This window comes from Arachis ipaensis, chromosome B4 (assembly GCF_059453495.1).
Source record: "Arachis ipaensis isolate K30076 ecotype BB chromosome B4, ASM5945349v1, whole genome shotgun sequence".
NCBI lineage: Eukaryota > Viridiplantae > Streptophyta > Magnoliopsida > Fabales > Fabaceae > Arachis > Arachis ipaensis.
The window spans coordinates 26,812,264-26,884,352 of record NC_142439.1 but is presented as its reverse complement, the minus strand read 5'-3'; the positions used below and the strand labels follow the sequence as shown (position 1 = coordinate 26,884,352).

Here is a 72,089-nt window from a genome sequence, read left to right as displayed (position 1 = left end):
GGAATCGGCCAAGATATGGTTCCAGTTTTTCGTAACTAAAATATAATGTGTCGTGAAAACTTAGGCTAGTTAACCGTAAGATAGGATTGAAATGTTGTTGTTGTTGATGATTGTGATGGATTGATATGCATAAAAATTAGTGAGTTTGAGGTTGTTGTTGGTGCCATATTGGTTGTGGTGATGGTATTGTGTTTGATGGAGATAATAGAATGATGATTATGTATATCGAACTTGAATGGTTGGATATGATAATGATGATGTATATTGTTGTATATTGTGTTGAATTGAATGTGGAATGGTTGAGTTGGTTGTTAATTGGCATGCGAAAGTTGATGGTGTTGATGATGTATATATATATATGAGTTGTTGATATGAATTATGTGGTTGTTGGAAATGAGTTATTTTGTGGAAGTGAATATATATGTGAAATTGGTGTGATATAGAATAAAATTAGTGTGTTGAGGAAAGTTTGGGCTTGGTTTGATATGGTTTGGTAAATTTTAAAAAGGGTTAAAATTGTATTGTACTGAAAATTGAGGGTTAGCAATCTATGGGAATTTTTGTGAAAAGTTGAATTTTGACCAAACATCGGCAAACCATAACTCGACTTTCAGACCCCTAAACTTTTTCAAACTTCTTTCATATGAAAATTGGGTTCGTGAAGTTTACACCGTTCAAAGAACAGATGAAAAATATTTTAAAATGAAAAAGTTATGCACGTCGAAAGTTCGGTGTGAACTAAAATTCTGCAGCACTTAGCCAATTTGCCACCCTGCAGCATTCGCGTACGTGACACGGCCATTCCCTTCGGGTTTGGTGTCTCGCGTACGCGAGCAGGTGTATACGTATGTGACGGGCGGAAAATTGCCGATTAAAAATTTATAATGGAAATAACGTTGCGAGTACAGTTCTTAATCGACAAAAATTCTGCTTCTCAATTTAAAAAGAGTTGTCACAATTTAAGAATAAAATACTGGGAGTGGAATTCCCAGGTCGTCTTCCAACGAGTTGACAAAAGGGTGCAATTTATTGGTAAGGAATTTTCTGAGAAATTTTAGAGTTGGGGAATGAGAAAATAAATGATTATAAATTAAAGCAATAAAAATTAACAAGAGATTTTATGTAATTGAAATAAAAAGCCTTGACTAGGAGAAGATTAATCGAAAGTTCTATCCTTATTGAATATTCCCAAGTGTAATAGTAATAGGTTGTTGTTTCTACTTAGTTATCCCTTACCGAATAAAGGAAAGTCAAGTAACTGAACCAACTCCGATTCACAAGTCCTAATCCTTTCCTATGGAAGGATTAGCGTTAGTGACTAGAGAGTCACCCAACAACTTCCAATTACAAATTAACACTTGAGTATTCCAACTCAAGGGTCTCCTATTAATCAACTCCAAAGTCAAGTTAGGAGTCTACTCCATTGACATAAATGCCATTTTCATAAAAATATAAAGGGAATGAAAAGAAGACATGGTAATTCAAATAAATCAATAACAGAAAATTAATTAAAGGTAAAAATAATTCTTTGCATTAATAAATTCCAAAATTGAAGACATCCATATGTAACTCTGAACAAAGTGAATGAAAAGTAAAAGATCAAGGAAATAAGAAAGTGGTGCGCAGAAATTGTGATTACACTTTAATTATGTAAAATTCATCGCTCTTTCTTTCCATGGTAATGGCGCCAAAAACATGATGCCAATACCATGGTTTACAACTTCGCACAACTAACCAGCAAGTGCACTGGGTCATCCAAGTAATACCTTGCGTGAGTAAGGGTCGAATCCCACGGAGATTGTTGGTATGAAGCAAGCTATGGTCACCTTGTAAATCTCAGTCAGGTAGATATAAAATAGTAATGGGGTTTTCGAAATTAATTAATAAAATAAGGATAGAAATACTTATGTAAATCATTGGTGAGAATTTCAGATAAGCGAATAGAGATGCTTTCGTTCCTCTGAACCTCTGCTTTCCTGCTATCTTCATCCAATCAGTCTTACTCCTTTCCATGGCTGGCTTTATGTAATGCATCACCATTGTCAATGGCTACTTTCGGTCTTCTCTCGGGAAAATGATCCAAATGACCTGTCACGGCACGGCTAATCATCTGGAGGCATCACCCTTGTCAATGGTTTACATCCTATCCTCTCAGTGAACATGGTCAATGCACCCTGTCACGGCACGGCTATTCATCTGTCGGTTCTCGATCATACTGGAATAGGATTTACTATCCTTTTGCGTTCTGTCACTACGCCCAGCAATCGCGAGTTTGAAGCTCGTCACATTCATTCAATCATTGAATCCTACTCGGAATACCACAGACAAGGTTTAGACTTTTCGGATTCTCTTGAATGCCGCCATCAACCTAGCTTATACCACGAAGATTCTGGTTAAGAGATCTAAGAGATACTCATTCAGTCGAAGGAAGAACGGAAGTGGTTGTCAGGCACGCGTTCATAGGGAATGATGATGATTGTCACGTTCATCACATTCAGGTTGAAGAGCGAATGAATATCTTAGAAGCGGAATAAGTTGAATTGAATAGAAAACAGTAGTACTTTGCATTAATCTTTGAGGAACAGCAGAGTTCCACACCTTAATCTATGGAGTGTAGAAACTCTACCGTTGAAAATACATAAGTGATGATGGAGTTCATTGGTCTCGGCCCCAGAGGGGAACCGGAGTAACCAAGACTACTCTGATCCGAAGAGAAAACTCAGGATGTCTAATACAATAGTAAAATGTCCTATTTATAATAAACTAGCTACTAGGATTTACAGAAGTAAGTAATTGATGCATAAATCCACTTCCGGGGCCCACTTGGTGTATGCTTGGGCTGAGCTTGGGTGTTGCACGTGTAGAGGTCCTTCTTGGAGTTGAACGCCAGTATTTGTACCAGTTTGGGCGTTCAACTCTGGTTTTGGATCCTTTTCTGGCGCTGGACGCCAGATTTGGGCAGAGAGCTGGCGTTAAACGCCAGTTTGCGTCGTCGAAACTTGGCCAAAGGATGAACTATTATATATTGCTGGAAAGCCCTGGATGTCTACTTTCCAACGCAATTGGAAGAGCGCCATTTCGAGTTCTGTAGCTCTAGAAACTCTACTTTGAGTGCAGGGAGGTCAGAATCCAACAGCATCAGCAGTCCTTCTTCAACCTCTGAATCTGATTTCTGCTCAAGTCCCTCAATTTCAGCCAGAAAATACCTGAAATCACAGAAAAACACACAAACTCATAGTAAAGTCCAGAAATGTGAATTTAACATAAAAACTAATGAAAACATCCCTAAAAGTAACTAGATCCTACTAAAAACATACTAAAAACAATGCCAAAAAGCGTATAAATTATCCGCTCATCACAACACCAAACTTAAATTGTTGCTTGTCCCCAAGAAACTAAAAATCAAATAGGATAAAAAGAAGAGAATATACTATAAATTCCAAACTATCAATGAAACATAGCTTCAATCAGATGAGCGGGACTTGTAGCTTTTTGCCTCTTGAATAGTTTTGGCATCTCGCTTTATCCATTGAGGTTCAGAATGATTGGCATCTATAGGAACTCAGAGTTCAGATAGTGTTATTGATTCTCCTAGTTCAGTATGATGATTCTTGAACACAGCTACTTTATGAGTCTTGGCCGTGGCCCTAAGCACTTTGTTTTCCAGTATTACCACCGGATACATAAATGCCACAGACACATAATTGGGTGAACCTTTTCAGATTGTGACTCAGCTTTGCTAAAGTCCCCAATTAGAGGTGTCCAGGTTTCTTAAGCACACTCTTCTTTTTCTTTGGACCTTGACTTTAACCGCTCAGTCTCAAGTTTTCACTTGACACCTACACGCCACAAGCACATGGTTAGGGACAGCTTGGTTTAGCCGCTTAGGCCAGGATTGTATTCCTTTAGGCCCTCCTATCCACTGATGCTCAAAGCCTTGGGATCCTTTTTATTTACCCTTGCCTTTTGGTTTTAAGGGTTATTGGCTTTTTGCTCTTGCCTCTTGGTTTTAAGAGCTTTTGGCTTTTTCTGCTTGCTTTTTCTTTTTCTATATTTTTTTCGCCTTTTTTTTCCGCAAGCTTTGTTTTTTGCTGCTTTTTCTTGCTTCAAGAATCATTTTTATGATTTTTCAGATTATCAAATAACATGTCTCCTAGTCATCATTCTTTCAAGAGCCAACATATTTAACATTCTTAAACAACAACTTTAAAAGACATATGCACTGTTCAAGCATACATTCAGAAAACACGAAGCATTGTCACCACATCAATATAATTAAGCTAAGTTCAAGGATAAATTCGAAACTCATGTACTTCTTGTTCTTTTGAATTAAAACATTTTTCATTTAAGAGAGGTGATGGATTCATAGGACATTCATAACTTTAAGACACAATTACTAACTACTAATGATCATGTAATGAAGACACAAACATAGATAAGCACACAACATAGAAAACGATAAATAAAAGAAATAAGAACAAGGAATGAATCCACCTTAGTGATGGTGGCGTTTCCTTCTTGAAGAACCAATGATGTCCTTGAGCTCTTCTATGTCTCTTCCTTGTCTTTGTTGCTCCTCCCTCATTGCTTTTTGATCTTCTCTTATTTCATGAAGGATGATGGAGTGCTCTTGATGTTCCACCCTTAGTTGTCCCATATTGGAACTCAATTCTCCTAGGGAGGTGTTGATTTGCTCCCAATAGTTTTGTGGAGGAAGATGCATCCCCTGAGGTATCTCAGGGATCTCTTGATTTGCAGCCACATGTTCTACCACTGAGCTATAGACCTTTGAGATGAATCTTTCCATCTCCCATGACTCGGAGGTGGAAGCCTTTGTCTTCCCTTCCCCTTTTCTAGAGGTTTCTCTGGTCTTAGGTGCCATCAATGGTAATGGAAAAACAAAAAGCTTATGCTTTTACCACACCAAACTTAGAATGTTGCTCGCCCTTGAGCAAAAGAAGAAAGAATAATAGAAGAAGAAGAAGAAAATGTGGAGAAGAGGGGGTGGTGTGTATGGATGTAAGTGGTGAATAGAAAGCAGAAGGGATGGTCATGAATGGAGAAAGAGAGGGTGAGGTGGGTAGGGATCCTGTGAGGTCCACAGATCCTGAGGTGATCCTGTGGGGTTCACAGATCCCGAGGTGTCAAGGCATTTACATCCCTGCACCAAATTAGGCATGTAAAATGCCCTTGCACACAACTCTGGGCGTTCAGCGCCAGGTTGGTGCCCATTTTGTGCGTTCAACGCCCATTTGTTGCCATTTCTGGCGTTGAATGCCAGAACCATGCTTGTTCTGGGCGTTCAGCGCCTAGATGCTGCCCATTTTGGGCAGCGCCAGAACCATGCTCTGTTCTGGCGTTGAACGCCAGGCAGGTGCTTCCTCCAAGGTGTGATTTTTCTTCTGCTGTTTTTGATTCCGTTTTCAATTTTTATATTTATTTTGTGACTCCACATGATCATGAACCTATAAAGACATATAACTAAGAAAAATATAGTTAGATAAATAAAAATTGGGTTGCCTCCCAACAAGCGCTTTATTAATGTCAGTAGCTTGACAGTGGGCTCTCATGGAGCCTCACAGATGTTCAGAGCATTGTTGAGACTCTCCAACACCAAACTTAGAGTTTGACTGTGGGGGCTTTAGTTGACTCTGTTTTGAGAGAAGCTCTTTATGCTTCCTCTCCATGGATGTAGATGGGGATCCTTGAGTTGTAAACACAAGAGTGTCCTTATTTAATTGAAGGATCAATTCTCCTCTGTCCACATCAATCACAGCTCTTGCTGTGGCCAGGAAAGGTCTTCTTAGGATGATGGATTCATCCTCTTCCTTTCCAGTATCCAGGACTATGAAATCAGCAGGGATGTAAAGGCCTTCAACCTTTATTAACACGTCCTCTACTTGTCCATATGCCTGTTTTCTTGAATTGTCTGCCATCTCTAATGAGATTTTAGCAGCTTGCACCCCATAGATTCCCAGTTTCTCTATTACAGAGAGGGGCATGAGGTTTATCCCTGAACCAAGGTCACACAGAGCCCTAAAGATCATGGTGCCTATGGTACAAGGTATTATGAACTTTCCGGGATCCTGTCTCTTCTGAGGCAATGTCAGTTGATCCAAATCACTTAGTTCATTGGTGAACAAGGGGGGTTCATCTTCCCAAGTTTCAATGCCAAATAATTTGGCATTCAGCTTCATGATTGCACCAAGGAACTTGGCAGCTTGCTCTTTAGTGACATCCTCATTCTCTTCAGAAGAGGAATACTCATTAGAGCTCATGAAGGGCATAAGGAGGTTCAATGGAATCTTTATGGTCTCTAGATGAGCCTCAGATTCCTTTGGTTCCTCAGAGGGAAACTCCTTATTGATCACTGGATGTCCCAGGAGGTCTTCCTCACTGGGATTCACGTCCTCCTCTCCCTCTTTGGGTTCGGCCATTTTGGTAATATCAATGGCCTTGCACTCTCTCTTTGGATTTTCTTCTGTATTGCTTGGGAGAGTACTGGGAGGGATTTTAGTGATCTTCTTACTCAGCTGGCCCACTTGTGCTTCCAAATTTCTAATGGAGGACCTTGTTTCATTCATGAAACTCACAGTGGCCTTAGATAGATCAGAGACTAGATTTGCTTAGCTAGATGGATTCTGCTCAGAATTCTCTGTCTGTTGCTGAGTGGATGATGGAAAAGGCTTGCTATTGCTAAACCTGTTTCTTCCACCATTATTAAAGCCTTGTTGAGGCTTTTGATCCTTCCATGAGAAATTTGGATGATTTCTCCATGATGGATTATAGGTGTTTCCATAAGGTTCACCCATGTAATTTACCTCTGCTATTGCAGGGTTCTCAGGATCATAAGCTTCTTCTTTAGGAGAAGCCTCTTGAGTACTGTTGGATGTAGCTTGCATTCCATTCAGACTCTGAGAAATCATATTGACTTGCTGAGTCAATATTTTATTCTGAGCCAATATGGCATTCAGAGTATCAATTTCAAGAACTCCCTTCTTCATAGGCGTCCCATTATTCACAGGATTCCTTTCAGAAGTGTACATGAACTGGTTATTTGCAACCATGTCAATGAGTTCTTGAGCTTCTGCAGGCGTTTTCTTTAGGTGAATGGATCCACCTACAGAAGTATCCAATGACATCTTTGATAACTCAGATAAACCATCATAGAATATATCCAGGATGGTCCATTCTGAAAGCATGTCAGAAGGGCACTTTTTGGTCAACTGTTTGTATCTTTTCCAAGCTTCATAGAGGGATTCACCATCTTTTTGTTTGAAGGTTTGAACATCCACTCTAAGCTTGCTCAGCTTTTGAGGAGGAAAGAACTTGGCTAAGAAAGCCGTGACCAGCTTATCCCAAGAGTTCAGGCTATCTTTGGGTTGAGAGTCCAACCACACTCTAGCTCTGTCTCTTACAGCAAAAGGAAAAAGCATGAGCCTGTAGACTTCAGGATCTACTCCATTAGTCTTAACAGTATCACAGATCTGCAAGAATTCAGTTAAGAACTGAAAAGGATCTTCAGATGGAAGTCCATGAAACTTGCAGTTCTGCTGCATCAGAGAAACTAATTGAGGTTTCAGCTCAAAATTGTTTGCTCCAATGGTAGAAATGGAGATGCTTCTTCCATGTAAATTGGAATTTGGTGCAGTAAAGTCACCAAGCATTCTCCTTGCATTGTTGTTGGGTTCGGCTGCCATCTCCTTTACTTGTTCAAAATTTTCAATCAAGTTGTCTCTGGATTATTGTAATTTAGCTTCTCTTAGTTTCCTCTTCAGAGTCCTTTCAGGTTCTGGATCAGCTTCAACAAGAATGCCTTTTTCTCTGTCCCTGCTCATAAGAAAGAGAAGAGAAAAAGAAAAGAAGAGAAATCCTCTATGTCACAGTAAAGAGGTTCCTTATTGTTAGTAGAAGAAAAGAAGAAGAGAAAAATCTGAACTCAGAAAGAGAGAGAGAGGGTTCAGATTTTTGGTGGGTGAGGGAGAGATGTTAGTAGATGAATAAATAAATAGAAGGAGATGAGAGAGAAAGGGAATTTTCGAAAATAATTTTTGAAAAAGAGTTAGTGATTTTTGAAAATAGTTTTTGAAAAAGGTTAGTAGTTTTTTTTTCGAAAATTCAAAATAAAATAATTAGTTAATTAAAAAGAAATTTTTGAAAAAGGGGGAAGATATTTTCGAAAATAGAGAGAGTTAGTTAGGTGGTTTTGAAAAAGGTAAGAAACAAACAAAAAGTTAGTTAGTTAGTTGAAACAAAAATCAATTTTGAAAAGATAAGGAGTTGGGAAGTTAGAGAAGATATTTTGAAATCAAATTTTTGAAAAAAGTAAGATAAGAAGATATTTTTGAAAAGATATGATAGAAATTAGTTTTGAAAAAGATTTGATTTTTAAAATCACAATTAATGACTTGATTCACAAGAAATCACAAGATATGATTCTAGAACTTAAAGTTTGAATCTTTCTTAACAAGCAAGTAACAAACTTGAAATTTTTGAATCAAAACATTAATTGTTATTGTTATTTTCGAAAATATGATGTAAAATTAAGAAAAAGATTTTTGAAAAATATTTTTGAAAATTTTCGAAAATAACTAAGAAATTTGAAAAAAAAGATTTGATTTTAGAAAAAGATTTTGAAAAAGATAAGATTTTCAAATTGAAAATTTGATTTGACTCATAAGAAACAACTTGATTTTTAAAATTTTTTGAAGAAGTCAACTCAATTTTCGAATTTGATGAGAGAAAAAGGGAAAGATATTTTTTTTTTGAATTTTTATGATGAGAGAGAAAAACAAGAAAAATGATGCAATGCATGAAAGTTATGGATCAAAACAATGAATGCAAGCAAGAATGCTATGAATGTCAAGATGAGCACCAAGAACACTATGAAGATCATGATGAACATCAAGAACACATTTTTGAAAAATTTTTAATGCAAAGAAAACATGCAAGACACCAAACTTAGAAATCTTTAATGCTTAGGCACTAAGAATTCAAGAATGCATATGAAAAACAAGAAAAGATACAAAACATGCAAATGCAAAGATCAAACAAGAAGACTTACCAAGAACAACTTGAAGATCATGAAGAACACTATGAATGCATGAATTTTCGAAAAATACAAGATGCACATGCAATTGACACCAAACTTATAACATGACTCAAGACTCAAACAAGAAACACAAAAATATTTTTTGATTTTTATGATTTTCTAATTTTTTTTGTATTTTCCTTTAATTTTTTTTGAAAATCATTTTAAAAAAGAAAAATAAGGATTCCAAAATTTGTAATATGAATTCCAGGAATCTTATGCTCTAAAGCTCCAATCAAAGGGTCAGGTATGGCTTAATTGCCAGCCAAGCTTTAGCATGTAGTAGGTAGATCATGAATCAGTAGTAGGTGGATTAGCACCAACTAGCTTGCTCTTGATAACAAATTGGAAGCCTCAGTCTAAATGAATTTAGACATGGCTTTACAGCCAGCCAGGCTTCATGAAACACTAGAATTCATTCTTAAAAATTCTGAAGAAAAATTATATTTTTGAAAACATTTTTATTAAATTTTTTTTTGAAAACAAAGAAAAAAAATTTTGAAAGATTTTTGAAAAATTTTTGAAAATAAAACAAAAAGAAAATTACCTAATCTGAGCAACAGGATGAACCGTCAGTTGTCCAAACTCGAACAATCCCCGGCAACGGCGCCAAAAACTTGGTGCGCAGAAATTGTGATTACACTTTAATTATGTAAAATTCATCGCTCTTTCTTTCCCTGGTAATGGCGCCAAAAACATGATGCCAATACCATGGTTCACAACTTCGCACAACTAACCAGCAAGTGCACTGGGTCATCCAAGTAATACCTTGCGTGAGTAAGGGTCGAATCCCACGGAGATTGTTGGTATGAAGCAAGCTATGGTCACCTTGTAAATCTCAGTCAGGTAGATATAAAATAGTAATGGGGTTTTCGAAATTAATTAATAAAATAAGGATAGAAATACTTATATAAATCATTGGTGAGAATTTCAGAGAAGCGAATAGAGATGCTTTCGTTCCTCTGAACCTCTGCTTTCCTGCTATCTTCATCCAATCAGTCTTACTCCTTTCCATGGCTGGCTTTATGTAATGCATCACCATTGTCAATGGCTACTTTCGGTCTTCTCTCGGATAAATGATCCAAATGCCCTGTCACGGCACGGCTAATCGTCTGGAGGCATCACCCTTGTCAATGGTTTACATCCTATCCTCTCAGTGAACATGCTCAACGCACCCTGTCACGGCACGGCTATTCATCTGTCGATTCTCGATCATACTGGAATAGGATTTACTATCCTTTTGCGTTCTATCACTACGCCCAGCAATCGCGAGTTTGAAGCTCGTCACAGTCATTCAATCATTGAATCCTACTCGGAATACCACAGACAAGGTTTAGACTTTCCGGATTCTCTTGAATGCCGCCATCAACCTAGCTTATACCACGAAGATTCTGGTTAAGAGATCTAAGAGATACTCATTCAGTCGAAGGTAGAACGGAAGTAGTTGTCAGGCACGCGTTCATAGGGAATGATGATGATTGTCACGTTCATCACATTCAGGTTGAAGAGCGAATGAATATCTTAGAAGCAGAATAAGTTGAATTGAATAGAAAACAGTAGTACTTTGCATTAATCTTTGAGGAACAGCAGAGCTCCACACCTTAATCTATGGAGTGTAGAAACTCTACCGTTGAAAATACATAAGTGATGATGGAGTTCATTGGTCTCGGCCCTAGTGGGGAACCGGAGTAACCAAGACTACTCTGATCCGAAGATAAAACTCAGGATGTCTAATACAATAGTAAAATGTCCTATTTATAATAAACTAGCTACTAGGGTTTACAGAAGTAAGTAATTGATGCATAAATCCACTTCCGGGGCCCACTTGGTGTGTGCTTGGGCTGAGCTTGAGCGTTGCACGTGTAGAGGTCCTTCTTGGAGTTGAACGCCAGTATTTGTGCCAGTTTGGGTGTTCAACTCTGGTTTTGGATCCTTTTCTGGCACTGGACGCCAGATTTGGGCAGAAAGCTGGCGTTGAACGCCAGTTTGCGTTGTCTAAACTTGGCCAAAGTATGGACTATTATACATTGCTGGAAAGCCCTGGATGTCTACTTTCCAACGCAATTGGAATCGCGCCATTTCGAGTTTTGTAGCTCCAGAAAATCTACTTTGAGTGCAGGGAGGTCAGAATCCAACAGCATTAGCAGTCCTTCTTCAACCTCTGAATCTGATTTCTGCTCAAGTCCCTCAATTTCAGCCAGAAAATACCTGAAATCACAAAAAAATACACAAACTCATAGTAAAGTACAGAAATGTGAATTTAACATAAAAACTAATGAAAACATCCCTAAAAGTAACTAGATCCTACTAAAAACATACTAAAAATAATGCCAAAAAGCGTATAAATTATCCGCTCATCAGAAAGCAAACTTTAATGGCAAAGACTTCAAACAGAGGTAGTAACTCTTCTCAATATCCAATCCAAAAGCATAAAACTCAAAAACTATGAATTTGAAGAACCCTAGAGGAATTAGTATCTCTCTCTTTAAGATTCAAAACTAAACTAAAACTAAGTGAATGTGAATGTATCTTGAGTCTATACTTGTCCCCTGGCTCTAGTCTGTGTTTCTGGGCCGAAAACTGGGTCCAAAACCAGCCCAAAATTGCCCCCAGCGTCTTCTGCAATTTCTGCACGTGGCGCACGTCACGCGTATGGGTTTTCTGCGCATGTTGCACGTACGCGTCAATTACGCGTACGCGTCGCTTTGAAAAACTCCAAGTCGCGCGCACGCGTGAGCCATGCGTGCGCGTCGATCCTCGCTGGTCATCTCCTTTGTTTCTTGTGTTCCTTCCATTTTTGCAAGCTTCCTCTCCATCCTTTAAGCCATTCCTACCTTATACAGCCTGAAAACACTTAACGCACGGATCATGGCATCGAATGGTAAAAAGGGGAATTAAAAATACACAATTTAAAGGCTTAGGAAGCAAGTTTTTCGACCATAGAACAAAATTGGAAAGGATTTGTAAAACCATGCAAATTGTATGAATAAGTATGCAAAGAATTGATAAAAACCACTCAATTTAGCACAAGATAAACCATAAAATAGTGGTTTATCAATCTCCCCACACTTAAACATTAGCATGTCCTCATGCTAAGTTCAAGGAGACTAAAAGAATGAATAGGGGAAAGTAAGACTCATGCAATGCAACCTATGTATATGAATGCAACTATATGTTAAGATGTTTTTGCCTACTTGCTTAAAAGTGAACAAGTTCTCCAAGACAAACAAAAATCAGATTCCACTAATTCAAATCACACAATAAAAGACAAGTAAACTTGTAGGAAGATAGCTCATGAAAGCAGGGAACATAGAATCAAGCATTAAACTCTCACTGGAAGTGTATATGCACTCTAATCTCTCAGGTGTCTAGGGTCAATCCACTCTACTTCTTCTCTAGTCATGCTTTCTAAAACTTTGTTCTTCATCTAACCAATCAACAAATATTTAATGTACAAATGCAAACATCATGAGGTCTTTCCAAGGTTGTAATGGGGCTAAGGTAAGGGTGAGGATATATGTATGGCCAAGTGAGCTATAATTTGAATCTGTGACTAACCTAAGTTCTCACCTAACACACACACACACTCTATATAATTCTAAAATCATGCCTAGCTACCCATACTCTCACTTTTGTATATTTCACTTACTCGTGTATCAAAGTTTTCTTCTATTTCATCACATATGCATTGATCTTTTATTAAACTTAACATTGGGGTAATTTTGTCCCCTATTTATTTATTTATATTATATTATATTATATTTTTTTTCATTTTTTATATGAAAGCATAGTCAATCAACACATATGGTTTTCATAATTTCACATGAGTAGTACCCAAATTCTCAATTTTTGTCAATAAAAACAATACACTTTCTCATCAACCAAAGTTCCCACAATTTTCCATACTTAATTGACACACAATCTCTATCTCAAGTTAACCAAAGATTCAATTGGGGTAATTAATTATTTTTCTGCTTAAGGCTAGTGATGTGGTAAAATATAGAACAAATAGGGGTTAAGAAGGCTCAAAGTGGCAAACAAAAGTAAATGGAATGGTAGGCTATTTCGGATAAGTGAGCTGATAACAATTGATGGCCTCAATCATATGTATGCATGAATATACACTAACAAATGGACATATAGAATGGAACAAAGCAAAGATTGCAATGATAGAGAAGCAAACACACAAGAATAAAAATCATGGTTAAATAATGTAACCATATAATTAAGCTCAAAATCTCACAGGTTGTGTGTTCTTAGCTATAAACCATGTTCCAAGTTACAATCTTCAAACAAGTTTAACACAAAGATTCAATTTGAATTAGTGAAATGCTCTAAAATAGGGTCTTGAAAAGAAACTCATTATTTCAACCAAGTAGAACATACATGCAAGCAATTATTATCATGCAATCTATCCTATCTAACAAAAGAAAAATAACATATTGGTGTTAAGAAAGAGAGAGATTACCTCCGGAAGTCAGGTACTGACCTCCCCACACTTAAGGCTTGGCACGGTCCTCCGTGCCATCATTAAGGAGCAAGGTGGGGCTGGTAGCATCACCTCCACTGTCGGGCTCGCCATGGCTCCCGGTGCTGGCAGGTGAAGTGGAGTCCGGGGTATCCTTCGCTTCTGGAGGTGGGTGAGTACTAACAATGAGTTTCTTCAGATAGGTATATCGGTGCTTGTTGCGGTGCTCCATTCGCTCCATCTGTCGGTCTTGCCGGTCTAACCTCTGAAGGATCTGAAGGAACATCTAAGTAGTGGATGGTGTAGGAGGTATGGGTGATGGCGGGGTGGAAGTAGGAGGAGTGTCTAAAGATGGGCCGGAATGTCGGCTAGCAGAGGGTACTGGGGGTTTGGTATACTTCCTATTTAGGACATATTGATCAGCCCTTGGGATCATGGCCTTGGTATCCCCAGCCCTATAGGAGACTCATGTTGCAGAGACAAGATCTGAAACCAATGCAGGAAAGGGTAGGTTGCCCGCAATCTGTACATGTCCCATGGCCTGCCGGATGTGTCTGGGTAAGTTTATGGGCTGCTCTGTAAGAATGCACCAGATAAGAAAAGCCATGTCTGCAGTAAAGGTGGACTCGTGAGTGCTCGAAAAGACATAGTGGGACATAATCTGTGCCCACACGTGAGCCTCCAAGGTAAGTGCAGGAGCTGAGATGCTCTTAGGTCGAGTCTGATGTCGTCCGTAGATCCATGTGCTGCCAGGTTGTGCTATGACACCAAGAACGCTATTCCAGTCAAACTGGTATGTCTGGCGCTTGAGAGAGGCCTCTTGATAGGCGTCCCATCCCTCTGAGCTAGGTGGAAGATCCAATACGCGCTAAATTTCTCCTTCGGAGACAGGTACTTGCTTCTAACGGACATAAACAGACTGCAGGGTAGGCGAGTGGAAGTTAGAGTAGAATTCAACTACCCATGATAAATTGGCCTCCCGTAGCTGCCTTCTCAAGAATCCCCACTGTCTCCTTTTGATGCGGGGCTCCACAAAATCAACAAAGTGTGTTGGAAGAATGAGTAGGTGCTCATTATTGTAGTTTCTCTTAGCCATGATAAGGAACATCTGCTCATGGTAACGGTTAGTGAACCGTGCAGAGTCCCTATCAGAAAATGCCTTTTCTGCCTCATCAACTTTGATTGTCCGCTTCACCCACTTCATGGGTGGCTTAATGCTTGTAGTGGGTTGTGCCTTAGCCACGGTTCTTTTAGTGCCTTTCCTTGCCGGTGTCTTATCAGTGGCCTTCTCTTTTCCTTTCTTGGTACCCATCCTAAGGAAGAAAGAAAGAGGAAGAATGTTAAATATAGATAATCAAGAACCGGAAGGAAGAAATTCCAAGTGATAATGAATGCCAAAGAAAAGATAATAGCTTAAATACATGGTAGCTACAACATGTAGGTAAGACATCAATTAATATCAAGAAGGCAATTCATAATAATTAGATGCAAGAGGGTTTATGGCATGCAAGAAAGAGGCATGAGAAGCATAGCTCAAGCGTCGAATTCAACAATAAGTATCACATGGAAGAAAATAATGAGCACTTGTATGATGAAAATTGTAAATGATAAACTTAATACATGTGGAGTGCAAGAGTTGCGAAAAAGAGGCATTAAAGTAGTAAGAATAGAATAGAAAAGAATTCAAAATGCCATGTTGGCTTTTTCACAAACATTTGGTGTTCAAGTTAAAATAGTAATAAAAATAATTAATCCAAGTGTATATGAGATCCATAATAAAATGTCAATTGTCAAATAACTCCTCATAATATTCACAAGCTCAAATATAATAAAATAACACCCAAATAAAGCTCCAACACCAACATAAAAATGCATGAGAAAAGAATGAAAAAAGAAACCATAAATAACTAACCTAATATAAAAATGAGAAGAAAGAAAAATAATTAAATGTAATAAATGAAAGAAGAATGAAATAGTAGAGGAGGTGAAGAAAAGAAACCTGAGGAAGAAGGTGGAAAAAGGGAGGAAGAAAGAAGTAGGGAATAAGAAGTAAGAAGAGGGGAGGAAGGAAGAAGAAAGAATTAGGAATGAAAGAGAATTAGGATTTGGGAGGGAGAAAACTGAAATCTGGGCGGCGTACTGGTTTAAGTGAGGCGGCGCAGGCGACGCGCACGCGTACTGTACGCGTACACGTGGGTCACGCAAAAATAAAAAAGACGCGTAAGCGTCTGGCATGCGTACACGTGCCCTTGGTCGTGCCAGTCGCGTGAGACCAGCCCCGCGCACGCACAACTCTCTGTTCAATCTGTGTTGGGGGCCAAAATTGCATATGACGCGTGCGCGTACAGTACGCGCACGCGTGGGTGCTCTGAGAACGAGAGGGACGCATACGCGTGAGTGGATTTGTGCCTCTCGCACGATGCCAGCACTAGGCCATCACAACTTTCTGTTCAAAAACATATTTACGCCGATTTCCTGAGGCACGCGTGCGCGTCCTAGACGCGTATGTGTGAGTGACAGAAACTTCAGGTGACACGCACGCGTGGGCTTGATGGTGCGCAAAGCACGCTTCCTGCTTAACTCCCGCGCAACTCTCTGTTCAATCCAATATATTTCGCATTCATGTATGACGCGTGCGCGTCCTAGACGCTTGCGCGTCGAATGCGTGTTTTTTTTATGCAGAATGCAGGTGATGATGCAGAAATTATGAATGAACACTGATAACAATAAAATAAAATAAAACTAAGAATAAAAAGCGATGATCATACCATGGTGGGTTGTCTCCTACCTAGCACTTTTCTTTTACGTCCTTAAGTTGGACGGTCCACAAGCTCAGTCTTCTTCTGTTGGTGGATCCTCCAAGAGGAAGATCTCCATCTCTTTATTGTTCTTCATTTTCTCACCATGATACAGCTTCAAGTGGTGGCCATTGACTTTGATGAATTTGGAGCTTGAAGGATGACTCAGGTGGAAGACTCCGTATGGCTCTGCCTTCTCTACTCTATAGGGTCCTTCCCACCTTGATCGCAACTTGCCTGGCATGAGCCTCAACCTTGAGTTGTAAAGGAGAACTAACTCCCCAGGTCTGAACTCTCTTCGCTTGATATTCTTGTCATGCACAACCTTAACCCTCTCTTTGTATAGCCTGGAGTTGTCATATGCTTCGAGTCGAAGGTTCTCTAGTTCTACTAGTTGCAGCTTCCTTTCAGCACCGGCTTTCTCAAATCCCATGTTGCATTCCCTTATAGCCCAGAAAGCTTTGTGTTCCACCTCCACTAGGAGGTGACAAGCCTTTCCATAGACTAGGCGGAAGGGACTCATTCCGATTGGTGTCTTGTACGCTGTCCGATAAGCCCAAAGCGCATCTGCAAGCCTGGTACTCCAGTCTTTTCTATGAGGCTTGACGACCTTCTCCAGGATATGCTTTATTTCTCTGTTAGACTCCTCGGCTTGCCCATTGGTCTGGGGATGGTAAGCTGTCGCCACCTTGTGAACAATGCCATGTTTCTTCAGTAGACCTGTTAATCTCCTATTACAAAAGTGAGTGCCTTGATCACTCACGATTGCTCGAGGTGATCCAAAGCGACAGATAATATTACTTCGAACAAAGGAGACAACATGGTTAGCATCATCAGTACGGGTAGGAATTGCTTCCACCCATTTGGAAATATAATCAACAGCTAACAATACGTATAAGAAACTATTAGAGTTTGAAAATGGACCCATGAAGTCAATACCCCAAACATAAAAAATTTCACAGAACAACATAAGTTGTTGGGGCATCTCATCCCTCTTGGATATATTCCCAAGCCTCTGGCATGGGGAGCAAGATTCACAGAAATCAGTTGCATTTTTAATAGTGTGGGCCACCAGAATCCATATTCTAAAATTTTTCTAGCTGTTCTTTAAGAACCAAAATGTCCACCACTCTCAGAAGAGTGGCAGGCCTCTAAAATGGACTGAAATTCTGATTGTGGCATACACCTTCTAATTATCTGGTCAGCACCACATCTCCATAAATACGGGTCATCCCATATATAGTACTTGGACTCGCTTTTAAGCTTGTCCATTTGATGCTTAGTAAAATTAGGAGGAAGGTACGACTAACCAGATAATTAGCTATATGTGCGTATCAAGGGACTACTTCAGATATTGTGTGCAAGCTATCAAATGGAAAAGCATCATTAATAGGAGTAGATTCATTCTTAATGTGCTCTAGGTGACTCAATTGGTCCGCCACTAAATTTTGGGAACCACTCCTATCTTTGATTTCTAAATCAAATTCTGTCAGCAACAATATCCAACGTATTAGCCTTGGTTTGGACTCTTTCTTAGCTAATAAATATTTTAGAGTTGCATGGTCTGAGTATACTACCACCTTACTACCAAGTAAGTAGGCTCGAAATTTATCCAGAGAAAAAATAATAGCCAGAAGCTCTTTTTTAGTGGTAGTATAATTAGACTGAGCAGCGTCTAAGGTCTTAGAAGCATAGGCAATTATAAAAGGGTCCTTACCTTCGCACTGAGCCAGCGCCGCTCCTACTGCATAGTTGAAGGCGTCACACATTATCTCAAATGGCTAGCTCCAGTCTGGCCCTCTCACTATCGGAGCTTGAGTCAAGGCAATCTTCAGCTTATCAAACGCTTCCATGCAATCCTCACTCAGCTCAAACTCAACATCCTTCTGCAGCAATCGGGATAAAGGCAATGCTACCTTACTGAAGTCCTTGATAAATCTCCGGTAGAAACCTGCATGACCAAGAAACGAACGGACTTCCCTCACGGAGGAGGGGTAAGGTAAACCAGAAATGACATCTACCTTTGCTGGATCAACTGAAATACCAGTATTAGAAACAACATGTCCTAGAACAATACCTTATTTTACCATAAAATGACATTTTTCAAAATTCAATACAAGTTTTGAACTAACACACCTGTCTAATACTCTAGCTAAACTATCCAAGCAAAGGTTAAACGAATCACCATACACACTAAATTCATCCATGAAAACTTCCATACAGTTCTCAAGAAGATTTGAGAAAATGCTCATCATGCATCTTTGGAACATAGCCGGTGCATTACATAAGCCAAAAGGCATCCTCTTGTATGCATACGTTCCAAAGGGACATGTAAAAGTAGTTTTCTCCTGATCTTCAGGAGCTATATGAATTTGAAAATAGCCAGTGTAACCATCTAGAAAATAGTAGTGTTATTTACCTGACAGGCGATCAAGCATTTGATGGATGAAGGGCAGTGAGTAGTGATCCTTGTGAGTAGCCTGGTTGAGACGCCTATAATCAATGCATACCCTCCAGGAGTTCTGCACTCTAGTAGCTATGAGTTCTCCGTGCTCATTCTTCACTGTTGTGACTCCAGACTTCTTGGGCACCACTTGTACTGGGCTGACCCATTCACTATCTGAGATTGGATAGATGATGTCAGCTTCAAATAGTCTGGTCACTTCCTTCTTGACAACCTCTAAAATGGTGGGGTTCAGCTACCTTTGAGGTTGACGGACAGGCCTTGCTCCCTCTTCTAAAAATACACGGTGCTCACAGACTTGAGGGCTGATGCCTACTATATCTGCCAAGCTCCACCCAATAGCTTTCTTGTGTCTTCTCAGCACACTAAGCAACTGCTCCTCCTGTTGGGAAGTGAGTTCCGTTGCAAGGATAACTGGGAGCTTCTGATTATCCTTAAGGTAAACATACTTGAGGTGGGGTGAAAGGGGCTTCAACTCTATTTTCTGCTCATGGCTAGGCACTTGAACATCTGCTGCCATTGATGGTGGCAAGGTATCTTCAGTAAGCTCAGAGGATTTTTCCACACTTGCACCTTACTCCATGTTCATCTCTTCTACTTCTTTTTGATGAACTGCAGCCACAGTCTCATCAATGATGTCGCACTGGAAGATGGAGTGATCTTCCGGTGGGTGCTTCATAGCTTCATCCAGGTTGAAGCTCACTGCTCTGCCATCTATCTCAAAAGAGTAAGTCTCTGAGAAGGCATCCAATTTGAACCTTGAAGTCTTCAGAAATGGCCTGATGGATGATGGTCTTCCTAAGTCATTAGGGGGCATCTCCAAAATGTAGAAGTCAATAGGGAATGTTAGCCCCTTAATTCTCACCAGCACGTCCTCAGCAATTCTAACCACCGAGATTATGCTTTTATCTGCCAAAATAAAACATGCTGCCGACCTTTTTAAGGGAGGGAGCCTCAAGGCATCATATACAGATAATGGCATAATACTCACACACGTACCTGAATCACACATGCAGTAAAAAAATTGTACACTCTCAATAGTACAAGTAACCATGCATGGACCCGGATCCCCACATTTTTCCGGTATAGCACCCATTAAAGCAGAAATAGAGCTACCTAGAGGAATAGTTTCTAAATCATGTATTTTATCTTTATTCATGCATAAATCTTTTAGAAACTTAGCATATTTAGGTACCTGATGAATAGCATCAAAAAGGGGAATGGTTACCTCAACCTTTTTGAAGATCTCCACCATCTTGGGGTCTAGCTCCATCTGCTTTCTGGGCTTCCTAACAAGGTGTGGAAAAGAAATAGGAATGGCTTCTCTTGTAACTTCATCTTCCTTTGGTGCTCCATTCCCTGGTTGAGCCGCTTCTTCTTCAACCATGTCTTGTACTTCATCCTCTTCTTCAACATCCTCTACCTCAACAATGTCTTCAACTTGAATGTCTTCCTTTGAGCTTTGCTCCTCATGACTCCTCTCTTGTAGTGTGATTCCGGACCTCAAAGTAATGGCATTGATTCTACCTTTGGGGTTGGGTAAAGGTTGAGAAGGAAGTGCACTGGAGCTTGAATGCTGATTGTTGGGGGTAGATAGTGATTCCATCCGGGAGACGAGAGCTTGTAAAGTGGAGTTAAGACCATTTATGGTAGAGTTAAGTGTATTATGAATGTCTTTTTGTCCTTGCGCAATAAAGCAAAGCATCTCATCATTAGAGGAGGAAGGGGGGTAAGTAATTTGAGGGGCCTGCTGTTGGTTGTTTTGAGGCGCTTGGGACTGCCTTTGGTGAGGTGTTCAGTAAGGCTGGCCTTGGTTCTGCTGTCTGTTGTTGTTGTTCCACCTCTGATTTCCATGTTGTCTCTACCTCCTTGGTTGTAGTTGTCCCTCCATCCTTGGTTGGAATTATCTCTCCACCCCTGGTTGGAATTGTCTCTCCACCCTTGGTTAAAGTTGTCTCTCCATCCCTGGTTGGAGTTGTCTTGCCAACCTTGATTGTAGTTCCCACCTTGGTTATAATTACCGCCTTGTTGATAATGTCCTTGATCCGGACTGTTGTAATAGTTGTTGGTAGCCGCCAAGGTGTTGTCTTCTTGTTGGAGTTGCAGACATTCATCAGTGTAATGAGAATAGCAGGCACATATTCCGCACACTCTCTGAGGAACCAACTGTTGACACTGTTGTTGTCGAGGAGGCTGAGGTTGTTGTTGATTCAGCTGTAGCTGCTTCAGTATGTTGGTCATCTCTTCCAGAGTCTGTGTGAGAGCAACGGTCTCAATACTAGAGGAAACCTCCGCAATAGTCTTGGGATGGTTGTTCCTGTGCCTGGCATTTTGGGTAGACTCAGCTAGATCGGTGATCAGCTGACACGCTTCTGTCGCCGTCTTGTACTTATTCAGAGAGCCATTACCCGCAGCATCTAATATAGTCTTGTCTTGAGGCTTCATGCCTTGTGTGAAATAGCTAATCAACACCAACTGGTCAATCTTGTGGTGGGGACATGAGTTTAGGAGATTCTTGAAGCGTTCTCAATACTTGAAAAGAGTTTCTGATTCGCCTTGGATAATGTAGGATAATTCTTTCCCCAGTCTATCTGTAACTTCATTCGGAAAGTATTTGTCCAGGAATTCCCTTATGAGAAGATCCCAATTAGTAACAACTTCTTCAGGTTGAGTGTAGAACCACTCCCTTGCCTTTCCCTCAAGAGAAAATGGGAAGGCATATAGCCAAATAGTAGTTTCATCTGCACCATGATGCTTAGTGGTTGAGCAATCTGTCTGAAAATCTCTGAGGTGCTTGATAGGCTCTTGAACAGGTAAGCCATGAAACTTGGGCAGTAGGTTGTTTAGCGCAGTCTTCAGTTCAAAATCTGCAGCCAGATTTGGATGACGCGCTTGATACGGTTGCAGTGTAAAGTCCGGAGCTCCCGCTTCCTGGAGAGTAATCCTTCTGGGCTCTGCCATATTACCTGCACGTAAATCAACAGAATCAGTAGAAGAGAAACTTGTTTCTTCCTCAAATGGTGCTTCAGATTCGGTCTCAGATAAGACTGGTGAATTGGTAGTAACCACTTCACCACCCTTGGAGGCTAACTGACACTGAGCTCACCTAATACGTAAAATAGTTCTTTCGATTTCAGGATCAAACGTGGCTAAGCTCGGATCAGGTAGTGAACGCGTCATTCAATGAAAGAAACATATAGCTCATGGTGATAAAATAAAATAAAATATACAAATATGTAAATTTAAAGATATTTACACGAACTAATAATTTAGCACACTGTTGCAACTCCCCGGCAACGGCGCCAAAAATTGACGGGCGAAAAATTGCCGATTAAGAATTTATAATGGAAATAACGTTGCGAGTATAGTTCTTAATCGACGAAAATTCCGCTTATCAATTTAAAAAGAGTTGTCATAATTTAAGAATAAAATACTGGGAGTGGAATTTTCTGGGAAATTTTAGAGTTAGGGAATGAGAAAATAAATGATTATAAATTAAAGCAATAAAATTAATAAGAGATTTTATGTAATTGAAATAAAAAATCTTGACTAAGAGAAGATTAATCGGAAGTTCAATCCTTGTTGAATTTTTCCAAGTGTAATAGTAATAGGTTGTTGTTTCTACTTAGTTATCCATTACCGAATAAAGAAAAATCAAGTAACTGAACCAACTCCGATTCACAAGTCCTAATCCTCTCCTATGGAAGGATTAGCGTTAGTGACTAAAGAGTCACCCAATAACTTCCAATTACAAATTAACACTTGAGTATTCCAACTCAAGGGTCTCCTATTAATCAACTCCAAAGTCAAGTTAGAAGTCTACTCCATTGACATGAATGCCATTTTCATAAAAATATAAAGGGAATGAAAAGAAGACATGGTAATTCAAATAAATCAATAAAAGAAAATTAATTAAAGGTAAAAGTAATTCTTTGCATTAATAAATTCCGAAATTGAAGACATCAATATGTAACTCTGAACAAAGTGACGCCACGCGTACGCGTAAGTCACGCGTATACGTCGATGGTCTTCTGCGCATATTGCGTGTACGCGTCAGTCACGCGTACGTGTCGCTGTGCAATTTTGCTTGTCACGCGTACGCGTCAGTTACATGTACGCGTCGCTGTGAAAAACTCCAAGTCGCACGCACGCGTGAGCCATGCGTGCGCGTCGATCCTCGCTGGTCATCTCCTTTGTTTCTTGTGTTCCTTTTATTTTTGCAAGCTTCCTCTCTATCCTTTAAGCCATTCCTGCCCTATACATCCTGAAAACACTTAACGCACGGATCACGACATCGAATGGTAAAAAGGAGAATTAAAAATACACAATATAAAGACTTAGGAAGCAAGTTTTTCGACCATGGAACAAAATTGGGAATGATTTGTAAAACCATGCAAATTGTATGAATAAGTATGCAAAGAATTGATAAAAACCACTCAATTTAGCACAAGATAAACCATAAAATATTGGTTTATCAGTATGCGAGCAAAGAAAAATGCACCCACGCGTACGCTTGACCCACGCATACGTGGAATCCCTATTTCCAGCAAAATGAGTTTTGTGTTTTAAAACATGATTTTGAACCTCTAAACCTCTATTTTTACTCTCTAAGACCCTAGAATTGAGCTGTAATGGTAATGAAGAGGGTTGAACTAGGAAGAGATGGTAGAGGTGAAGATAGGTTTTGAAGTGGGGGATTTGAATTGAAAAGTGTGGATAAAGCGAGTAACTAAGTAATGAGGTGTTGGCAATGTTGAATGAGAAGTGAATAATGATGATGATGATGATGATGATAAATGGTGAACTTGAGATTGAATTGAGATATGAATTGATGAAATGTCAGTGTACGAGAGAGGGTATAATGGTGGTAATGATAAATAGTGAGTGTGATTGGAGAGTGTGACGGGCACTATATCCCGAGAGCGTGGCAGACGCTATATCCCTAGAGTGTTGGAGCACCTTACCCTGGGAAATGTGTCGAACACTATATCCCATGAGTGTGACGGGCATTATATCTCGAGAGCGTGGCGGGAGCTATATCCCAAGAGTGTGGGAACACTTTATCCCGGGTAATGCGATGGACACTATATCCCATAAGTGTGGCGAGCACTATATTCCAAGAGTGTAGAGGCATATTAGAGAGACAATATCCGGGTTAGCTACCGGGTATATCGGGTTCTGGCAAAGTAACCGACACGTGAGCTCACGGTCAGTAGAAAAGGCATGCATCATATGCATTTATGTGTCTTGTTTAGTTTTGCATTCGTGGGTTTGCGTAACTGATATTTATGCTTAACTACTATATGTTCTGTTTGCTGTAACTGTAAACTACTTGTGTTTTCTTTGTATGCATTTTTTGTCTGTGCACTGGTGTTTCGGAGGATTGGAGGAAAGGCAGTGAACTTAGGGACTTAGGTTAGAACTGTGATAAAAACTAGGAATCCTTAAACTTAGATACCTTGCCTTATTTTATAGTCTTAAATTTTAGCTTTTAAGTTTGAATTTGTTGTCGGAAGTTCTAGGATCGCCTTCGGCTTTCTCGGGATATTATATATTAGTTATGTGAGCACCGTTACCATGTTAAGAACCTCTGGTTCTCACCCCGTACATATTTTGTGGTTTTCAGATGTAGGATGTGAGGCACCTCGTTGAGGCATTATGGAAGTTTTTAAAGCGAAGGATTCTAGCTTTTTAGAGATTCTATTTTGATTTTCATTATATATGTTGATACTTTATATCTCCATTGTATATATTATGTTTTATCCCTCTTATTACATTATCTAATACTATCAATTAATCTAGCAGTTATTAATAAATCAAAATGAACAAATAATAGAAATTAGTATAGGAAATTGAATAAAACACTTCAAACAACTTTTATATAGGTATGACTCAATTTCTTTTTTTTAAATAGGGTAAAATATGAAAACTATTTGATTAAAAAATTATATAAAACCTAAAAAAAGGACAAATAATAAAGAAATAACGGAGAAGAAGATGATAGAAAATAGAATACAAACTATTATTTACACATTCTAAAGGAGTGAAAGAAAAACTAAAGAATAATCATCCTAAAAAAAATAAAAGACACGAAGACTATTAAATAGTAATGAGAACGTAAAATTATATATAAGCATAATCATGTATTTAATATGATTAATTTCACCTCAAACCATATACTTGATATAATAATAATTAAGTATAATTGATTTGATTTAGTTAATTAAATAAAATAAAAATATCCTCAAGATGAAATTGCATTGGTTTCTTCTTTAACTATAATTAATTATAATTGATTTAGGATTTAATATGATATATGCATTAATTAATTAAATTAATTAGTTGTATAATTTATTTGTTATAATTGTGTTAATTTATTTTTTTTTAAAGTTAGGAGTGAGACTTGAATCCGAGACCTCTAATTAAATAAGGATGGAAAGATTATATCATTTGAATTATAGCTCGCTGACTGCTGATTTAATTTATTTGTTATAATTGTTTTGATTTAATTCATGGAGATCACTCAAATAAAGATGCCTATTTCATCTTTTACTAAAGATATTTTCGTGTTACATTTTAATTGGTTTCTGTATAATTTATTCGGTATTCCTCGTCACATATTATTAAATTCCTTAAAAGATTTTCTTTCCAAAAACAATAAAAAATATTTAAATTAAACTAAAAATAAAAAGGTAATAGATTAACTTTTAGATTTTTCTAAAATTGTTTATATAAAAAAATATGTCATACTCATCAAAATATATATATAACAAGCTCAAGCCTCTTAAAATTTTTACAAATAAAAAAATAATTAATTTATATTCGTGCAATATATAAAATAATTATTATATTATTATTACATTATAAATTAAAATTCATTAACTTAAATTTATTTTTATTTTTAATATAAACATTGAAAATAAATAAAATTTTTATAACTAAATGTAGTGTAACAAAATATATATAATATTAATTCTTTTTAAAAAAATTGAAAAAATAATTTCTTTCATTTTAGTCAAATAGCTATTTATTAAAGTGGACAAATTAATTAATTTCTTCTCATATACAGTTTTTTTAAAGACATAAAAGTAATTGACTGGGACATTAGTTGAGATAATTAAAGTTACTATTTCGTTAAATTTTCAATATAAAGAGAAATTCTAGCTAATTTTAGTATAGAAATTTTGAATTTAAAAACATTGATAAAAACTATATTAAATTTTGATTTAGTGGGTCTGTGATATAAATAAGATCAAGAACTAATGTCAGCCACACTACAAAGTTCGGAGACTAAATTGAATAAATCAAAATTTTTAAAATTATATTGAAACATGAATATAATTTCAGAGACCAATAAATATTATCTCTTTGTTGACAAATAAGTTGTTTTAATGGTAATTGATGGGTGAATAAATGCCGATTAAGAATTTCTAAAAAGTATTTTCCAAAATGGCATTGCAAGTACAACCTTAACCGACGAAATTTTCACTATCAATTTAGAATGTGTCATAATTAATAATAAATAACCGAGAGTAGAATCCCGGGTCGTTTCCCTAAGAGTTGACACAAGATGCAAATTATTGGTTAGGATTTTTCTGAATATTTCTTTTTAATTGAGAACAGAAAAATAAATAGCTAGGAATTAAAGCAATGAATAACTAACAAGAGGTGATGAGTATTCAAAATAAAAGGCCTTGGTTAGGGGAGAGAATTGGAGTTTCTATCCTTGTTGTCTTCTCCAAGTGTAAAAGTAAATGTTCATTGCTCCCACTTAGTTATCCTCTAGCAATTGAAAGAAAGTCAAGTGGGTATCACTAACTCTAGTTCACAAGTCCTAGTCACTTCACAGGGAAGGACTAGAGTTGGTGAGAATTAAGCTAGCCAGCAATTTTCAGTTACAGATTACCACTTGGGTATAACAACTCAAGGGGTTCCAATTACTCAACCCCCAATCAAGTTGGGAGCTTACTCCATTAACATGAATGCCATTTTCATAAACACATGGTTGGAGTAAATAAAAGACATAATAATTATGAGAAATTGATTAAATCAAAATTGATACTAACAGTAATTAAAAAGGGTCAAACAAGCGATGAAAATAAACATAAAAATAATTCAATTCATTAATAAAATTCAAAAGTGACAAGATACAAACATGAATTCAAAGCAATCAAATGGAAAAGAGTAATAGAGGTATTAGAGAAGAAAACTATAAGGACAATGACTCCAATTGAAGGTAGTAGCAGCTCTCTCAAGATCCAATTCAAAGCAAAACTAAGAATGTCAAAAACTCTAGAGAGAAGTAGGGGTTTCTCTCACTAGAATTAAAAAATAATCAAAAACTAAAGTAAAAAGTGAAGTGTGTTCAGTCTCAGCTCCATCCTCTACAAGAAAAAGCCTTTTTTTCGACGCCAAAAATCGACGGCTATTTCTGCCGTCGATATTTTTCGACAGCTTGCTGTCAATACTGTCAAAAAAATGTAATTAAAAATAAAATATTAAAATCGACATCCAGGCCGTCGATATTTTTATAATGAATTACCCTTAACATTATTATCGTCACACTGTCGACAAACGAGTAGCGAAAATACTTTTATTTTAAAATCGACGAACATGGCGTCGATTTTGTTTTTTAAAATATCGACAACACTTACCATCGATAAATATAAACGATCTAGATCTTTTTCAAAAGTTAAGCAAACGTTGTAGATTTAAGGTATAAAATAGACGTCTAGAGTGTTATTTTTTTTTTAAAATTGAAATCGACATATTTGCCGTTGATTTTTATCGCTAAAATCACAAATACCCGCGTCCACTCCCTGCATCCAAAGTTCCGAACCCAATTCCTCCAAATTTCCCATTTCATCCCCAAATTTCCCAATCACCAGAAACACAATTCCCCCTTGTTCTACCCCAAATTCACAGTTGCGCCACTGTCATTCTCCACTGCCGTTGTTCCTCTGTCACGGTTACCCCTTCTTCTTCTTTCGTGAACCTCCTTCTCTTCTCTCCTTCACTCACTCCTTCTGTTCACCCACTCTCCACCACCGTCCTCCTCCAGCGACGCCATTTCAGCTGCCGCGCCGCTTCCCCAAGCCCACCTCCAGCTCCCCTGACTGATCCTCCTCCCAGAAACGATTCCGGCATGCTTCGAGGTTTCATTTTTAATTGCCTGATTTTGCATCTTTCATGTTTTATCTGGAATTTTATTATTTGAAGTTATTTATATGAAGTTCGTGACCATGGTTCTATGTTCTATTGTCATCTGAATTCTATGTTTATGTATATATTGTTCCGTATAATTGAAAAAAAAAATTAGATAGTTTAGTAGTTGCTGTTTCTATCTTGTTTGGTGTTGGTTCCAATTGAGTGATATAAGATGAAAAAAGTCCATGGGGAGTTTATTAAGTATGATACACCATAAGGCCTAACACTTGTGGTAGCTCATTAAGATTTAGGCACATTTAGGGATTGTTAAGGGTTAGTTAAGAATTATGGAGATAAAGAAGGACTTGTTATCATTATGATCAAGACATTGTGAGAAATTTATTGGTGAATTCAGAATATGTTTTAGTAGAGTTTGCAACCAATTCGAAGAGGTTGTGTAGTTTAGGACCTTAGGTTCATGAAATCAATTTGATATTTGAGGCACAGATTTTAGGTGGTTTCATTTTAGATGTATGTGTGAATAATTACTTGGAATAATGACATTTTTGTGCGAACTAATGGAATCGTGACCTTGTAAAATATAGGTTACCGAATTTGGTTTAAAGAAAAACATTGAGCTAACCTTTTGGTCGCTAATGTCCGGGTTTAGCTAGGCTTAACCTCTTTTTCTTTTTGCTTTCCATGATTTGCATTTTCTCTCTACAAACAGAACATCACACAGTATCTAGTATTAAGATGCCTGGTGTAAGAAAAACCATTCTTCATTGTTCATTTGTTCTCATAGATTGCACTAATTCAAAGTATATAAAATTATAATATTTTAAATAAAGGAATATGCATGGAAAACTATAGCTAAAGAAATTTCTTACATGGGATGTATAGCTCATTTATTTATATATTTTGTTCTCTTATTTCTTTATTGAAGTTTTATCCATGCCTTAATATTTTCGAAAAGCATGTTATGTGTTGACTTTACTGATTTATGTGCTATTTTCGTTGGCTAACAAAAGTTTTACTTGATAAATTTTATATTTATTAGGCTAATAGGGGATTTAGACTTTGTGATTTTAGTGAGTTCAACAAAAAAAAACTATTCACATGGTTTCTGCTTTCTGTAGAGAATATACTAATGAAACAGAAGTTCAGGCCCTCCAAGTACAGAAGAAGTTGGGATATAGTCACAAAATGTGGTCCTCTCTTGGCATCCTATCCCTTTATTTAAGAGATTATGTGATATCTGCAACATAAGAAGTAACCCATTAAATCATCCTTGTATTTAACCATTTATTAGCTTCTCAGCTGTCTCTTCTTAAAGGTGGCATCAGTCTTTGGCAAGAACTCTCAAATTTCAAGTAACCTTTCATAAACACAAGGAAGACAATACCGTGTAAATATTTGTTCATATGTTCAATCTACCTATTTTAGTTTGTCAGCATATAATTTGGAACTTTTCAAAGCCAAACATTTTGATTTCTTTGCTTTTGGAGTAGGGTGGAGAATATAGTTCAACTCTAACTTACCTTAATGAAAATTTAATATAAAAAGAATGATTCATGCCTCATATTACATAGTTATTCATGCCTCATGTCTGTTTCAATTTGATGAAGTCAGCTAGAAACATTTCTTTCAATTTTATTGTTATACTTTCATGTTTTGTTTCTTTAGGCATTTGTTACCTCCATTAACCTTCATGTGGCATTTTACTTCTCTACAAGGTAAAACATTGGGTTCAGTAGGGACTTCATCTGCCCAGGTATATTACTTTCTCAATCTTATTGCTTTTCAGAGGTTCTTTTTTGCCCTTGTTCTTTGAATTAGCTAGTGTTTGTGCATGCGTGTGACAGGCTGCCAGCAATCCATGTTATGTCAGAAGAATAAAAAAATACAAGGTAAAAAGTAAAAAAGTACATTGAAGAGAGTAATTATAGCTACGACTATATATATATGTGTGTGTGAAATATCAGAATGAAGACTAGAAGGGCATATAACAATGAAAAAGAAAAACTTTTTATGTGGCCCATGCAACTTGATATTTATTTATTTTTTATTTCTTAACTTGATATTTATTTATTAATATGAATTTTGAATAATTGTGATTGTGGATGAATAATAATAATAATGGGGTAGAGAGGAGGCCTGGTGTGGAAAATTGTGATTCACACTTTTCACATCTCCGCACAACTAACCAGCAGGTGTACTGGGTCGTCCAAGTAATAAACCTTACGTGAGTAAGGGTCGATCCCATGGAGATTGTCGGCTTGAAGCAAGCTATGGTCATCCTTGTAAATCTCAGTCAGACGGATTCAAAATGGTTATGAGGTTTTGATAATTAAAAGATAAATAAAACAGAAAATAAGATAAAGGTACTTATGTAATTCATTGGTGCAAATTTCAGATAAGCGTTTGGAGATGCTTTGTTGCTTCTGAACATTTTCTTTCCAATTGCCTTCTTCCAACCATGCCTTCTCCTTCCATGGCAAGCTGTAAGATCCTCTCAGTGAAAATGGTCCTCTACGGTTTCTGCACGGCTAATCAACTGTCGGATTTCTCGTCTCGGATGAAAAATACTAGGCACAGCTACCGCATGGCTAATCATCTGTCGGTTCCCGCTAGCGTCGGAATAGGATCCATTGATCCTTTTGCACACTGTCACTGCGCCCAACATTCGCAGGTTTGAAGCTCGTCACAGTCATCCCTTCTCAGATCCTACTCGGAATACCACAGACAAGGTTTAGACTTTCTGGATCCCAGGAATGCTGCCAATGGTTTTAGCGTATACCACGAAGATACTAATCTCACGGACTCGGTCCGTGTATTAGATACCCAAGAGATACGCACTCAAGCTGTTGCCCAATGACTACGTTGAGCACAGATAGAACGAAAGTGGTCGTTAGGCACGCGTTCATAGAATTGAGAATAATGATGAGTGTCACAGATCATATCATTCTCTAGATTAAAGTACAAGTGAGTATCTTAGAGAAGAAGTAGGTGTGAATTGAGAGAAAAACAGTAGTAATTGCATTAATTCATGAAGAACAGCAGAGCTCCACACCTTAATCTATGTGGTGTAGAAACTCCACCGTAGAAAATACATAAGTGAAAAGAGGTCTAGGCATGGGTGTGAGGCCAGCCTCCAAACATGTACAATCGCCTAAGCTAGATCAAAGATCCCTCTAAAATAAATCTCTAAAAGTAGTTTTTATACTAAACTAGTAACCTAGGTTTACAGAAAATGAGTAACTAAGTGTAGATTGTGTAGAAATCCACATCCGGGGCCCACTTGGTGTGTGCTTGGGCTGAGCATTGAAGCTTTCACGTGCATAGGCTGTTCTTAGAGTTAAACGCCAGCTTGGGTGCCAGTTTGGGCATTTTATGCCAGAAATCTCTGGTGGGCGTTTGGACGCCAGTTTGGGTCATCAAATCTCGAAAAAACTGGACTATTATATATTGCTGGAAAGCCCAAGATGTCTACTTTCCAACTCAATTGAGAACGTGCCAATTAGACTTCTGTAGCTCCAGAAAATCCACTTCGAGTACAGGAAGGTCAGAATCTAACAGCATTTGCAGTCCTTTTTTAGCCTCTGAATCAGATTTTTGCTCAGGTTCCTCAATTTTAGCCAGAAAATACCTGAAATCATAGAAAAATACACAAACTCATAGTAAAGTCCAAAAATGTGAATTTTGAATAAAAACTAATAAAAATATAATAAAAAGTGACTAAAACATACTAAAAACTATGTAAAAACAATGCCAAAAAGGGTATAAATTATTCGCTCATCACAACACCAAACTTATATTGTTGCTTGTCCCCAAGCAACTACAAACAAAATAGGATAAAAAGAAGAGAAAATATAATAAATTCCGAATATCAATGAAGCTAATTTCCAATTAGATGAACGGGGCTAGTGGTTTTTTGCTTCTGAACAGTTTTGGCATCTCACTTTATCATTTGAAGTTCAGAATGATTGGCACCTATAGGAACTCAGAATTCAGATAGTGTTATTGATTTTCCTAGTTCAGTATGTTGATTTTTGAACACAGCTACTTTATGAGTCTTGGCCGTGACCCTAAGCATTTTGTTTTCCAGTATTACCACCGGATACATAAATGCCACAGACACATAACTGGGTGAACCTTTTTAGATTGTGACTTAGCTTTGCTAGAGTCCCCAGTTAGAGGTATCCAGAGCTCTTAAGCACACTCTTTACTTTGGACCACGACTTTAACTGCTCAGTCTCAAGCTTTTCACTTGACACCTTCACGCCACAAGCACATGCTTAGGGACAGCTTGATTTAGCTGCTTAGGCCAGGATTTTATTCCTTTGGGCCCTCCTATCCATTAATGCTCAAAGTCTTGGATCCCTTTTTACCATTGCCTTTTGGTTTAAAGGGTTATTGGCTTTTTCTGCTTGCTTTTTCTTTCTCTTTCTCTTTTTTTTGCCCCTTTTTTTTTGCAAGCTTTTGTTCTTCACTGCTTTTTCTTGCTTCAAGAATCAATTTTATGATTTTTCAGATTATCAATAACATTTATCCTTTTTCATTATTCTTTCAAGAGCCAACAATTTTAACATTCATAAACAACAATATGAAAAATATGCACTGTTCAAGCATTCATTCAGAAAACAAAAAGTATTGCCACCACCTCAAAATAATTAGATTATTTTCAAGATATAATTCGAAATTCATGTACTTCTTTTTCTTTTTCAGAAAACATTTTTCATTTAAGAAAGGTGAAGGATTTATAGGACATTCATAGCTTTAAGACATAGACACTAAACACTAATGATCATGTAATAAAGACACAAACATAGATAAAACATAAAGCATGGAAATCAAAAAATAGAAAATAAGAACAAGAAAATTAAAGAACGGGTCCACCTTAGTGATGGCGGCTAGTTCTTCCTCTTGAAGATCCTATGGAGTGCTTGAGCTCCTCTATGTCTCTTCCTTGCCTTTGTTGCTCCTCTCTCATGGCCTTTTGGTTCTCTCTTATTTCATGGAGGATGATGGAGTGCTCTTGGTGCTCCATTGTTAGTTGCTCCATGTTAGAACTCAAATCTCCTAAAGAGGTGTTGAGTTGCTCCCAATAGTTATGTGGAGGAAAATGCATCCCTTGAGGCATCTCAGAGATTTCTTGATGAGGAATTTTCTCATGCTCTTGTTGAAGTCCATGAGTGGACTTTCTTGTTTGCTCCATCCTCTTTTTAGTGATGGGCTTGTCCTCTTCAATGAGGATGTCTTCCTCTATGACAACTCCAGTTGAATTGCATAGGTGACAGATGAGATGGGGAAAGGCTAACCTTGCCAAAGTGGAGGGCTTGTCAGCCACCTTGTATAGTTCTAGAGATATGATCTCATGAACTTCTACTTCCTCTCCAATCATGATACTATGGATCATGATAGCCCGGTCCACAGTAACTTCAGACCGGTTGCTAGTAGGAATGATAGAGCGTTGGATGAACTCCAACCATCCCCTAGCCACGGGTTTGAGGTCAGGCCTTCTCAATTGAACCGGCTTGCCTCTTGAGTCTCTCTTCCATTGAGCTCCTTCCACACAGATGTCCATGAGGACTTGGTCCAACTTTTGATCAAATTTGACTCTTCTAGTGAAAGGATGAGGGTCTCCTCTCATTATTGGCAAGTTGAATGCCAACCTTACAGTTTCTGGACTGAAATCCAAGTATTTTCCCCGAAGCATTGTGAGCCAATTCTTTGGGTTCGGGTTCACACCTTGGTTATGGTTCCTAGTGATCCATGCATTAGCATATAACTCTTGAACCATTAAGATTCCGACTTGTTGGATGGGGTTGGTGAGAGTTTCCCAACCTCTTCTTCGAATCCCACATTGGATCTCCGGATATTCACTCTTTTTTAGCATGAAGGGGACCTCAGGGATCACCTTTTTCTTGGCCACAACTTCATAGAAGTGGTCTTGATGCACTTTTGAGATGAATCTTTCCATCTCCCATGACTCAGAGGTGGAAGCAATTGCCTTCCCTTTCCTCTTTCTAGAGGTTTCTCCAGCCTTAAGTTCCATTAATGGTTATGGAAAAACAAAAAGCAGAGCTTTTTCCATACCAAACTTAGAAGATTTGTTTGTCCTCGAGCAAAAGAAGAAAGAAATGAGGAGAAAAAGAAGAAATGGAGGAGATAGAGTGGAGGAGTGGTTCTGGCAAAAGGGGTATAAGTGTGTAAGATGTGTGAAATTGAAGGTGGTAAGGAAAGGTATTTATAGGGTAAGAGAGAGGGGGAATTCGGTTATGAAGGGGTGGGTTTGGGAGGGAAATAGTTTGAATTTGGATGGTGAGGTAGGTGGGATTTTATGATGGATGGATGTGAGTGGTGAAGAGAGTATAGAGAAGAGCGTAGGATTTGATAGGTGAATGGTGTTTGGGGAAGAGGTATTGATTGGATTGGTCAAGGGTATTTGGGAAAGAGTGTTATGGAAAGGTATGAAGAGGAGAGAAGAAGAGGTGGGGTAGGTGGGAATCCTGTGGGGTCCACAGATCCTGACGTGTCAAGGAATTCTACTCCCTGCACCATTCTAGCGTTTAAACGCCACTGTGTGCCAATTCTGGCATTTAACGCCAGCTCTGCTACCTTTCCTGGCATTAAACGCCAGTCTGCTGCCCCTTTCTGGTGTTAAACGCCCAGAATGCTGCCAGACTGGGCATTAAATGCCCATTCTGCTATCCTTACTGGCATTTAAATGTCAGTAAGCCTGTCCTCCAGGGTGTGCTATTTTTAATGCTGTTTTGATTTTTCTTGAATTCCGCAGTTGTTTTTGCGACTTCACATAACCATCAACCTAAAGAAAACATAAATACCAATGGAAAATAAATAAATATAATTAAATAACATTAGGTTGCCTCCCAATAAGCGCTTCTTTAATGTCAATAGCTTAACAGTGAGCCCTAAGAGAGCTTCACAGAGATTCAGAGCTTAATGGTGGCTTCCCAACACCAAACTTAGAAGTTAAGTGTGGGGGCTCTGTTTGACTCTGTATTGAGAGAAGCTTTTCATGCTTCCTCTCCATGGTTACAGAAGAAGATCCTTGAGCCTTAAACACAAGGTAGTCCTCATTCAATTGAAGGACCAACTAACCAGCAAGTGCACTGGGTCGTCCAAGTAATAAACCTTACGTGAGTAAGGGTCGATCCCATAGAGATTATTGACTTGAAGCAAGTTATGGTCATCCTTCTAAATCTTAGTCAGGCGGATTCAAATGGTTATGAGATTTTGATAATTAAAAGATAAATAAAACAGAAAATAAGATAAAGGTACTTATGTAATTCATTGGTGCAAATTTCAGATAAGCGTCTGGAGATGCTTTGTTGCTTCTGAACCTTTTCTTTCCAATTGCCTTCTTCCAACCATGCCTTCTCCTTCCATGGCAAGCTGTAAGATCCTCTCAGTGAAAATGGTCCTCTATGGTTTCTGCACGGCTAATCAACTGTCGGATTTCTCGTCTCGGATGAAAAATACCAGGCACAGCTATCGCATGGCTAATCATCTGTTGGTTCCCGCTAGCATCGGAATAGGATCCATTGATCCTTTTGCACACTGTCACTGCGCCCAACATTCGCAGGTTTGAAGCTCGTCACAGTCATCCCTTCTCAGATCCTACTCGGAATACCACAGACAAGGTTTAGACTTTCTGGATCCCAGGAATGCTGCCAATGGTTTTAGCGTATACCACGAAGATACTAATCTCACGGACTCGGTCCGTGTATTAGATACCCAGGAGATACGCACTCAAGCTGTCGCCCAATGACTATGTTGAGCTCAGATAGAACGGAAGTGGTTGTCAGGCACGCGTTCATAGAATTGAGAATAATGATGAGTGTCATGGATCATATCATTCTTCATATTGAAGTACAAGTGAGTATCTTAGAGAAGAAGTAGGCGTGAATTGAGAGAAAAACAGTAGTAATTGCATTAATTCATGAAGAACAGCAGAGCTCCGCACCTTAATATATGGGGTGTAGAAACTCCACCGTAGAAAATACATAAGTGAAAAGAGGTCTAGGCATGGCCGTGAGGCCAGCCTCCAAACGTGTACAATTGCCTAAGCTAGATCAAAGATCCCTCTAAAATAAATTTCTAACAGTAGTTTTTATACTAAACTAGTAACCTAGGTTTACAGAAAATGAGTAACTACCTGCAGATAGTGCAGAAATTCACTTCTGGGGCCCACTTGGTGTGTGCTTAGGCTGAGCATTGAAGCTTTCACGTGCATAGGCTGTTCTTGGAGTTAAACGCCAGCTTGGGTGCCAGTTTGGGCGTTTAACTCCAATTCTGGTGCCAGTTTGGGCATTTTACGCCAGAAATCTCTGGTGGGCGTTTGGACGCATGTTTGGGCCATTAAATCTCGAGCAAAGTATGGACTATTATATATTTATGGAAAGCCCAAGACGTCTACTTTCCAATGCAATTGAGAGCAATCCAATTGGGATTCTGTAACTCCAGAAAATTTACTTCGAGTGCAGGAGGGTCAGAATCCAACAGCATCTGCAGTCCTTTTTCAGCCTCTGAATCAGATTTTTGCTGAGGTTCCTCGATTTCAGCCAGAAAATACCTGAAATCACAGAAAAATACACAAACTCATAGTAAAGTCTAGAAATGTGAATTTTGAATAAAAACTAATAAAAATATAATAGAAAGTGACTAAAACATACTAAAAACTATGTAAAAATAATACCAAAAAGGATATAAATTATCCGCTCATCAAGGCCCAAGGAAGCAAATTGAAGAGACACACTTTCTCTCTCAATAATCATATAACATGCATGTGTGGTCCTTCACTAGTTATTCATTCAACGCTCCAATTTCAATCATGTCTTCTAAACAAATGCTTTTCTTTTTCTTGTCAATTTCAATCATGTCTTCTAAACAAATGCTTTTCTTTTTCTTGTCTTCAAAAGATACATTAAAAATCATCAAATTCAAAATTAAATTATTAATAAATAAACAATAAAATAATTCAACTATATAGCTACAGTAAATTATTTTGTCAGATGCTGTTGTGATCCAAAATTTTGAATAATATAAGAATTTATATACCATGTGATGTGCCAATTTCTCTCTTGATCTGTCTCTTACTATAAGAATTACTAGGTCATGGAAACCAAATGATTAATACTAACGTGCCCTTTACTAGCCAGTTATAATCACATAGCTATATGCAATTACATTGACCAAAAATCTCTTCCATTACTACAAGCTGCCATATTATACTATTTCACACACGCATAAAAATACAAGCTGCCATATTATATAGGAGAATTTTTCTTTTGGTGAAAAGTTAATTTCATTGAAGAGACAAGTTTTTAATTAAAAAATAATTTTTACTCTATTAAAACCTAATTTCAATGTGTACAGGATATGGTTGGTAGAGACGGAGATCGCGATCGTGGCCGTGGCCGAGGCCGAGGCCAAAAGGGTGATCCAGCTACTGTACATATCTTTGGTAAAGACACAGAACGTGGCCGTGGCCGAGGCCGAAAGGGGAGGCCTAGGCTTTCTACCGGTTGCCCACTTGACTTACATGCAGATCCATACACTCGTTGGGTCATCAGGAGGCACGACTGTTCCGACTAGTGGGAGATCGCCACCTATTGCTACTACTATCCCCTCTCGTCAGAAGCCTCAGATACACATGATGCCTACTCCGGGTGCACCAAGATCATGCGCTCAACAAGCCAATGAGCATCCCAACACTGCCTCACATAGTGTGCAGAGTGATCCAGCTATCGTAACTCCCAATCGAGCAAGATCTTGTGGGAAAAAACAAACCACATCTACTGGTACCCAAGATACTCAGGGTCCAAGAACATCCACTGCCATTGGTCACTTCATCACAAGTGATCCTAAGCTTAGATATGATGGTGCCAAATGGTTTGTTATTTGCTTTAAATTTTATGAATAGCATGTCTCATTTTTATGAAATAATATGTCTTTATAATTAGTTAGAATCTAGGCTAGCTGATATAAAGTTCTGCTAATCATTGGCCAAGAAATATACACAATAATCCCTCTGATCTCCTCTTTTAGTTTAACTTAATGTTGGTGGTAGGTTAGATATATAGATATTGATGATATAAGCTAATGTCCCTTTCTATATATTATGAGATTTTATTGTGAGAACTTGCCGGGACCTCACTTTTTTACTAGAAATTCAAGAGTCTTCTTCCAAACTTAAAAGCTGTTTTTCATTTTTCTTTTTCAATTACACTATTCCTATGATTATGAAAATTGCCTATCACACTGAACTGATATACCTTGGAATTATTGATGTAGTTGGCACCCACCAAAGCCTGGCTTGAAGCGCATTTCTCAGGTTTTTAAGGAAAATTACAAGTCTTGGCAGAGTTTTGATGAGGCAGATGATGATACTCGAAAAATATGGTGGACAGAATGGAGGGTAAATTTTATCGATCTTATTTTACGTATTTCACAATCTTATATATTATAGTATGTTATATAATAGCAAGATGTTATTTTTTTTTAAAAATATAAATGCTTTGATATTCTTGATACGGAAGAGGATGACATTTATCAAGCTTGGAGGTTTAGGGCAGCCAAGCGCCTACGAGGTATGCTCCATGCCATTCGCAAAAAAGGAGCCCGTCCATATTGGATCCCACCAGAAGTTCTTGGTGAATTGATGAGACGTTGGGACACTGATGCCTATAGGCAATTACAGGCAAGAAATACAGCTGCTAGAAAATCAACTCGAGGTACCTCTCTTCACACTGCAGGAGGCACCACCTTTCCAGAAACGAGGTTACGCTTGGTAAGTTTTTTATCGACTCAAATTGTTATCACCTGCATTTATAATTAGATATGAGATTGAAATGATTTAGAATCTGGTTTGTTGATATTTATGAATACTTCTTACAAAAAATATGTAATCTGGTTTGATGCACTGTTTTTCTCATTGTTCCTTAGTATGTTTGTCCTAGCTTGAACAACTAGCTGAAGTAAGATTTTTATTGGAGAGACACATTCTTGTTCTATTTAATTTTTTGATGGATTTTGAGAGATAGAAATAATGACATCTACAATTAAAGATTATAAATAATGTTATATGTATGAATAGGCCTACCTGGTCTCACTGTTTTGTGAAGTTCCGAGATATTCATGCCAAAATAAAATCTATTATCGAGGAATCTAGAATCAATTGACTAGTTTAAAAGCAATGAACCTGTTGTGTGTAATAAATGGTACCTTCTTAATTAAGAATGAGTTGGGAAGTTAGTCAACACTCATGGAGAAAGCTTCATGTCATATGCAGCATCTTACGGCTTCTGTTGCCTTAAACTGAAACATCATTGACATTTGTGATTTGAGTATTATTTTTGGTGGAGATTGTGTTAGGTGACATGAAATGGAAACATACTCAGGTAATCATTGTGTTATATATATACATATTATTTATCTTGGTTATTATGAACACAAATGCATACAGATCCCTTGATTGTTTCCTTTTTGCTGATTGTTCTAATCTGCCTAATTACGCAAGAACCTTATTTGACTAGTAATAATGCAAAAATTGAGTTTTTTTCTAAACCTTGACAATAATATCAACTTCTTTCTTTTGATTATAACTTATATTATGTAGAATCAATCGCTTGGAAGACCATCGCGTATGGATGAGTTTTTTGAGCACACCCATACTCACAAAGAGGATAGGACTCAATGGGTTGATGAACACTCCCGAATGGCAAAGGTAACTTACATATTTTCATTGTAATTTCTTTTTGTGTAACTTAGAATGTGCAAAATGAAATGACTTAATGCTTTCCTTTATTGTAATTTTGGACTTATTTTTGTCACATATTTTCTTAACTTTTGCATTATTATTGATACTTAAAGTAGTTTACCAATCATTGTAGGAGACATTTCAAGAGCGCATGTTTCAGGCTGAGCAAGAGCGACAGGCTGCTATAGAGGCTGGTGTAACTGATCCACCGCCTGTCTCTGAGGAAAGCATATGGATTGAGACAGTGGGTGGAAAACGAAAAGGTAGGGTATATAGCATAGGTGAGGTAAGGAATTCTTCCATGGTGCGACCCCGAGTTGATGGGCCAACCACGACCACCATCACTGATATTTTGGATCTTAGAGAATAAATCATAATACTCAAAGGGAAAAAAGAGAGTGGCAACAGACGGTTGAATCCTTGCGTGAGGATCTCAACACCTGTAACTCACAGATGGATCGGTTTAGTCATCAACTTAGCAGCTTGACTGAGTATGTAAGGGCCATGGGTCCTAGTAGTTCTGGATCACATGTCCCTACACCTCCTCTTTTTACTTTTCCAAGCTCCTAGAAAAGTGCAGCCCCAGGAAAAAAACTCCACCTATCTTGCATCCCCCAGGACAGTCACAGGGCGCTCATATGGAGGATAATTCTGACGATCTCGATGACTCAGATGAGGACTATTTAGATGAGTACGAGTAGGATTATTTACTTTGTTTTGAATATTTTGTATTATTAGTGGAGTTTAGTTATTTATCTTGTTTTAAATATTTAAGTTAGAGGATTATTTATTATTGTTTTGATAAGTATGTAAGATCATTATTTAATATTTATTATAAATTTTATTTTTGTATTTAAAAGTTTATTTGTCTCATTATTTAATATTTAATTGACTATTTTTTTAAAATAATAAAAAAAACTCTAGCAATTAAAATCGATGGCAGTAATGTCAATTTTTAAATTCAAAATAGACAAAAAAAAAATAAAAAATAGACGGAGAACTTGTCAATCTTTTTAAAATTTTATCAACGGTTCGCTTGTCCATTTTAATAAGTTAAAAATCGATGGTTTTCTTGTCCATTTTAATAAGTCTAAAATTGACGATTTTCTTGTCCATTTTAATAAATCCAAAATCAACAGTTGGTTTGTCGATTTTATTTAATATTATCAACGACAGACGCGTCGCTTTTACTTAATATTGGAAAAACTTAACCTCATATTATCGACACTAGAATTGTCGATTTTATTTAAAAATATTGATGGTTTGACATATCGTCAATTTTATTAGAATTTTAAAAAATCGACAAGCTTAATAGTGACCACCTTCGCTGTCCATTTTGCCGTCGATTTGGCCGTTGATTTTAACGATGTTTCCTGTAGTGATCCCAGCCTCTAGTCTGTGTTTTTGGGCTTGAAACTGGGTCCAAATCAGCCCAAAAATCGCCCCCAACGAGTTCTGTTAAATGCAGCACGTGACGCTCTTTACGCGTATGCGTCGTCTGAACTTCTGCGCTAGTCACGCATACGCGTCACTGAAAGAGGCTCCTAATCATGTGCACGCGTCAGCCATGCGTGCGCGTCGCTCCTCGCTTCTCAAGTCTTTAATTTATTGTGTTCCTTCCACTTTAGCATACTTCATCTTCATCCTTTAAGCCATCCATGCCCTATAAACCTGAAAACACTTAACAAACACATCACGGCATCGAATGGTAATAAAGGAGAATTAAAATTAACAATTTTAAGGCCTAGGAAACATGTTTTCAATCATAGCAAAAAATTAGGAAGGAAACTTAAAATCATGCAATTTACATGAATAAGTGTGAGAATAGTTGACAAAACCCACTCAATTCAGTCCAAAATATATCATAAAATAGTGGTGTATCGGTAATTAAGATCTAATAATGGTTTATAATAAAAAGAAGCATACTTTTGCAGCAATAAACCTATAGCAGTAGTTAGGGGTGTTCATAGATCAGATCATATCCATAAATCCACAGTATTTATCCGTATCTAATCTGTAATTTGTGGATATGATCCGATCTGTAAAATGATTGGATTGGATTGAATCTGGTCCACATTCTAATTGGATAGAAGTAAATATGTTTAAAAAAGTAAACAAAAAAATTATTGAATTTTTTATAAAAATAACATTTTTAATATTTTTTATTTTACAGATATATTTGATATACGATCCAAACATAAAAAGTGCGGATATCGAATTCAATCTGATGAGTTTAATGCAGATCGAATCGAAATTTTAGCCATATCCGATCTGCGAATACCCCTAACAATAATAATTAAAAAATTTATAATAATGATGATATTTTTAACTAAGAGGAAGTCCAAAAAAAAAGTACTAAATACAAGAATAATTTAATCAAATATTAGAAGAAAATTTTACTTTAAATCAATTGGACTTTTTTGCCCATATATATCTATAAAATGTAATAATAATATTATGGTAATTATTTTATATGTCACACAAATATAAATGTTTTTCCTGTAAACTTAAGAAAGATTTTGTAAGTCCCTAGTCTTATTATCGATTTTTTTGGTATTAACCATCCTATTATCGATTTGATTCATATATAATTTGAATGATAAATTATTTAATGACGTGTTTCCTTTTTCACTGTAAGATACTTATTATTATTATTATTATTATTATTATTATTATTATTATTATTATTATTATTCACATTCAAAAATTCTTAGGTAAAAGTGAAAAATCATAAACTACAATCATGACTTTAAAATAACATGGCCAAATTATTGTCATAACATAATAGAAGTATGGAAGTTTATCATTCTCCTCTAATAGAGGGAACAAAATTCCTTTCAATAGTTTATTTAACGTTTAACAGAATAAAAATGAATTTTTTTAGAATAAATTTCAGCATGAGTTTAATATTTTTATTCAGCATAAAATACTTTATAGTAAATTTTAGAAAAAATAAAAAAAAGCATGATTTTAATTGTATTTTTAAATAAACTTTATTTTTAATTTTGAAATGAATTTTAATTTTATCTTTTAATAATATTAATTTTTTACCGTATATAATTATTCAATTATTTGTTAGTCACATCTAAATAAATTACTCTTAATAAAACTTTTTTGTGTTATTCAATTATCTTTTTTATAAAATAATTAACTATTAAATAATTAAACTTTCACAACAAAAATAATAAAAAAATTATGAACGAAAAAATTAACGATCATGATATTTTTTTGTATTTTTATTCATATTTTAATTATAAACATAAATATAATTTGATTATATTATTTATGAAATGTGATTATAGATATAGATAAAATTTAGTTATATTACTTATATATAGTTTTATTGTATTGCTTATAAAGTTAGATTATAATTATGACTATAGAATTGTTCTCGTATTTTTGTATGTGTGGCTAATTCATGGTGTTGAAACATTACCCTTAATTATAAATAAAGTTTATAATTTAAAAAATCAAAAACTCAATTAAAAAGATACGAAAAAGATGATGTTAAAAATATTCTAACTCTTTAAAATAAAAATATTCAAAATTTAATTATAAATTATTTAAAATTTAAACTTAATAAAAGTTTATACTCAATGTGTTTTGTATTAAATATATTTAATAATAACCTATTATATCGTATTGGTTGAAATTAGCTTTTATAATGTTAATTTTCTAATAACACTTTATTAGAAAAAAACAATTTCTTCAGAATTTCTTATAAACTAATTATTATTATTATATATATTTTGTTATATTACATCTAGTTATAAAAATATTATTGTTGAGTTAAGAAATTAACTAATATAATTGATGATGGACAAACATTGGTCTATCGGGCAAATTACCCAATTAGTTTTGATTATGTTGGTTTAGTGTTGCTATATGAAGCAGCAACCCAAGTGAATAAGAAAAATATAAATAAGGCTGATGGACTATAACATAAATAGAAGCCCAAAGAAAAACAAAGAAAGAAATCAGACGGGCCAAGCAAATCAAGACCCGATCCAAGCCCGACTTGAATTCAGCAAGCAATTCCCTCTCACTTGCTTTCACCAAATCAACGTACACTTTTTTCCCTCTTGATCAGAAATCACAAAAGAAAGAGAGAGCTTCTTCCCTAAGCTATTCACCAAAGAAGCAAGAAAGAGAAAAGTTAAGCAAATGGTAGAAGTCCAATCACCCACATCAATCCATATCAAGAAGAGGTCAGAAGCTAAAGGTGATTTTATTTCCTTCTACATGCATCTCATTTTTCTTCTCTTCTTCCTAACTCTCTGCTAGTTCGAAAATGGGATTCATGAAAAAGTTTATTTCTGTTCAACTCTGCTGTGTATCTATGGTCACAAATAAGCCTTGGGGACCAAGTAGTTTCTCAATGGCCAAGATTTGGGTTTACCATTGAGGATATCTGTTTTCTGCTTTCCTATGGTTTTTGGTCAACAAGAGAAGGTCAGAAGCAAAGTTTCTATTCTGAAGATTAAAAGGAAAAAGTGAGAAAATTAGTTGGTGAATCACAAAGCTCAAGAAGTTGACCTAGGAAGAAGAACCCAACAATATGCAAGGAGATAAAAGAAGATTTTCTGTTCATTCAGAGGTAAGGAGAGATAACCCAGTGTATTGAGGTTTTGTTCTAAGAAGAAACTATCTGAAGAAGTTCATCTACTTGGACAGTGCTTTCTTTCAAAGAAGCATTCCGCCAAAAATGAAGAACTAACTTAGAGACGTGCAAGTCTGGTTTATCACATAGCAAAGAGGTTGTTGATGAAGTCAATCACCTTCATATTTTACAGATTGTAATTTACATTTCAATGTTTATCTTTCTGTAATTTCTTTAGTGAAAAGGCATATTGAGAGAGCTCAAGTAAAAGCCAATGAGTTGAAAGAGGCTGAATGATACACTTGAGAGAAAAGTATAGAGTCATTTTCAGATTTCTTTAGGTGAGTCTGTGTCTTGTATCTTGTATCTGTGAGGTATCCCTTTCTTAGTTGGGTTAGCACTAAGAGTGAAGAGTTAGGTATTAGCATAGCCAATGTCAAGTTAGGTTAGAACTTGAATGTGAGAGGATTGTGTCAATCCTGTGGAATTGGTGTATGTAATACTTTAACTATAGTGGAAATTTTACCACTGTTGTGGTGGAGACTGGACGTAGGTTGCATAGCACAAGGCAACCGAACCAGGATACATGATGGTGTTAGCTCTTCTCTTTTCTGCTCTGTTCTATTTTCTGATATTCATGAGACAAAAATAAATTGTCTCATAAATTTCTGCTACTAAATCCAAACAAAATCAGTTTTGAAAAGCGTTCTTTAAAGGGTTAAGTTTATCAAATTAAAAGAAAGGCATAGATTCAATCCCCCTTCTCTAAGCCTACTACAATCTTCAATTAGTATCAAGAGCTAAGGTCTCAAGAATCAAGCTTAACCGCTTGGAGCAAAGATCCAATGGCGAACAACTTGGGCACAACCACAGTTGCCTACACCCTCACTGAAGGCCAGTCAAACAATAGGCCTCCTTTCTTCAACGGGAAGAACTATGCCTACTGGAAAGAGAGGATGAGGATCTTCATCCAATCCAATGACTACAACATATGGAAGATTGTTATGAGCGGTCCCAAGATTCCAACAAAAACAAGTGCGGATGGAGTGGTGACTCCAAAAGAAGAAGCTGAATTGAATGAGGACCACAAAAAGAAGATGGAGCTGAATGCTAAAGCCATCAACCTTTTTTACTATGCTATCAGTTTTGAAGAGTATTGAAAGGTATCTAGATGCAAGACAGCTAAAGAAATATGGGAAAAACTCCAGATTACATACGAAGGTACTAAACAGGTCAAAAAAACGAGGATTGATATGCTGCGAAAAGAATACGAGATGTTCAACATGAAGGATGGAGAAAGCATTGATGAAGCGTTTGAGAGATTCTCAATCATAATCAACAACCTTGATGCTATGGGTACAAACTACACAGAACAAACCCTAATGAGAAAACTCCTTAGAAGCCTCACAAAAGAATGGGAAACCACTGCCACTGTCCTAACTGAGAGCAATAACCTAAGCCCTATAACCTATGATGAGCTGAGAGGAAAACTCCTTGATTATGAAACCACACACAAAAACATGGACTCAAAAAAAAAGGGAATAGCCCTCAAGTCAAAAATAGAATCAAAAGAGAGTGAGTCTAGTGATGGTATTTTAGATGATGAGCTTATATTTTTTGCTAGGAGATTTAGAAGGATGATGAAGAACAAGGGCAAATACAAGGGTTCAAGCTTAAAGGAACACAAGATGGACTTAAGCAAGGTGACATGTCATCATTGCAAGGAAGGTGAACACTTCAAGCTAAATTGTCCAAAGCTCAAGAAAGAGGACAAAGGAAAAAAGGAAAAGAAGAGAGTGCTCATGGCAGCTTGGGAGGATCTTGAGAATGACTTCAATGAGGAAGAAGACTCTGAAGGTGAAGATAAAGACTGTTTCATGGCTGGAAACAATAATCTTGATGAGGTAAATTTCTATGATCTGTCCATAGATGATTTACATGCTATTATTGATGATCTTACTCTAAATACCTCAACATTGCTAGATAAGTACAATGAGTGTAGATCTGAAAGAGATGTCTTAAAAGCTGAAAATAATTTTTTAAAAGAAAAAGTGAAGGAAACTGAATGTGCTTTGGACATTATTGAGTAAAACAGATTTTTAAAATCAGAACTTGAAAAATTAAAAGGAAAGCACATTGTGGATCCTTCTCATGAGTTAATTGCTGAAAATGAAAGACTAAATAATATGATTAAAAGTCTGAATGGTGACTTAGCAAAATTTCCTCAAAGCTCTAGTAGCCTGGACAAATTACTTGCAAGCCAAAGACCATTATTTGAAAAATCTGGTTTAGGTTATTGATGAGCGGATAATTTATACGCTTTTTGGCATTGTTTTTAGTATGTTTTTAGTAGGATCTAGTTACTTTTAGGGATGTTTTCATTAGTTTTTATGTTAAATTCACATTTCTGGACTTTACTATGAGTTTGTATATTTTTCTGTGATTTTAGGTATTTTCTGGCTGAAATTGAAGGACTTGAACAAAAATCAGATTCAGAGGTTGAAGAAGGACTGCTGATGCTGTTGGATTCTGACCTCCCTGCACTCAAAGTAGATTTTCTGGAGCTACAAAACTCACAATGGCACGCTTTCAATTGCGTTGGAAAGTAGACATCCAGGGCTTTCCAGCAATGTATAATAGTTTATACTTTGAACGGTTTTAGACGACATAAAAGGGCGTTGAACGCCAGTTCTATGCTGCTGTCTGGAGTTAAACGCCAAAAACAAGTCACAAACCAGAGTTGAACGCCAGAAATACGTTACAACCTGGCGTTCAACTCCAGAAAGAGCCTCTGCACGTGTAACATTCAAGCTCAGCCCAAGCACACACCAAGTGGGCTCCGGAAGTGGATTTATGCATCAATTACTTACTTCTGTAAACCCTAGTAGCTAGTTTATTATAAATAGGACTTTTTACTATTGTATTAGACATCCGGGATTGTATTTGGATCCTGTGATCTCGTTTTGGGGGCTGGCCATCTCGGCCATGCCTGGACCTTTCACTTATGTATTTTTAACGGTAGAGTTTCTACACTCCATAGATTAAGGTGTGGAGCTCTGCTGTTCCTCAAAGATTAATGCAAAGTACTACTGTTTTCTATTCAATTCATCTTATTTCGCTTCTAAGATATTCATTCGTACTTCAACCTGAATGTGATGAACGTGACAATCATCATCATTCCCTATGAACGCGTGCCTGACAACCACTTCCGTTCTACATTAGATTGAATGAGTATCTCTTAGATCTCTTAATCAGAATCTTCGTGGTATAAGCTAGATTGATGGCGGCATTCATGAGAGTCTGGAAAGTCTAATAACTGTGGGATTGAATAACTGTGACGAACTCCAAACTCGCGAGTGCTGGGCGTAGTGACAGACGCAAAAGGATAGTAAATCCTATTCCAGTATGATCGAGAACCTCCAAGATGATTAGCCATGCAGTGACAGCGCATCGGACCATTTTCACAGAGAGGAATAGGATGCAACCAACGACAAGGGTGATGCCTCCAGACGATTAGCCGTGCTGTGACAGAGCATTTAGACCATTGTCCCGAGAGGATTGAAAGTAGCCATTGGCACCGGTGACATCCTTACACAAAGCCTGCCATAGAAAGGAGTAAGACTGATTGGATGAAGACAGCAGGAAAGCAGAGGTTCAGAGGAACGAAAGCATCTCCATACGCTTATCTGAAATTTTCACCAATGATTTACATAAGTATTTCTATCTTTATTTTAGTATTAATTTCGAAAACTCCATAACTATTTTATATCCGCCTGACTGAGATTTACAAGGTGACCATAGCTTGCTTCATACCAACAATCTCCATGGGATCCACCCTTACTCACGTAAGGTTTATTACTTGGACGACCCAATGCACTTGCTGGTCAGTTATGCGAAGTTGTGAAGATATGTTTAGACCATGGTTCTGTGCATCCGTTTTTGGTGCCATCGCCAGGGAATCAATTTCGAACAACAATTCACAACCTGAGTAACAATTTCGCATACCAAGTTTTTGGCGCCGTTGCCGGGGATTGTTCGAGTTTGGACAACTGACGGTTCATCTTGTTGCTCAGATTAGGTAATTTTCTTTTTGTTTTGTTTTCAAAAATTTTTCAAAAAAATCTTTTAAAAATTTCTCCTTTGTTTTCGAAAAAAAATTTTTAAAATAAAAATATTTTCAAAAATATATCTTTCTTCAAAATTTTTAAGAATGAATTCTAGTGTTTCATATAACATGTTTTAGCTTGGCTGGCTATTAAGCCATGTCTAATTCCCAGGATTTTAATTGAGGACTATGAATTCATTGCTTCCTTTGTCCCAAATATTTTCGAAAAAATTTAAAGAAAATACAAAAAAATCATAAAATCATAAAAATCAAAAATATTTTGTGTTTCTTGTTTGAGTCTTGAGTCATGTTATAAGTTTGGTGTCAATTGCATGTGCATCTTGCATTTTTCGAAAAAAAATCATGCATTCATAGTGTTCTTCATGATCTTCAAGTTGTTCTTGGTAAGTCTTCTTGTTTGATCTTTGCATCTGCATGTTTTGTGTCTTTTCTTGTTTTTCATATGCATTCCTGAATTCTTTATGTCTAAGCATTAAAGAATTCTAAGTTTGGTGTCTTGCATGTTTTCTTTGCATTAAAAATTTTTCAAAAATATGTTCTTGATGTTCATCATGATCTTCATAAGTGTTCTTGGTGTTCATCTTTACATTCATAGCATTCTTGCATGCATTCATTGTTTTGATCCATAACTTTCATGCATTGCATCATTTTAGTGTCTCTCTCATAAAAAAAATTTCAAAAATAAAAAAAATATCTTTCCCTTTTTCTTCTCATCAAATTCGAAAATTTGAATTGACTTTTTCAAAATTTTTAAAAATTCAGTTGTTTCTTATGAGTCAAATCAAATTTTCAATTTGAAAATCTTATCTTTTTCAAAATTTTTTTCAAAAATCAAATCTTTTTTTTTTCAATTTTTCTTAGTTATTTACGAAAATTCTAAAAATCTTTTTCAAAAATCTTTTTCTTATTTTTATATCAAATTTTCAAAAATAACAATAACAATTAATGTTTCGATTCAAAAATTTCAAGTTTGTTACTTACTTGTTAAGAAAGATTCAAACTTTAAGTTCTAGAATCATATCTTGTGATTTCTTGTGAATCAAGTCATTAATTGTGAATTTTCAAAATCAAATCTTTTTCAAAAACTAATTTCTATCATATCTTTTCAAAAATATCTTCTTATCTTACCTTTTTCAAAAATTTGATTTCAAAATATCTTTTCTAACTTCCTAACTTCTTATCTTTTCAAATTTGTTTCAGCTAACTAACTAACTTTTTGTTTGTTTCTTATCTTTTTCAAAACTACCTAACTAACTCTCTCTCTCTCTCTAATTTTCGAAAATATCTCCCTCTTTTTCAAAATTTCTTTTTAATTAAACTAATTATTTTATTTTTTTATTTGAATTTTCGAAAAACTATTAACCCTTGTCAAAATTAATTTTCGAAAATTACTAACCTTTTTCAAAAACTATTTTCAAAAATCACTAACTCTTTTTCAAAAATTATTTTCGAAAATCCTCTCCCTCTCTCATCTTATTCTATTTATTCATCTACTAACATCTCTTCCTCACATCACTCACCAAATTCGAACCCCCTCTTCTATCTGTGTTCGAATTTTTTCTTCTTTTCTTCTTCTACTAACAATAAGGAACCTCTTTACTGTGACATAGAGGATCCCTCTTCTTTTTTTTTTCTCCTCTCTTTCTTATGAGCAGGGACAGAGAAAAAGGCATTCTTGTTGAAGCTGATCCAGAACCTGAAAGGACTCTGAAGAGGAAACTAAGAGAAGCTAAATTACAACAATTCAGAGACAACCTTATTGAAAATTTCGAACAAGTAAAGGAGATGGCAGCCGAACCCAACAACAATAATGCAAGGAGGATGCTTGGTGACTTTACTACACCTAATTCCAATTTACATGGAAGAAGCATCTCCATTCCTGCCATTGGAGCAAACAACTTTGAGCTGAAACCTCAGCTAGTTTCTCTGATGCAGCAGAACTCTAAGTTTCATGGACTTCCATCTGAAGATCCTTTTCAGTTCTTAACTGAATTCTTGTAGACCTGTGATACTATTAAGACTAATGGAGTAAATCCTGAAGTCTACAGGCTCATGCTTTTCCCTTTTGCTGTAAGAGACAGAGTTAGAATATGGTTGGACTCTCAACCTAAAGACAGCCTGAACTCTTGGGATAAGCTGGTCACGGCTTTCTTAGCCAAGTTCTTTCCTCCTCAAAAGCTGAGCAAGCTTAGAGTGGATGTTCAGACCTTCAGACAGAAGGAAGGTGAATCCCTCTATGAAGCTTGGGAAAGATACAAGCAGCTGACCAAAAAGTGTCCTTCTGACATGCATTCAAAATGGACCATCCTGGATATATTCTATGATGATTTATCTGAGCTATCAAAGATGTCATTGGATACTTCTGCAGGTGGATCCATTCACCTAAAGAAAACGCCTGTAGAAGCTCAAGAACTCATTGACATGGTTGCTAATAACCAGTTCATGTACACTTCTGAGAGGAATCCTGTGAGTAATGGGACGCCTCAGAAGAAGGGAGTTCTTGAAGTTGATACTCTGAATGCCATATTGTCTCAGAACAAAATATTGACTCGGCAAGTCAATATGATTTCTCAGAGTCTGAATGGAATGCAAGCTGCATCCAACAGTACTCAAGAGGCTTCTTATGAAGAAGAAGCTTATGATCCTGAGAACCCTGCAATAGCAGAGGTAAATTACGTGGGTGAACCATATGGAAACACCTATAATCCATCATGGAGAAATCATCCAAATCTCTCATGGAAGGATCAAAGGCCTCAACAAGGCTTTAATAATGGTGGAAGAAACAGGTTTAACAATAATAAACCTTTTCCATCATCCACTCAGCAACAGATAAAGAACTCTGAACAAAATACCTCTAATTTAGCAAACTTAGTCTCTGATCTATCCAAGGCTACTGTAAGTTTCATGAATGAAACAAGGTCTTCCATTAGAAATTTGGAAGCACAAGTGGGCCAGCTGAGTAAAAGGATCACTGAAATCCCTCCTAGTACTCTCCCAAGCAATACAGAAGAGAATCCAAAAGGAGAGTGCAAGGCCATTGACATAAGCACCATGGCCAAACCTGTAAGGGAAGGAGAGGACGTGAATCCCAAGGAGGAAGACCTCCTGGGACGTCCAGTGATCAATAAGGAGCTTCCCTCTGAGGAACCAAAGGACTCTGAGGCTCACCTAGAGATCATAGAGATTCTATTGAACCTCTTTATGCCATTCATGAGCTCTGATGAGTATTCCTCTTCTGAAGAGAATTAGGATGTTACTGAAGAGCAAGCTGCCAAGTTTCTTGGTGCAATCATGAAGCTGAATGCCAAATTATTTGGCATTGATACTTGGGAAGATGAACCTCCCTTGTTCACCAATGAACTAAGTGATCTGGATCAACTGACATTGCCTCAGAAGAAACAGGATCCTGGAAAGTTCTTAATACCTTGTACCATAGGCACCGTGATCTTTAAGGCTCTGTGTGACCTTGGTTCAGGAATAAACCTCATGCCCCTCTCTGTAATAGAGAAACTGGGAACCTATGGGGTGTAAGCTGCTAAAATCTCATTAGAGATGGCAGACAATTCAAGAAAACAGGCTTATGGACAAGTAGAGGACGTGTTAGTAAAGGTTGAAGGCCTTTACATCCCTGCTGATTTCATAGTCCTGGATACTGGAAAGGAAGAGGATGAATCCATCATCCTAGGAAGACCTTTCCTAGCCACAGCAAGAGCTGTGATTGATGTGGACAGAGGAGAATTGATCCTTCAGATAAATGAGGACAACCTTGTGTTTACAACTCAAGGATCTCTCTCTGCATCCATGGAGAGGAAGCATAAAAAGTTTCTCTCAAAGCAGAGTCAAACAAAGCCCCCACAGTCAAACTCTAAGTTTGGTGTTGGGAGGCCACAACCAAACTCTAAGTTTGGTGTCAAACCCCCATATCCAAACTCTAAGTTTGGTGTTGGGAGGTCTCAACAAAGCTCTGCACATCTGTGAGGCTCCATGAGAGCCCACTGTCAAGCTATTGACATTAAAGAAGCGCTTATTGGGAGGCAACCCAATGTTTAATTATCTAATTTTATTTTTGTTTTTCATGTTTCATTAGGTTCATGATCATGTGGAGTCACAAAATAAATATAAAAATTGAAAACGGAATCAAAAACAGCAGAAGAAAAATCACACCCTGGAGGAAGACCTTACTGGCGTTTAAACGCCAGTAAGAAGCATGTTTTAGGCGTTCAACGCCAGAAATAGGCAGCATCTGGGCGTTTGAACGCCAGAAATGCACCCTGGAGGAGAGCTGGCGCTGAACGCCCAGAACAAGCATGGTTCTGGCGTTCAACGCCAGAAATAGGCTACAAATGGGCGTTCAACACCCAGAACAAGCACCAACCTGGCGCTGAACGCCCAAAGTTGTGTGCAAGGGCATTTTACATGCCTAATTTGGTGCAAGGTTGTAAATCCTTGAACACCTCAGGATCTGTGGACCCCACAGGATCACCTCAGGATTTGTGGACCCCACAGGATCCCCACCTACCTCCACTCACTTCTTCTCACCCTTCTTTCACAGAATCCCATAAACACTCTTCCCCAAAACCCTTCACCAATCACCTCAATCTCTCTTCCCCATCACCTCTTCACCACTCACATCCATCCACTCTTCCCCCATAAACCTACCTCATAAACTCCACCTACCTTCAAAATTCAAAATCAATTTCCCACCCAACCCCACCCTAAATGGCCGAAACTTACCCCTCCTCTCTTCCCTATATAAAGCCCTCCATTCTTTCTCATTTTCACACAACACAACCCTCTCTTTCTCTTCTTGGCCGAAACACACCTCCTCCCTCCTCTCCATATTTTCTTCTTCTTCTTCATCTATTCTTTCTTCTCTTGCTCGAGGGCGAGCAATATTCTAAGTTTGGTGTGGTAAAAGCATAAGCTTTTTGTTTTTCCATTACCATTGATGGCACCTAAGACCGGAGAATCCTCTAGAAAAGGGAAAGGGAAGACAAAAGCTTCCACCTCCGAGTCATGGGAGATGGAAAGGTTCATCTCCAAAGCCCATCAAGACCACTTCTATGGTGTTGTGGCCAAGAAGAAGGTGATCCCCGAGGTCCCTTTCAAACTCAAAAGAAATGAGTATTCGGAGATCCGACATGAAATTCAAAGAAGAGGTTGGGAAGTTCTAACAAACCCCATCCAACAAGTCGGCATCCTAATGGTTCAAGAGTTCTATGCTAATGCATGGATCACTAGGAACCATGATCAAAGTAAGAACCCGAACCCAAAGAATTATCTCACCATGGTTCGGGGGAAATACTTAGATTTTAGTCCAGAAAATGTGAGGTTGGCGTTCAACTTGCCAAACATGGAAGAGAACGCACGCCCCTACACAAGGAGAGTCAACTTTGATCAAAGGTTGGACCAAGTCCTCATGGACATATGTGTAGAAGGAGCTCAATGGAAGATTGACTCAAAAGGCAAACTGGTTCAACTAAGAAGACTGGACCTTAAGCCTGCAGCTAGAGGATGGTTGGAGTTCATTCAATGCTCAATCATTCCCACTAGCAACCGGTCTGAAGTTACTATAGACCGGGCCATCATGATCCATAGCATCATGATTGGAGAAGAGGTGGAAGTTCATGAGATTATACCTCAAGAACTCTACAAGGTGGCTGACAAGTCCTCCACTATGGCAAGGTTAGCCTTTCCTCACCTCATTTGCCACCTATGCAATTTGGCTGGGATTGACATAGAGGGAGATATCCTCAATAAAGAGGACAAGCCCATCACTAAGAAAAAGATGGAGCAAGCAAGAGAGGCCATTCATGGAGCTCAAGAGGCGCATGAAGCTCATCACCATGAGATCCCGGAGATGCCTCAAATGCATTTTCCTCCACAAAACTATTGGGAGCAAATCAACACCTACCTAGGAGAACTGAGCTCCAACATGGGACAATTAAGGGTGGAACATCAAGAGCACTCCATCATCCTGCATGAAATTAGAGAAGATCAAAGAGCAATGAGGGAGGAGCAACAAAGACAAGGAAGAGACATAGAAGAGCTCAAGGACATCATTGGTTCCTCAAGAAGGAAATGCCACCATCACTAAGGTGAATTCATTCCTTGTTCTTATTTCTTCTGTTTTTCATTTTCTATGTTATGCGCTTATCTATGTTTGTGTCTTCATTACATGATCATTAGTAGTTAGTAACTATGTCTTAAAGTTATGAATGTCCTATGAATCCATCACCTCTCTTAAATAAAAACTGTTTTAATTCAAAAGAACAAGAAGTACATGACTTTCGAATTTATCCTTGAGCTTAGTTTAATTATATTGATGTGGTGACAATGCTTCTTATTTTCTGATTGTATGCTTGAACAGTGCATATGTCTTTTGAAGTTGTTGTTTAAGAATGTTAAATATGTTGGCTCTTGAAAGAATGATGACTAGGAAACATGTTATTTGATAATCTGAAAAATCATAAAAATGATTCTTGAAGCAAGAAAAAGCAGCAAAGAACAAAGCTTGCAGAAAAAAAAAATAGGCGAAAAAAAAATATAGAAAGAAAAAGAAAAAAAAAGCAAGCAGAAAAAGCCAAAGCTCTTAAAACCAAGAGGCAAGAGCAAAAAGCCAATAACCCTTAAAACCAAAAGGCAAGGGCAAATAAAAAGGATCCCAAGGCTTTGAGCATCAGTGGATAGGAGGGCCTAAAGGAATAAAATCCTGGTCTAAGCGGCTAAACCAAGTTGTCCCTAACCATGTGCTTGTGGCGTGAAGGTGTCAAGTGAAAACTTGAGACTGAGTGGTTAAAGTCAAGGTCCAAAGCAAAAGAAGAGTGTGCTTAAGAACCCTAGACACCTCTAATTGGGGACTTGAGCAAAGCTGAGTCACAATCTGAAAAGGTTCACCCAATTATGTGTCTGTGGCATTTATGTATCAGGTGGTAATACTGGAAAACAAAGTGCTTAGGGCCACGGCCAAGACTCATAAAACAAGCTGTGTTCAAGAATCATCATACTGAACTAGGAGAGTCAATAACACTATCTAAACTCTGAGTTCCTATAGATGCCAATCATTCTGAACCTCAATGGATAAAGTGAGATGCCAAAACTATTCAAGAGGCAAAAAGCTATAAGTCCCGCTCATTTAATTGGAGCTATGTTTCATTGATAGTTTGGAATTTATAGTATATTCTCTTCTTTTTATCCTATTTGATTTTTAGTTGCTTGGGGACAAGCAACAATTTAAGTTTGGTGTTGTGATGAGCGGATAATTTATACGCTTTTTGGCATTGTTTTTAGTATGTTTTTAGTAGGATCTAGTTACTTTTAGGGATGTTTTCATTAGTTTTTATGTTAAATTCACATTTCTGGATTTTACTATGAGTTTGTGTGTTTTTCTGTGATTTCAGGTATTTTCTGGCTGAAATTGAGGGACTTGAGCAAAAATCAGATTCAGAGGTTGAAGAAGGACTGCTGATGCTGTTGGATTCTGACCTCCCTGCACTCAAAGTGGATTTTCTGGAGCTACAGAACTCAAAATGGCGCGCTTCTAAGTGCGTTGGAAAGTAGTCATCTAGGGCTTTCCAGCAATGTATAATAGTCCATACTTTGAACGAGTTTAAATGACGTAAAAGGGCGTTGAACGCCAGTTCTACGCTGTTGTCTGGAGTTAAACGCCAGAAACAAGTCACAAACCAGAGTTGAACGCCAGAAATACATTACAACCTGGCGTTCAACTCCAGAAAGAGCCTCTGCACGTGTAACATTCAAGCTCAGCCCAAGCACACACCAAGTGGGCCCCGGAAGTGGATTTATGCATCAATTACTTACTTCTGTAAACCCTAGTAGCTAGTTTATTATAAATAGGACTTTTTACTATTGTATTAGACATCCGGGATTGTATTTGGATCCTGTGATCTCGTTTTGGGGGCTGGCCATCTCAGCCATGTCTGGACCTTTCACTTATGTATTTTTAACGGTAGAGTTTCTACACTCCATAGATTAAGGTGTGGAGTTCTGCTGTTCCTCAAAGATTAATGCAAAGTACTACTGTTTTCTATTCAATTCATCTTATTTCGCTTCTAAGATATTCATTCGCACTTCAACCTGAATGTGATGAACGTGACAATCATCATCATTCACTATGAACGCGTGCCTGACAACCACTTCCGTTCTACATTAGATTGAATGAGTATTTCTTAGATCTCTTAATCAGAATCTTCGTGGTATAAGCTAGATTGATGGCGGCATTCATGAGAGTCCGGAAAGTCTAAACCTTGTCCGTGGTATTCCGAGTAGGACTCTGGGATTGAATGACTGTGACGAACTCCAAACTCGCGAGTGCTGGGCGTAGTGACAGACGCAAAAGGATAGTAAATCCTATTCCAGTATGATCGAGAACCTCCAAGATGATTAGCCATGCAGTGACAGCGCATCGGACCATTTTCACAGAGAGGAATAGGATGCAACCAACGACAAGGGTGATGCCTCCAGACGATTAGCCGTGCTGTGACAGAGCATTTGGACCATTTTCCCGAGAGGATTGAAAGTAGCCATTGGCACCGGTGACATCCTTACACAAAGCCAGCCATAGAAAGGAGTAAGACTGATTGGATGAAGACAGCAGGAAAGAAGAGGTTCAGAGGAACGAAAGCATCTCCATACGCTTATCTGAAATTTTCACCAATGATTTACATAAGTATTTCTATCCTTATTTTAGTATTAATTTCGAAAACTCCATAACTATTTTATATCCGCCTGACTGAGATTTACAAGGTGACCATAGCTTGCTTCATACCAACAATCTCCGTGGGATCGACCCTTACTCACGTAAGGTTTATTACTTGGACGACCCAGTGCACTTGCTGGTCAGTTATGCGAAGTTGTGAAGATATGTTTAGACCATGGTTCTGTGCATCCGTTTTTGGTGCCATCGCCAGGGAATCAATTTCGAACAACAATTCACAACCTGAGTAACAATTTCACATACCAGTTATATAGCCAAGGAAAGTGCAGTTTTCAATGATTCCTCTATGAAATTTGTGGCTTCTTCATCAAATACTAAATCCACACCAAACAAATCTGGTATTGGATATGTTCTAACATTTGAAGAAAATTTGATGAAGTATACACAAGTGAAACTGAGCCTTCACCAAGAACCGAACCTAGTTCAAATAGGCCAGGTTTGGGGTACATTTCGAAAAATGAGGTTGCTTTCAAGAAACCACCATTTTACAACAAAACCTCATATTCGAAAAGTCCAACAGTTTAAAAAAATTCTGGTGAAATTAAATAAATAAATAAATAAATAAATAAATAAATAAATAGGAGACAAAATTGGGGACAAAATTACCCCAATGTTAAGTTTAATAAAAGATCAATGCATATGTGGTAAAATTAAAAATTTGATACATGAGTATGTAATGCAAAAGTAGAAATTTTGGGTAGCTAGGCATGATTTTAGAAGTACATAGAGTGTGTGTGTGTTAGGTGAGAACTTAGGCTAGTCAAAGATTCAATTTATAGCTCACTTAGCTATACATATATCCTCACCCTTACTTTAGCCCCATTACAACCTTGAAAAGACCTCATGATGTTTGCATTGGTACATTAAATATCTGTTGATTGGTTAGATGAAGAACAAAGTTGTAAAAAGCATGACTAGAGAAGAGTAGAGTGATTAACCCTAGACACTTGAGAGTTTAGAGTGCATATACACTACCAGTGAGTGTTCAATGCTTGATTCCATGTTCCCTGCTTTCATGAGCTATCTTCCTACAAGTTTACTTGTCTTTTATTGTATGATTTGAATTAGTGGAATCTGATTTATGTTTGTCTTGGAGAACTTGTTTACTTGTAACCAAGTAGGTAGAAACATCTTAGCTTATAGTTGCATTCATATATAGGTTGCATTTCATGAGTCTTACTTTTCCCCATTCATTCTTTCTATCTCCTTGAGCTTAGCATGAGGACATGCTAATGTTTAAGTGTGGGGAGATTTGATGTACCACTATTTCGTGGTACATCTTGTGCTTAATTGAGTGGATTTTATCCACTAAACTCACACTTATTCATATAATTCGCATGTTTTACATTTTCCTTCCTAATTTTGTGCTTTGATTGAAAAAATGCTTCTTTGGCCTTAAATTTGCTATATTTAATCCTCTCTTTTATACAATTCGATGCCGTGATCTGTGTGTTCAGTGTTTTCAGCCTTTATAGGGTAGGAATGGCTTAGAGGATGGAAAGGAAGCTTGCAAAAATGGAAGGAGTACAAGAAACTAAGGAGCTGACTAGCGAGGAACAACGCGTGCGCGTACCTGACGCGTGTGCGTACCTGACGCGTACGTGTGAAAAGCAAAATTACACAGTGATGCGTGCGTGTACCTGACGCGTACGCGTGACATGCACCACATGCAGAAAATGCAGAAAATGCTGGGGACAATTTTAGGCTGAGTTTGGACCAGTTTTTGGCCCAGAAACATAGACTAAAGCCAGGGGACAAGCAGAGACTCAACACACATTCATTCACACATTGAATCATTCATTCACTTTACACATTAGTTAGGTTTAGATGTAGTTTCTAGAGAAATAGGCTCTCTCCTCTCTCTAGGTTTTAGGAATCCTTTTAGTTCTTTTTAATTTCTGAATTCTATCTTAGTTTAATTTAGTTTTCTTCTACTCTTATTAGTCCTAGCACTCTAGTTTATCTATTTCTCTTGTAGATTTATTTATTTCCCCAAATTTTGTTTATGAATTCTCCATGTTAGATTGAATTTCTTATTTAATGCAATTTGAGGTATTTCAGATTTATGATTGTTTTCTTCAATTTATGTTATTGATGCTTTCAATTGGTTGTTTAGATTTAATATTCTCTTATTAATTTTCTATGTTTTCATATTGTGCCTACCAAGTGTTTGATAAAATGCTTGGAAGAATGTTAGAGTAGGATTTTATGTTCTTGGCTTGGGATAGTAACTTAGGAACTCTTGAGTTACTAATGTCCAAGTAATTGATGATTGGAGCCATTAACTCTAGATCTCACTAATTGAATTAGTGGAGAGCTAGGACTTATGGACTTGGATTGATATAGCTTATTTAACTTTCCTTTACTAAGTTAGAGGATGATTGAATGGGATTGATCCTTGCAATTCTCTTGTTGTGGTTAGTGATAAGGATAGAGATCCTTGACCACCAAACCTTGCCAAGACCTCTTTATCATTTGATTTTCATTACCATTTACTTTTTCTTGTTCTCTTATTCTCAAAACCCCAAAATATACTTTTCCATAACCAATAATAACTACACATCCCTGCAATTCCTTGAGAGACGACCCGAGGTTTAAATACTTCGGTTATTAATTTTATTTGGGTTTGCTTTAGTGACAAACAATTTTTTGTATGAAAGGATTCTTTGTTGGTTTAGAAACTATACTTGCATCGAGAATTTATTGTGAATTCTTTACTAGCAAAAATCTGTTCATCACTTGCCAAATGGGAAAACAAACAAAAAGTTTATTTAAACCAAAGGAAGACATCTCTACTAAAAGGCCACTTGAGTTGCTACACATTGATTTATTTGGTCCAACAAGAACTCAAAACCTAGGTGGTAAACATTATGGGCTAGTGATTGTGGATGACTATACTAGGTTTGGTTGGGTTTTATTTCTTACTCACAAAAATGAAGCCTTTTCGGACTTTGAACCTTTTTGCAAGAAAATTCAAAATGAAAAGGATTTGAAGATCTCTTCTATAAGAAGTGATCATGGAACTGAATTTAAAAATAATTTATTTGAATTTTTTGTGAGAAATTTGGAATATCTCACAACTTCTCTTGTCCAAGGACACCACAACAAATTGATGTGGTGGAAAGAAGAAATAGAAGCATACAAGAAATGACAAGAGCTATGCTTTGTGAGAGTAATGTTCCAAAATTCCTTTGGGCTGAAGCGGTTAACACAGCTTGCCACATTTTGAATAGAACTATCATAAGGAAATTTTTGAAGAAAACTGATTATGAACTTTGGAAAGGTTACCCACCAAACTTGGACTACTTGCACATCTTTGATATAAATATTTTGTTCTTAATAACAAAGATAATTTCGGTAAATTTGATCCAAAGGCATATGAGTGCTTGTTTGTATGATATTCCACAACTAGTAAAGCATATAGAGTTTATCACCAAGATGCTAGGATTATTGAGGAGTCCATACATGTTACATTTTGTGATACTAACTTGGTGCAAAGTGTTTTAGAAGAGTGTGATGCAGGAAATCAAGCTCAAAAGGATGATGAAACTGTGCAAAATCATGAAAATGGAAATTCTTTTCAAGATGAACCAGAAAGTGCAGTTGCTGAAAATTCAAGAGACAATTTCATTTTGTCTCATGAATTTGAAGGAAATCCTGAAGCCAGCAGCACCCAGAATCCCTTGGTATCTGAATCTGCCTCCAAGTCCACTAGACCTCGTGAATGGAGATTCTTGAAGAATTACCCTGAGAAATTTGTTATTGGGGACGTCTCTCATGGGGTTAGAACTCGGTCTTCAACAAGAAAGGCAAATGAAGAAACAAACATTACCCTTTTCTCTCAAATGGAGCCTCAAAATGTCAAGGAAGCCCTTGGTGACCCTTCTTGGGTAAAGGCAATGGAAGATGAGCTCTAAGAGTTTGAGAAGAACCAAGTTTGGACATTGGTTCCTAGGCCAAATAGAAAGAAAGTGACCGGAACCAAGTGGATTTTTTGGAACAAGCTAGGAGAGGATGGTAGCATTGCAAGAAACAAGGCAAGGCTAGTGGCACAAGGATATGACCAAGAAGAAGGAATAGACTTTGATGAATCCTTTGCCCCTGTTGCCCGAATGGAAGCCATAAGACTTCTCTTAGCTTATGCTGCGTTTTGTGGTTTTAAATTATATCAAATGGATGTGAAATATGCATTCTTGAATGGTGTGATAGATAGAGAAGTGTGTGTGGAACAGCCACCTAGTTTTGAAAATAAAGAGCTTCCTAACCATGTTTTCAAATTATCAAAAGCTCTCTATAGTTTGAGGCAAGCTCCTAGAGCTTGGTATGAGAGACTTAGCTCTTTTCTTTCGAAAAATAGTTTTCAAAGAGGCACCACAAACACTACTCTATTTATTAAGAACTCTAATGATTCTTTCATTCTAGTCCAAATATATGTTGATGATATTATTTTTGGATCAGCCAATAAATCCCTTTGCACTAAATTTGGAAAACTCATGACAAGTGAATTTGACAGGAGTATGATGGGTGAACTTAATTTTTTCCTTGGGCTACAAATTAAACAGACTGAAGAAGGTATTTTCATTCATTAAGAGAAGAGGTATGCCAAGGAATTAGTTAAAAAATTTGGTACAGAAAATGCCAAACCCATGGGAACTCCCATGCACCCTAATTCAAAATTAGATAAGGGAGAAACTGAGAAAGATATAGATGAGACTAGGTATAGAGGAATGATTGGTTCTCTTACGTACTTAACTTCCTCTAGACCCGGTATTGTGCAAAGTGTTGGATTGTGTTCAACATTCCAATCCAAACCAAAAGAGCCACATCTTTCAACAGTGAAGAGGATCATTAGATATGTTCATGGCACATCCAATTTTGGTCTTTGGTATCCTAAGATTGATGATTTTTCTGCAGTTGGTTATTGTGATAAAGATTTTGCCGGTGATAAAGTTGATAGAAGGAGCACATCAGGCCTATGTTGCTTCCTTGGAAGGTCCTTGAATGTTTGGTCAAGTAAGAAGCAGCCAACAGTGGCTTTATCCACTGCAGAGGCTGAGTCTATAGCTGCTTCTTCTTGCTGTTCTCAGCTTATGTGGTTAAAAACACAGCTTGCCAATTACAAATTAAATGCTGAAAATATTCCCTTGCTGTGTGATAATATGAGTGCCATTAACATTTCTAAAAATCCAGTTTTGCACTCTAGGACTAAACGTATTGAAGTGAAATTTCACTCAATAAGAGAACATGTCTAAAAGGGGGATATTAGCATTCAATTTGTTAAATCGGATGAGTAATTAGCAAATATTTTCACAAAACTACTTGCTGAGGATAGATTATGCATGCTTAGGACTAGTCTAGGAATTTTAAGCCATGATTCTTTATTTGAAAGTTGCTAATGTGTTTGTTGGAGTTTTTGTCTCATAAACAAGGATGAGACAATTCTGGGCAAGTAAAGAACGTTCCCTTCAATCAGCATTCATGGGCTTGTTGCGCTTACAGATTTATCTGGACCAACCTCAAAAATTCAGATCATGAGTGGTCTTACATATTTCCTTAATGCATACCACCTCTGGGCCTAATATGAATGTTACATATTTTTTTTGTTGGCTTGTGTGTTTCAGTTTGTGTCCAAAAAGGGTTTTCTTTTAGTTTTATTTCATTTTAACTTTAAGTCCAATAAAGATTTTTTTTTAATTCTAAATTGATTTCCTTTAATTTTAAAATAAAATCAAATCTTTCTCTTTTGTGATGTCAAGTCTTTTCAAGTCATATCAGAAGGTGATGCAGTTGCATGGTTTGTGAAACTTTTTTTGGTACGGTTACCAACACTCCTTCTCTTCCCTCCATAACTCCTCCACAAACCCTTCAGTTTCTCCTCACTATCTTTACTGATTCTCTTCCCTCAAAAACTTGAAACAAATCAAATGAGGAAGAAAGTCATTCCAAAAAGGCCACAGCATGAAAAGATTCATAAGCTTCTTGCAAATCCAAGACCCTCAACACGCTCTCAGGACCCAACATTCATTCCCTCACCTTCTCCTCCTACCTCTCCTCCACGAACCGATCCCATGGCTCGCACTAAGAACCCTTAAAGGTTCCCTTCTTCAGCCAAGTCGACGCCAAACCCTCCACCTTCGAAGGAACCACCATCCAAACCTGGGTCATCGAAGCCTAGCATGTCGAAAGAGAAGCGACCAGCAGCGCCTGAACCTGCCTCTGAGCCCACAAAACCTAAGTCGAAGTCGGTTCCCTTGCGTTCTCAAAGAGGTAAACCTCATCCTCCTCTCAAATCTGTTAGAGAACCTGACATAGATCCTTTTGCTCATCAATCCCACTTCATGACATCTCACTCCAACTACAATCCTTATAGATTTAGGTCTACCATGAATAATGACTTTTATGATAGAGTTATTAAGTATCGTACCATGTGTCCCTCTTTTCTTGCTGATTTACCAACTTTGAAAAAGAAAGGCTTTTCTTTTGTTGAAAACTTGAAATTTCTAGACTGGAATCATCTTTTTGACATCAAAAAGCCTATTTATCCTCTTTTGGTCAAAGAGTTTTATGCTAACATGACATATCATGAAGGCACTGTTCACTCATATGTAAAGGGTCGAGACATAGTTTTAAATAATGAAACAATCAGTGATTCATTGAAGTATACTGATGTTGGGCCTTGTGCTTATGCTTCTGTTAAGTGGGATGAAGGAGTTGGTGTTTCTTACAATGATGCTTTGGCTAATATTTGTGAATATGTCTCCTTGATTGATGGCATTACACCCACTCACAAAGTCCTAGGATATGAACGTGCTCAGTTGCACCGAATTGTCAACCACATCATACTTCCTCAAAGTGGTTCGTATCAAAGGGTTTCCTACACTGACACTCTTGTTTTATATGCCCTTCTCACAAAAACTGAAATTTCATTTGCATATTTGATGGTTAGATACATGTTTGACTCTGTTAGGAGTGAGAAAGACAAAGCACTTCCTTATGCCATGTTTCTAACTTGCATATTTGAACATTTTGGTGTTGACTTGACAAATGAGGATTATGAAAATAGACATTCATATCTAAAGGGAGGTGGTGCAGTGAAACAGGAAAAAGGACCTACTCGATATGAAAGAGTGGTTCTAGATGATGATGATGAAGAGTTCATTCCTGAGGAATCTCCTCCTCCTTCCACCGAGAGTACTTCCATCTCTACTGGCCAAAAATCTACTCTGCTGAATGTTGTCAAGGATGTTGTTCAGGAGTTTGTCTCCCAATCTAATCACATGATTGCCATGAGCAAGGAGCAAAGAAAGCTAGCCAGCAAACATGAGAATTTCCTCCAAAAATCAAGGGATAGAGTGGCTGTGTTTATGAAGTTCATTGATAATCTTAACCAAGATGAAGATCCTGCCACTGATGTTGAAGAGGAAGTTGATTCTGAAGGGAACGGTTCCGATGCCTAGATTTGTCTCATAAAATTGCTAATGTCTACTCTCGTTTTGTCTCATGAACACTGTTTCCTTTGTTCCTTTTGAACTTTTATTGTTGTCTTGGATGACTGTAATATCTTAACAACTGCAGAACTTAGTTTTTAGTTTATTTGGTATTTTGGACTTTGCACTAACAATTTCCTGCAGGATATAAGATGTTTTTTTATTAAGTTTGCCTATTTTTCCACCCTTGATGACAAAAGGGGGAGTAATAGCGCATAATGAGCAGCAGACTACAGGGAATGTATTGACATGACCTTTGGAACCTGCTTTCATATGTTGTTGGCTTGCCCTTGATTAATCTTGATACTTTGTTTTTGCTACTGACATAATATGTTAAGTATTGGGCTAGATTTGTAGTGTTGATTGTTCATACTTCCTTAATTAAATATTTGTGTGTAGCCTTTTATGGTTCTTTCTATAAGTAAATACAAACAGGAAAGAAAAGGAAGAGAATGAATCCAGGAGGAGCTGCTCTTGAAAAAGACGGGGGAGCAACATAAAAGGCATGCAACATCATTCAAAGGGAAGTTTCCTAACTTTACAAAAATTCAAATTCCTTTTGATTGATGTTTAATTATGTTTGTCATCAAAGGGGAGATTGTTGAGTTAAAAAATTAACTCATATAATTGATGATGACAAACATTGGTCTATTGGGCAAATTACCCAATTAGTTTTGATTATGTTGGTTTAGTGTTGTAGGCCAAAACATATATGAAGCAGCAGCCCAAGTGAATAAGAAAAATATAAATAAGGCTGACGGACTATAACATAAATAGAAGCCCAAAGAAAAATAAAGAAAGAAATCAGACGGGCCAAGCAAATCAAGACCCGATCCAAGCCCGACTTGAATTCAGCAAGCAATTCCCTCTCACTTGCCTTCACCAAATCAACGTACACTTTTTCCCCTCTTGATCAGAAATCACAGAAGAAACAGAGAGCTTCTTCCCTAAGCTATTCACCAAAGAAGCAAGAAAGAGAAAAGTTAAGCAAATGGTAGAAGTCCAATAACCCACATCAATCCATATCAAGAAGAGGTCAGAAGCTAAAGGTGATTTTATTTCTTTCTACATGCATCTCATTTTTCTTCTCTTTTTCCCAACTCTCTGCTAGTCCGAAAATGGGATTCATGGAAAAGTTGATTTCTGTTCAACTTTGCTGTGTATCTACGGTCACAAATAAGCCTTGGGGACCAAGTAGTTTCTCAATGGCCAAGATCTGGGTTTACCATTGAGGATATCTGTTTTCTACTTTCCTATGATTTTCGGTCAACAAGAGAAGGTCAGAAGCAAAGTTTCTATTCTGAAGATTAAAAGGAAAAAGTGAGAAAATGGGTTGGTGAAGCACAGAGCTCAAGAAATTGACCTAGGAAGAAGAACCCAACAACATGCAAGGAGATAAAAGAAGATTTTCTGTTCATTCAGAGGTAAGGAGAGATAACCAAGTGTATTGAGGTTTTGTTCTGAGAAGAAGCTATCTGAAGAAGTTCATCTACTTGGACAGTGCTTTCTTTCAAAGAAGCATTCTGCCAAAAATGAAGAACTAACTCAGAGACGTGCAAGTTGGTGCGGAATTTATAACCCACAAACTAACCGGCAAGTGCACCGAGTCGTACCAAGTAATACCTCAAGTGAGTAAGAGTCGATCCCACGAGGATTGATGGATCAAGTAACAATGGTTGAGTGATTGGCTTAGTCAGACCAATAGAAAAGAGTGTTTTGGTATTCAAAAGTATTAAACAGTAATTCAGAAATTAAAACAGCAAGCAGTTAATTGATGCGAATAATATATGGAGAAACAGTTAAGGCTTCAGAGATATCTATTTTCCGAATTGACTTTTCTTACTAACTATTTTAATCATGCAAGATTCAATTCATGGCAAACTGTATATGACTAAACCCTAATTCCTTAGACCTTCTTAGTCTACTCTAACTTTCATCAACAACCAATTCCTTAGTCACTTAATTCCAATTAGAGGATGAAGTTCAATTCTAGTTTATGTGCCACAGAAACTCTAATTACCTAAATATAAAAAGATTATATGTCACGTATCCCGTTAAGTCAAGATAATTAGAAGTTTAAGAGAAATTGTTTTCAAGCTGTTGTTCAAGTAAAGAGCTTTTCCAAGTTATACAAGAACTCAATTAGAACAAGGGTCATACTTCCGTTCCACCCAAATTCATAAAATAAAGAATGAAAACAATTCTTGAAATATAAATCAGTACATGAATTAAAATAGAAAAATAATAATATCAATCCATACAATAGACAGAGCTCCTAACCTTAACAGTGGAGGTTTAGTTGCTCATGGTTCAGAGAGAAAACTAGGATTTTGAAAAACTGTAAATTGCGGAATGAGGTAGAAGAGAAGAGAAGAAATTCTTTTTCCCTATTATATCTAATCCTAATTAATATAAATTATATTTTCTAAAACTAAATAATATCTTTTCCTATTTTAAAATAAAAATTAAAGTTTAATAAGAATAATTGTAGGATTTCGCATGGCTTGTGCATAGGCGTGGGGACCATGTGATTCCTTAATAACCCGCGCCTAACTTGAGGAGAGGCTGTGCCTTACTTGAAGTGGGCAGCAAGGAATGGCATGGAGTACTTGAGTGTTGCGCCTAACTTGGCCAAGGGCTGTGCCTAACTTGATGGAGGCTGAATTAGTTTGTGTGTTGATGTTGTGTATGTCTTGCGCCTAACTTGAGATTTCTCAAGTTAGGCGCAGCCTTGGCCGCGTCCTTGGAGAAGAAGTATGTACTATTATACATCGTTGGAAAGCTCTAGAATTTAGCTTTCCAACGCCACTGAAATCACGTTCATTAGACCTCTATAGCTTGAGTTATTTAGGTTTGAGTGCAGAGAGGTCAGGGTTGACAGCATCATTCGCCTTCTTCTCTTTTTCTGCAGAAACTCCATCAAATCCAGCCAAATACTACCTAAAATAAACAGAATTGCACACAACTCAAAGTAGCATCCATAGTGGCTAAAATATAATTAATTCTTGATTAAACTCAACAAATTGAATGCAAATTCACTAAAAAAAGATAGGAAAGATGCTCACGCATCACAAGTCTGGTTTATAACATAGCAAAGAGGCTGTTGATGAAGTCAATCTCCTTCATATTTTACAGATTGTAATTTACTTTTCAATGTTTATCTTTCTGTAATTTCTTGAGTGAAAAGGCATATTGAGAGAGCTCAAGTAAAAGCCAATGAGTTGAAAGAGGCTGAGTGATATACTTGAGAGAAAAGCCTAGAGTCATTTTTAGATTTCTTTAGGTGAGTCTGTGTCTTGTATCTTGTACCTGTGAGGTATCCCTTTCTTAGTGGGGTTAGCACTAAGAGTGAAGAGTTAGGTATTAGCATAGCCAATATCAAGTTAGGTTAGAACTTGAATGTGAGAGGATTGTGTCAATCCTGTGAAATTGGTGTATGTAATACTTTAACTATAGTGAAAATTCCACCACTGTTGTGGTGGAGACTGGACGTAGGTTGCATAGCACAAGGCAACCGAACCAGGATACATGATGGTATTAGCTCTTCTCCTTTCTGCTCTGTTCTGTTTTCTGATATTCATGAGACAAAAATAAATTGTCTCATAAATTTCCGCTGCTGAGTCCAAATAGAATCAGTTTTGAAAAGCGTTCTTTAAAGGGTCAAGTTTATCAAATTAAAAGAAAGGCATAGATTCAACCCCCCTTCTCTAAGCCTACTACAACCTTCAATTATTTATTTCTAATATTTATATTAAAAATAAAAACAAATTTAAATTAGTGAATTTTAATTTATAATATAATAATAATATAGTAATTGTTTTATATATTGCACAAATATAAATTAGTTATTTTTTTATTTGTAAAAAGTTTAAGAGACTTGAGCTTGTTATCGATATAACTCGTATGATAAATTTATTTTAAAAAATTATATATATATATATATATATATATATTGATTGATGACTGTGACATTTTTTTATATAAACAATTTTAGAAAAATTTAATAGTTAATGTATTACCTTTTTAGTTTTAGTTCAATCTAAATATTTTATATTGTTTTTGGAAAGAAAATCTAGGAATTTAATAATATGTGACGAGAAACACCGAATAAATTATATAGAAACCAATTAAAATTTAATGTAAAGTGCCGCATCAGTTGAAAAGGGGAACGAAGCATGCCTTATAGAGGTGTGGATATCTTTCTCTAACATGACGCATTTTGACAAATGAATGTGTGAGACTTTGGCTACCATCTTTATCGTTAAAGGCAAAATCACGAGGTCTTACATTATGCAATTAATGCCATAAATTCTCTTTTTACTAATATTTTTTTTGTTAATAAATATTTCCATATACAACATGCAATTAATGCCATAAATTCTCTTTCTCTTTCATATATATATAAATGTGAAAGAGTCACCAAAAATATATATAAATGTAAAAGTAAAAAGAGCACATACATGAATCCACATTCTCCTAGAGAGTGATCTTGAATTTTTTAGGCAGAATGGCCAAACACTTCTCGCAATACACTATTCTCGTTCTCCTCCTCCTCACAACATCAAGTAAGTTAGTTTTCTAATCCTTTTGTAGGAATGACAGCACAACCCGTATTTACAAATACCTGATATAAGTACCTCAAAACATAATTTTGATCTTTACAAAGATATAAGAGTTCAGCATGAACTTCATCCCATTAACTTAGCTTTTTCTAGTATATATTTGTTGTGATGTATATGTTCACTAACTGGTGGTGTATAACCACAATTTCTAGTTAGCTATACCAATGAATATGAACAAGCATCTAATACTACTAAAAGTTCAAAATTTTGAAAGCTTATGAATAATGTTGTGGCATGTATTCCATATACACATATATAGGTGCTCTTATGATTACGGTGGCAACTAGTGAAGTGTGCAACAAGGATGGTGGTGGTGTTGGGAATAATTGCTCATCATTGCAGCAGGAAAGGTGTCGAGAAAAGTTGCGTAAGGGAGGAGGAGGGTGTGATGAACAATGGTGTACCAATGCTTGTTCTCTTAAGCACCTTGGCCAGAGTGCTGAAGGAAAATGCTTTGGCTACTATAGGAGTCCAAGTGCTAGTTTCTGCAGTTGCACCTTCAACTGTAAATAATGGTGATGTGTTGATCAAAATAAAGCTTACATGAACTACAAACTAATGTATGAGTTTGATCACTTTTAAATCTAGACAAATTAAAGTTTAATATTTTTATTGATTGCTAAAGAAAGGTTTGGTCAATCTAAGTAAATTCTATCTAATTCTTTCTAAAATAAAGGTAAGTTACTCTATATACAGTGGTTAATTATATTTTTTCTTATCCATATGTTGGGTGATTATACTCAAAATTATTCTAGAAATTGAGTGATAATAATGTTAGTGGATATAAGATTATGTTTTGTCCTACATCATTGTTATTGTTACTAAGCGTTTGATTTTTATGTATAACTAAGAATTTCTTTCGAGTTATGTTCTTTAAAACGAGTTATAAATTAAACTACTAATGAAAAAGGAGAGAATATCGATTTGTATGGAGCATGAGAAGAAAAATATCTAAAAAATTTTCTAGGAGGAATGGAAAAGATTTAAAAAAAAATAAAAGAGCAAAAAAGAGTTAAAGAATTTTGAAATTTAATTTTTAAACTTTTATATTGATTTTTTTTTTATTTTTGTTTTGAATTTTTTTATTTTGTGATTGGAACTAATTAATAGATGTATAGTATGAAAAAAATAAAAAATATGGGATTTCTATAGTGATTTTATCATTTGTAAAAAAAGTTGTAGTATAAATTTAGATTAAATTAAAAATTAAAGTTAATTATGATAAGCTAATCAATTTCATCCAATAATTATTAAATATATATCTTAAAGGATAATTTACCTTTTATTTTATAAAGAATTAAGGTAGAATTCACCTTTAATATATACTCTAAGTTGTTCTTTTTGTTTTGAGTGAAATTAATTTTGTTTTTCTTTGTTTAAAAATGGCTTAACAATAATGTTCAGAGAGACAATAAAAAATTATTTAATTTAATTTAATATCCATAATTTTATATATTTAACATTTATAATTATACATATATATTATCCAATTAGTTCAGCAGAAATTAATAAATACAAAATAAAATAATTTTAAACTCTTTTAGACAATTTTTTTATTATTTTTTAAATATTTTTATATTCTAAATAAGTGATTTCTTTAGTCTACTCTCCTTAGCTTCTTAATTAAAAATTATGCTATCCATTGTTACCCAAAAAAAAGGGTTGTGCTATCCAACAATAGCTCATCATTATCAGGCAACACAGAGGGTGCTAAAGTACTTGAAAGCAACCCTATTTTTGGGTTTAACAATGTTGATTGGAGAAGATGCCTTGATACTTGGTGATCAATAAGTGGATATTATTTTTTCAGAATTCAATTTCAAAATCTTTTCTAACTTCTTATCTTTTTAAAATTGATTTTCAAATCTTTTTCAATTAACCACTTGATTTTTTTGTTTGATTTGAAAAGTTTACTATTTCTTATCTTTTTCAAAACCACCTAACTCATTTTCTCTCTCTTTCTCTAATTTTCGAAAACCAACTAACAACTTTTTCAAAAATCTTTTTAATTACTTAATTTATTTAGTTTTCATATTACTTTTATTTCTTTTCTTAATTTTCGAATTCTAGCTTAATTAATTAAATAAAAATAAAAATATTTTTCTTCTCCCTCTTTTAAAATTCGAAATTCTTCCCTCTCTCATCTCTTTCTATTTATTTTATTTAATTACTAACACTTCTCTTCTTAAAATTCGAACTCTCTCCCTCTCTCTGTGTTCGAATTCTTCTTACTTTCTCTACCTCATTCTTCTATTCTTCTACTCACATAAAGGAATCTCTATACTGTGACATAGAGAATTCCTCTTCTTCTTTGTTCTCTTCTTTTTCATATGAGCAGGAACAAGGATAAGAACATTCTTGTTGAAGCTGATCCTGAACCTGAAAGGACTCTAAAGAGGAAGCTAAGAGAAGCTAAAGCACAACACTCTGGAGAGGACCTAACAGAAATTTTCGAAAAAGAAGAAGTTATGTAGCCGAAAATAACAACAATTGTGGAGATGTAAGGAAGATGCTTGGTGACTTTATTGCACCATCTTCTGACTTCTGTGGAAGGAGCATCTCAATTCCTGCAATTGGAGCAAACAACTTTGATCTTAAGCCTCAATTAGTTTCTCTAATGCAGTAGAATTGAAAGTTTCATGGACTTCCACTGGAAGATCCTCATCAGTTCTTAGCTGAGTTCTTGCAAATCTGTGACACTGTTAAGACCAATGGGGTTAATCCTGAGGTCTACAGACTTATGCTTTTCTCCTTTGCTGTAAGA

At 36.8% G+C, this 72,089-nt stretch overlaps 1 protein-coding gene and 1 non-coding gene across 2 annotated transcripts; both read left to right on the top strand.

Annotated features, from left to right (window-relative positions):
• The first annotated feature begins 7,196 nt into the window (after positions 1 to 7,196).
• Positions 7,197 to 7,304, top strand: LOC148566996 (small nucleolar RNA R71). The gene has a single exon (XR_015882049.1). It is a non-coding gene; the product is annotated as a small nucleolar RNA R71 (small nucleolar RNA).
• Positions 7,305 to 37,536: 30,232 nt separating this feature from the next.
• Positions 37,537 to 40,123, top strand: LOC107639193 (uncharacterized). The gene is made up of 4 exons (XM_016342645.3): positions 37,537 to 37,886; positions 38,289 to 38,412; positions 39,613 to 39,720; positions 39,887 to 40,123. Exons 1-4 carry the CDS (start codon positions 37,537 to 37,539, stop codon positions 40,121 to 40,123), a joined length of 819 nt encoding a protein of 272 aa, XP_016198131.1.
• The last annotated feature ends 31,966 nt before the right edge of the window (positions 40,124 to 72,089 follow it).

Coding starts and splice junctions, on each gene's coding strand:
- LOC107639193 (XM_016342645.3), top strand. CDS start 37,537: ATGCAGATCCATACACTCGTTGGGTCATCAGGAGGCACGACTGTTCCG. Junction 37,887..38,288: donor AGATATGATGGTGCCAAATG/GTTTGTTATTTG, acceptor TTATTGATGTAG/TTGGCACCCACCAAAGCCTG. Junction 39,721..39,886: donor AACACTCCCGAATGGCAAAG/GTAACTTACATA, acceptor CAATCATTGTAG/GAGACATTTCAAGAGCGCAT.